The sequence below is a fragment of the Vigna umbellata genome, chromosome 1, assembly GCF_029865625.1.
Source record: "Vigna umbellata cultivar VRB3 chromosome 1, Vumbellata_1.0, whole genome shotgun sequence".
Taxonomy (NCBI): Eukaryota; Viridiplantae; Streptophyta; class Magnoliopsida; order Fabales; family Fabaceae; genus Vigna; species Vigna umbellata.
Window position 1 is genome coordinate 22,955,763 of NC_142165.1, and position 71,581 is coordinate 23,027,343.

At 32.2% G+C, this 71,581-nt stretch overlaps 6 protein-coding genes, 2 long non-coding RNA genes and 2 other non-coding genes across 11 annotated transcripts; 3 read left to right on the plus strand and 7 right to left on the minus strand.

Annotated features, from left to right (window-relative positions):
* Positions 1-692: 692 nt before the first annotated feature.
* On the minus strand, positions 693-4,041 carry LOC124831341 (O-Glycosyl hydrolases family 17 protein). The gene is made up of 2 exons (XM_088100845.1): positions 3,142-4,041; positions 693-1,956 (listed from the first exon to the last, which is right to left on the minus strand). The coding sequence occupies exons 1-2, from the start codon at positions 3,480-3,482 to the stop codon at positions 855-857; spliced, it is 1,443 nt and encodes a 480-aa protein (XP_087956971.1). The 5' UTR covers positions 3,483-4,041; the 3' UTR covers positions 693-854.
* A 12,682-nt stretch (positions 4,042-16,723) lies between these two features.
* On the minus strand, positions 16,724-19,954 carry LOC124831334 (rRNA 2'-O-methyltransferase fibrillarin 2-like). The gene is made up of 7 exons (XM_047305291.2): positions 19,840-19,954; positions 19,046-19,356; positions 18,869-18,964; positions 18,694-18,771; positions 18,441-18,617; positions 17,324-17,392; positions 16,724-17,065 (listed from the first exon to the last, which is right to left on the minus strand). Exons 1-7 carry the CDS (start codon positions 19,853-19,855, stop codon positions 16,886-16,888), a joined length of 927 nt encoding a protein of 308 aa, XP_047161247.1. The 5' UTR covers positions 19,856-19,954; the 3' UTR covers positions 16,724-16,885.
* LOC124831371 (small nucleolar RNA snoR60) lies at positions 17,696-17,766 on the minus strand. The gene has a single exon (XR_007028259.1). It is a non-coding gene; the product is annotated as a small nucleolar RNA snoR60 (small nucleolar RNA).
* Positions 18,109-18,179, minus strand: LOC124831378 (small nucleolar RNA snoR60). Its single transcript, XR_007028261.1, has one exon. It is a non-coding gene; the product is annotated as a small nucleolar RNA snoR60 (small nucleolar RNA).
* Positions 19,955-28,105: 8,151 nt separating the features above from the next.
* LOC124831326 (keratin-associated protein (DUF1218)) lies at positions 28,106-31,208 on the plus strand. Its single transcript, XM_047305283.2, has 4 exons — positions 28,106-28,308; positions 28,400-28,496; positions 29,814-30,034; positions 30,683-31,208. Exons 2-4 carry the CDS (start codon positions 28,407-28,409, stop codon positions 30,987-30,989), a joined length of 618 nt encoding a protein of 205 aa, XP_047161239.1. The 5' UTR covers positions 28,106-28,308; positions 28,400-28,406; the 3' UTR covers positions 30,990-31,208.
* Positions 31,209-35,064: 3,856 nt separating this feature from the next.
* On the plus strand, positions 35,065-38,155 carry LOC124831319 (transcription factor). Its single transcript, XM_047305272.2, has 4 exons — positions 35,065-35,230; positions 37,231-37,303; positions 37,386-37,441; positions 37,826-38,155. Exons 1-4 carry the CDS (start codon positions 35,184-35,186, stop codon positions 37,938-37,940), a joined length of 291 nt encoding a protein of 96 aa, XP_047161228.1. The 5' UTR covers positions 35,065-35,183; the 3' UTR covers positions 37,941-38,155.
* A 3,483-nt stretch (positions 38,156-41,638) lies between these two features.
* LOC124831310 (mraW methylase family protein) lies at positions 41,639-45,638 on the minus strand. Its single transcript, XM_047305260.2, has 5 exons — positions 45,155-45,638; positions 44,297-44,521; positions 43,324-43,392; positions 42,423-42,615; positions 41,639-42,189 (listed from the first exon to the last, which is right to left on the minus strand). The coding sequence occupies exons 1-5, from the start codon at positions 45,503-45,505 to the stop codon at positions 41,777-41,779; spliced, it is 1,251 nt and encodes a 416-aa protein (XP_047161216.1). The 5' UTR covers positions 45,506-45,638; the 3' UTR covers positions 41,639-41,776.
* A 12,097-nt stretch (positions 45,639-57,735) lies between these two features.
* Positions 57,736-58,730, minus strand: LOC124831244 (uncharacterized). Its single transcript, XR_007028249.2, has 3 exons — positions 58,498-58,730; positions 58,221-58,273; positions 57,736-58,139 (listed from the first exon to the last, which is right to left on the minus strand). It is a non-coding gene; the product is annotated as an uncharacterized LOC124831244 (long non-coding RNA).
* Positions 58,731-61,756: 3,026 nt separating this feature from the next.
* Positions 61,757-63,978, minus strand: LOC148204948 (uncharacterized). Of its 2 annotated transcripts, XR_015784973.1 has the most exons (6): positions 63,285-63,978; positions 62,920-62,996; positions 62,779-62,848; positions 62,617-62,680; positions 62,162-62,437; positions 61,757-62,056 (listed from the first exon to the last, which is right to left on the minus strand). It is a non-coding gene; the product is annotated as an uncharacterized LOC148204948 (long non-coding RNA). The 2 variants fall into 2 exon arrangements; XR_015784972.1 differs by having other exon boundaries at positions 61,758-62,056; positions 62,920-63,978.
* Positions 63,979-66,461: 2,483 nt separating this feature from the next.
* Positions 66,462-68,017, plus strand: LOC124831237 (guanine nucleotide-binding protein subunit gamma 2-like). The gene is made up of 4 exons (XM_047305163.2): positions 66,462-66,869; positions 67,035-67,087; positions 67,186-67,230; positions 67,713-68,017. Exons 1-4 carry the CDS (start codon positions 66,678-66,680, stop codon positions 67,792-67,794), a joined length of 372 nt encoding a protein of 123 aa, XP_047161119.1. The 5' UTR covers positions 66,462-66,677; the 3' UTR covers positions 67,795-68,017.
* The last annotated feature ends 3,564 nt before the right edge of the window (positions 68,018-71,581 follow it).

Below are 71,581 nucleotides of genomic sequence, written 5' to 3' on the forward strand. Positions count from 1 at the left end.
TTGATTTTTCAATAAATAAAATATATTACAAATTTTTTTACCCCATCTATTATAAAAGAAAAAATTAGTTTGCCCCCTACCCATGTCTACTTATCAAGTCAAAAGTTCACTTTAGCAATTAAACTGACCTTATGACAACTTTTTCACCACACAAGCACTTCTTAGCCACCCTATTTCTATTCCCTACTTATTCAAAAAGCTATGATCCTTATTACTCTTATTATAATTCATCAACACCTCATAATTAAAAATGTTTCTTTTTGAAGTCAAAAAATAAGTTGCATATGACCCAAATTTCAAGTTAACTTTACATTTTGCATGAAAATAATGAAAATGTTCCTTGTTGATACGACCCAAATTTCTTGTTAACTTTAAATTTGCACAAGAATAATAAAACTGTTCCTCTGTCAAGTCACAGAATAAGTTGCATATGACCTAAATTTCAAGTTGTCAACTTTACATTTGCATCAGAATAATAAAAATGTTCCTTTTTCAAGTGACAGATTAAGGTGCTGCTGCAAGAGATTATAAGCACTTTTCTAAGAAATTCTGATATAATTGAGTGAAAGATTACTGAACTCTCTAATTTTATAAATTATTATTTTAGAAAAAGTTCAATAACAACCAAACCAAATATTCTATTCCAGAGAATCTCATCCCAAAACAATAGGCTTAGAAATGAAAGACTCATGTAGCAAAAGTCACTTTGAAACAAATGTTGCCAACTATTAAAGAAGGTTAGGTGATCTTCAACAATTTTTCATATATCAGCTCCAACACACATGTTGAATATGAAAAATGAAGTACTGTCTACATCTCCAAAAATAAAAACAAAAACCAAGAATCTTTTAGGGTCACAGAAGAGTGAAATACAAAAATGCCAAGAGTACCATTCTGAGATGCCAAATTCTCCCATTCCCAAGCATTCCAGCAGAATCTGTCTGGATCATGATCTTGAATTTGCAATCTCCAGTTGAAGGATCTCTGTCAGTGACAACAGAAAGGCCAGGGAATTTGCATGCACTGTCAATCTGATCATTCCTTTGGTAATAGCTATTGAATGCATAAGAAATGTTACCACGAGTATCTAAACTACCACATGAAGTTTGATATCCAAGACTTGTACAATCTGCATTCTGACAAGCAAAAGACACACTCGGTGCCACTTGGTCATCATTGAGGTTTGCTGAGGGTTTCAAAATGCACCACTTTTTGGCCAGATATGCTACCCCAGTTGCACCAACTAAGCCATTGGTTCTTGATCCTATGTTAAGCTGGTACTTGGGTTGTCCATCATAGTAAAACAAACCCCAATGTCTTTCAAAATTACCTGGCTGAATGCTTTTGGCATCTTCATCTATGAGACTGAACAAGTAAGCATCCATAGGACCAGGCCTCATCGGTGTCCCCTTTCCGGCCATGTAGCGCGACATGAAGCCCTGGTTAAACCGTTGAGCATATTGAAGGTTTCCGTTTCTGTCTCCATCTGTAGGCCACCCTACTTCTCCTACAATTATAGGCATGTTTCCAAAACCATTTTTTTGCAGGGCCCATACTAGAGTATCATGGTTGGCATCAAAGACATTGTCATAGATCCTTCCATTGTCATTGATGGGGGATTGAAAGCCATTGAAGAAGGCATAATCAACAGGAAAATTGGGGTCTTCATAGAGGCTGATGAAAGGATAGATGTTCACTGTAAATGGGGCATTGTTCTGGCTCAAGAACTTCACAATCTGAACCATGAGATCATGGATGTCTTGCCTGAAGTCACCATCAGAGGGTACTTGTGCACTCTGATAGACATCAGCATTTAGAGGCACTGTGACTTTAACCTGGTTGCCTAAACTAGCTTTCACTAGAGCTGCTTGGATGTTTTGAAGAGCTGGAAGTGTTGTGGTTTCAAATGAACCATTGTATGTTGACAAGAAAGGTTCATTTCCCACTGCAACATACCTTGAAAAAATTACAAAGAAATATTGTTTGAGAAAAAGTAGGAATTGCAGCACTGCCATATGAATAGGGAATAATTTGACAATGGAGGATATAATCATTTCTGAAGTGGAAGTCACAGTGATTCTTATTCTTCAGATTTCAATCTTAACTTCATATGAGTTAGTACTAGATCTCTGACAACCTTTTGTTGACCTTGCAACCATTTAATTTTACAATTGCAACAAATAATCATATATTTCATAAACCATGTTTTACTTTTATGTCCTAATTTCATCCAACGTTGCCTATGGCCTGATACTAGTAGACAAGACATGCAAACAACTATCATCACTTCAGTACATGCAAACAACCGCACAATAAGTCAAAACAAGAGTGGTCTCAAGAAAAGGAGGATCATTAGTACTACACACATTCGAAGGAAGTACATCTAAGATAACGTTCCCAACTTTATTCATCTAGGACTGGAGAATTCATCAGAGATAAAAAAAAAAAGGCAGTGGACTGACCATAAAATCCTGTTCAATAAGAATGAGAATTTGTGTGCAAGTTTTCATGTTGGATGATATGGACCAAAGAAGAACAACCACTCATATTACAATGACTCATAATATAGATGAACCATTGCTGTGAAAATCATGCTACAAAAATGATAGTTGAAAACCAACTTCGTAGTTTCAAATAGCATGATCTATTCATTTGTAAACGAAGAAACAGGGGTATGCCACTTAGCTGAGAATAGATAAGAGCTCAAAGAACTCATTATTCCTTTTACCTTTTGTCCATATAGAAAATCAGTCAACTTGGTCAGATTTGATTTCTAAATCAAATCAAAATCACATCAGTTCTCCTTTTTGATGATGCCAAACACATTGGAAAGAATTCCACCTGGTACTTCACTAAATGTGAATCAAGGAAAGATAAGTATTTTCCATCATTTGAAAGTTTCTTTGCAATGTTTTCTTCTATAATTGCTCTACATCATTACTTCTCTAAACCATTAAATCAAATAACACAGTTTTTAACAAAACCTCCAAACTCAGCTTAACAAAGTCCATGCACAACATGAAATGCAGAGTTACATAGCTGAATAAATCAATTACAAGAATTCATGCTTAAAGTTGTGAGCTGCATAATGCAGTGGTTGAACTCAACATAAATCAGTAAATAGAGAAAAAGATAAACTACCTGATGTCCACACCCGCAGATGAGACGAATGCTGAAACATTCTTGGAAACCCATTTTTCAGCCGCTTGCATGCTGTTGGCCAATGTGTAGAGCATGTCATTTGGTATACCAACCATCACCTGAATTCCAGACTTCTTTAGAGCATTTAAAATATCAGGATCAGCATCAAAAAGCTTAACTTTCTGAATACCATTGTCCTTCAGCATTTTCACCACAGTGGAAGATGGCAAAGGGTGGGTTAATTGTGTGCCCCAATTAACACCAATCCCACTCACTAGACCCACCAACAATACAACACATACCACAAGAACAAGGCACCCCCTAAACCGTCCACCCCCCATCAACTCAGTAAAAACTGAACAAAGATAACCAGAACCAGCACCACTTTCTAAGAGTATATCAAATCAGAACCCAAAGTTGGTTTTTTTATTCGTGGGTTTCAGCAAGTTTGTTGATTGATTCTGCAACCAGCCTTGGAAATACATGCATGCTGAAAATAGCAGAATCTGAAAAACAGATCAACAATAGAGTGAAAAAGTTTTGATTGCAGAAGACTGGTCCATCAACAGTTAAGAAGTTTAGTTAAAACATTAAGGGTGAAAGGATGACACAAAAGCAAGAAATCAACTATGGAAAGTGGCAAGTGAAGGCCCCAGATGGAAATTCTCAGAAAGCAACAAAGTTGAAGCCTTCAAAAGCCAAGCACAAAAGCTAAGAACAGATCTCTATGGATTGCAGAAACTTTTTACTAATTGGCTTTGCTGCTTCCACAGAAGAGTAAAGAGAGAAAGTGAAGAAGGGATGAGTAGAGAGAGAAAGTGGCCTTATGGAATTATGAGAGTGAAGTTTCACAGTAAATAAAGAATCTTTTTTCTTTGGGTGAAGAACCAAACATGTCTGGCAAACTGCTACTCACTTTGCTAAGAAAAACTACAGAAAATTTCACTTGGCTTCTCACTCTACATTTAATTAAAAGGTTTGAGTTTATTATAATAATAATAATAATAATAATAATAATAATATTAATAGCCTATAATTTTCTACTAAAACAAACTGATGAGTTTGTGTTTCCCAACTACTCTATTTATTTGAAAGTAAAAAATAAAATATAAAAACTACTTAAAATAATTTTAACTTAGACTTGTTTACTGCACAATGTTCTCTTTTGATTTTGGTGAGAAATAACACTTTGTTTAACCAACCTAACCTTGTACATGTTTTTTTTCTCTTATCTAGAAAAAAATTATTCAATTTGATGTTTAGAATAGTACTCTCTTTTAAATATTTCCTAAATAATCAAATTAATTTCTAAATATCAATAAAATACATCAACGTAATGAAGAATTAAAATATTAATATTTTAAAATTATTTTATATAGCTTTACTAATTTAAAGATGATTTAGGAGAAAAGATAACACTTAAAATAAGAAAATTAATAGTTGATTAAAAGATGAAAGAAAAGAAAATTGATGAATTAAGATAAAAGTAAAGTGGTTTATTGAGTACAGATAGCAGAGTAAGGTATTTGGGTATAAGCAGATAAAGGTTTAATAAAATAATAGTAGTTTAGAATCTGTTTTTATGAAAATAATAATTAGAGAAGGCGTGCGTATGTATTGATAATCTTAATGTTTAAGGCTTTAAGGAATTTGTCCCCTCCCTCGGTAGTTGTCAAATGCTTCGCTGTCCGAGTGTCGTGTTTGGCTTATCCAAACAAAAAGTTCCTTGCTCTTCAGCTCATCCAAATTCCAGAACAACTTCATTGGATGACATCTTTTCAGTTTTATACTTTTTTTGTTTCAATATAATTTTAATTTTTTACTAAAGTTAGTTAATGTGATCACTGTTAAATTGATGTTGCATCGTTTAGGGATAATGAATGACATGACATCATAAATAATAAAGGGGCGTTGAGAAAAAGAGTTCCATTGTTTTCCTTTCCTTTTACCAAAAATGGAAAACTACATTAAAACTAAACAAGAAATTGAGAAATAATATTAAATAATTTGAAAGGAAATGAGAACAAAAAGGTTTACTAAATCTATCATCTCCAACACAATCATATCACAAGTTTTTCATTTATTTGAAGGTAGAACTGTATCATAGAAGTCATAACGTAAATATTAAAATCTTAACTTATTATAATTTTCTTTTCTTATGAGTCACTTTTTTGTGGTTTTGCATACATGTACTATGACGTTTTGCATGTGACTCTATATACTCAAATGAATATTTGTTTAACTAAAATTGTTAAGATGTATTCATATCTATCTAAGTTTTTTATTTATAGGTAGAACATATAGTGAGATTAAGAACTTTTATGGTGTGTTTATTTTGGAGGAATGATTTAGGAGAAAGTGAGTAAATGGATTTGAAGAATATTGAGGGTGAATTAATTGTTGTTTATTTGAATGGATTTGGAGGTGAGTAAGAATGCATTTGGAAGTAAAATTTATAAAAAAGAGTTTAGGATTTAACCGATGTAATAGATAAAAATGGTTTAATTGATAAAAATTGAATATTACCAAAATGTCCCTAGTTATTAAAGTAATATAAAATTATAATTGTTGTTATTTATATTATTCTTATTATTATTATTATAAAAGTATGAAAATTATCTATCAAAGGCTAAAAATGAGATTCACTCACCATTCCTTCTAAATTTTCGCACTGCTGTGGTGATTGAATAAAATTATAATCCCGCAAATCCTTCCATTTTATTCCTCACTTATCTCCCAAAGTGAACACAATTTTTTTTAATCAATCCTCGCCATTCTGAGTGAACAGGATAATCAGACCCTTAGAGCTTAGCGGGTTGGAAGCTCAATTTCAGATAAGGTAAACCAACTCTTTGATTACTTTATTTATTATTATGAGCAGTTGATTTACTGTTAATTAATTATTTATGATGTATCAAAAATCTAGTTGTTTGTTGACTATTTGTTAATGTGGATAATTGAATGATTCTCTGTTATTGATGATCAAATTCGGGATATATATATATATATATATATATCAATCTTTTTTAGTTGTGCATACTCGTTAGGCGAGTCATTCAGCCATTAAACGAAAATAAAAAAATTAAATTTCAAAAAGTCTAGGTCGTTCCATTCGTTGGACAAGTCAAAGAACTCATGGTGGTTGGGCCATTGGACAACGCCTAATCTTGTTGGAAAAAATTGGTGAATTTTCACTCTAATACTTAGTCATAAGCCAAGTATTTGCTATAGAGCTCACCTCTAGGAGTGACTTGTTAGGCAAGTGACGAGGACCATTGGACAAGTGTTTAAAATTTAAAAACTCCTAGGATTGTCTAGCTAGGTGAGCTTATATGCTCATTAAGCAAAAAAAAAATCTCGTAAACTATAATATACTTTAATAGTGAGATAAAGTTTTATTTTGATACGTGGGGTTTAGTAGAGTATGGCCCTATGCCATAATATACTATTGATCTTATAATTGTTTTGTATGATTATTGTTTTGTATGATGAGAGTTATAGTTATTTCCAATTAAGAAATACTATGTTGCATGATTGTAAGATATGTATTGAATGAAGAATTTGAAAAAGATTAGTATCACTCTAATGATTATCATACTCTAATAAATAAAGATTAGTTTGTGAGAGTGTAAGGAGGTGATTGCATTTGGAGTGTGGTGTGAAAAAGAATTATATCCTACTAAATGGGAGAACTTATCATGTCATATGATACAATTTAGCTTTTGAGAGGTCAGACCAAATAAAGTCAAGACTTATATCATAATATAGTGAAAGACTATATGACAAGTGCAAAATTTTTAATTTAATTTAACACATAAATCTTTTGAAGGAAGAATATATATTATCAGTAATAATTATTGTTTTACTAAATTATTCATGTAGTATTATCAATTATGATCTGAGAGGATATCAAATCCTAAAATGTTTTGTATCCGAAATGTTTGATTTATAAAACCATACTAGTTTACCCTAATTTGCAAGGTTTTCATATTGTATGCAGATTACAATTTTCATATTGTGTGCTACACATAAATAAATGTAAGTGGAAGAGTTCAACAATTATAGATTAGGGAATATGGACACGTGTAGATTTGCATTTGTGTAGTGTGTATACAATATTTATGGCAAAAGTTATAATGTAACTTTTATTTTAATTTAGGGGATAACATTGTGCTATACTCTTTTTAAGATATTATTCTAACTTTTTTAATATATTTCACTTTTTAATAATTTTTATTTATACTTTAATGTCTTGAAAATTTAAGAATATTTTTCATATTTATAGCTCACAGTCTATGTATGAACTTGTTTCAATAAATATGCATTGAATATGTTTTATATAAATTTGATTCAAGAGAAAATAGAAGAATGGCCGTTTTCAATTTAAATGCAATAATTAAAGTTAAACTTTTAATAATATAAGTTTGTAAGGGTTAAAATTAACCCAATTTAATAAAGAAAGATAAGTTAGATTAAATTATAAAATTAATCATCTCAAAAAGAATTATACTTCATTTATCTTATCTAATAAGAGAATTTAGTCATGCAGTGTATGAATTTTGAATTTTTTAACTATTTTCATATCTCACCTTGATTAGATTTTAGCTTACTAAACACCATGAACTAAACTAAATGAATGAGATTTACATTTAATAAACAACATTAAAACACTAAAGTATTTGTCAAGGGCATTTAAATAAAAAAGTAGTAACTTCAATACAAATTTGAAAGAATTTATTAAAATTTGACATTCTCATAAAATTATGAATAAAGTATTTAATATATTATTTTAATAAATATACACATACACTATTTTTTGTATTTTTATTTTCCCTTTTTGTATATTACTCTATTATATTATCATTCTAATATCCTACAATAAAAATTTAACTAATAAAATGTTTAATTTATTTATTAAATAATATTTATTTATTTTGATTTTGATGAAAAAATCATTTAGGTAATTAAATAAAAAATAAATATAAAATATAATTTTTATTTAAAGAAAATTTTTAATTATTTTCGATTTGAATGAAATGAAAATATTATATAAAATAACTTAAACTTATAGAAGCAAGCAGTTTAAATAAACAAACATATTATTAGAAAAATAATCTGACGTTTATGTTATCAGAAATTTGATTCGGTGAATAAACATAAAAGCAAATGTCATTTTCATTAGGACATGCAATCCTAAAACAGCTACCTATAAATAGGTATATCTTTTCTTTCATGTTATTTGACGTTTCATATTTACTAAACATAAGATAAATTTATAAAATAAAAATAAAAGTAATATTATTTTATAAATTAGTTTTCTAATTTTAGGTTTAAACTTAATTTCTCATATAATATTAAAGTAATTTAAAAACATGCGGTAGAGAAATTAAACTTATTTGACTAACCATACAATACAATAAACATGATTTTTAAACAATATTTATTTTCTTCACTTTTATTCATACTCAAAACAAAGGTTAAACATCTTTAAACTATATGGTATTAAGTACTTAATTATTGGTAAGCATGTTTTACCAGGAAACTTAATTATTGTGATATTTAAAGTGTTTTAAATATTTATAATTGTATGATCATCTTTGAAATAGTTAACTACTTCTAACTTTCACCAGTAAAAAAATAGGGTTTTTAAATCGCGTATTATGTCTTGGTTTTTGAAGACCCGAGACATATAAAAATGTGGTGGCAGAAATGTAATTTTGGAGACACTATATGTCTCGGTTCTTTTAAACCCGTTTTTAAAAAGGGTATACTGCACCGATTTTTTTAAATCCGCTTTTGAAAAATAGTATGCTGCACCGGTTCTTTTAAATCCGCTTTTGAAAAAGGTATACGGCACCGGTTGGAAATTAACCGAGGCCTATATTTGCCTCATTTTAGGGTTAAAGTTCAAAACTTTTTCAGTTTCATTATTCTTCTTCCCGCAAAACCTCCCTTCCCCCCTTCCCGCAAAACCTCTCTGCTCCCTGTTCACCACTGCTTTTTGCTTCGGCCGCCACGCCACCGCACCACCGCCCCCGTCGTCCTTCCCGCAAAACCTCTCTTCCCGCAAAACCTCTCTTCCCGCAAAACCTCTCTGCTCGATGTTCACCACTGCTTTTTGCTTCGGTCGCCACGCCACACCACCGCTCGCCTGTTCTTCATCGTCGTCACTGGTCCTTGCCTCCCCGCCGTCGCCACTACCAAGTCCACCACTGCCGCCGTCACCACTGGTCCTTGCCTTCATTGTCCACCATTGCCGCCTGTTCTTCTCATCAACCACCGCCGCCTGTTCTTCTCATCGACCACCGACAACCACCGTCGCGTATTGGGGTTTGGCTGGACACTGAATCGATAAAAGTTTGAAGCTTTGGAGAGGGGAAGTATTTTTGGTGTTAGGTTTTTTTGTTTGATCTTGAACTTTTATTTTTTGCTGAAACTCTTGGTTGGTCTTGGGTGATTTTCGGTGATGAAGGGATTGAAGGGATGAAGGGATTTTCGGTAAAGCTTGGGCTGTTTTCTGGTGTTTTCAGGTGATGAAGGGATGAAGGGATTGAACACACTTCTGCATCCCATCGCTGCTTCCCACTTCTGCTTTCCTGTGCTCCACAATGTCCAGAAAAAAATGCTTCCCTGTACTCCATGATGTGGCAAAAATAAAAAAAATAAAAAAAAATATTTTACTGCCTCGGTTCAGGTTTAAACCGAGACAATATAAGTCAAGATACTAACTCGGTTGTAAACCGAGGCATATAAAGAAGACTTTTTACCTCGTTCGTATATGCCTCGGTTTCTAAACCGGGGTCTATGACCAAAAACAACCGAGGCCATTTGTTTCTCCTGTACTAGTGTTTGATGTGTTTTTATAGTTAACCAAACAATCATACAACATGATTTTCAAATAACATTTATTTTCTTCACTTTTATTCGTCACTCAAAACAAAAAATTAAGCATCTTTAAATTATGTATGACATTAAGTACTTAAACAAAAATCAACATATCCATAGGATTTAATGTCACAAACAAAACAACTAGTTTAGTAGCTTAGGTACTAAAGGAGAAGTGAGGGTCACGTTCTGATCATACATTTTCCACTTTTATAGTATTTTAAACTATAAACGTCTTTATCACATCAAACCTGTCTACACACTATTAGATCATAATCAACATCTCCATTTAAAATCAATACATGAAATAATACTTAAATAAAAAAAAACTATAATATTTTAAAACTGAAGACGTCTATCTTTTTTTGGAAAAAAAAAACTAGGTAACACTATAGACAGTAGAAGAGAATAATAAAGTGTCATGAACAATGACATTTGAATATGAAACCACCACAAAATTCAAAATAACCTCCAAACCCACCTGTTTTAGTTATTATTATTAATTCAGAAAGAAAAAAAAGACAAAACATGCTGTCCCAACTGGTCAGTGCATTCTGAGTGAGTGATTATAAATAATGTAATTGATTTTGAATATTAATTAAATAGATATGTGATAGAAGCTAATAATAAAATATTTAAAAGAATGATAAGTTGATATCATTGTTATTTCCTAAGACCCCAATAATCTTCTTTTGTGTCCAAAATCTTTAAAAAAAATAATATTCACGTGCCTTGACTATATATATTTGAAGCTCCGCACGCAACCCTAATTAATTAAACGGCAACTTGGTATTGTTTTAATAATTTGAACATTTTTGGTCCCATGGTTTCATTATTAAATCCTAAATAAATGAATTGTGCGGCTAGAAAGAGTTCTCTGTTTGGAGTAACTACGAAAATAGACACGACAGTAGTACATGCCTTATTCACCCAAACTAATAATGAATTGCATTATGTGCCCTACTTTTCCATTTTATTGAATTCATGAACTGAAATATGCATCAATTGTCTATTATTTTTCTTCAAAACATATCAACCATTCACTCATCTTCATCTACAAGCTATACACTTTACTTAAATTTATTTGAATTTTTAATATTTATTGTACTATATGTCTGGATATAATATACACATTCTGAACAGGAATATACCAATTTAAATAACATTATCAATGATTTAAATAGAAAAGAAAAATACAGATCAAAAATATAGTTATTAGAATTTTTTACGATATATTTATATGGTTGATTGATTTCTTTGCTTTCAATTATGAGTGCAGCTTGAAGAGCAAGTAGTTTCTTCATTTACTGATTTTTCAACAACTAATGTTGCCCATTTATGATAACCCAATTCAATAAACCACTTTACTTTTATTTTCATTACGTCATCTTTATTCAAATCACAATTCCAACTTATTTCACCAATCTTCTACTTTAATTTCAAAGGTTAGCCTTAAAAAATAAAGTTAAAAAATATATTTTGATAGTACATAAATTTTTTATATTTATTTAATATTATTTTTTTAGTGTACTCTTTTTTAAAAAATATAAAAAAATTATATTTTTATACGTGTCAAATAAATATAAAATTGTCGTCTTTCCATGATAAAGTTTTCATGTTATAGATCGATTTCAGGGCAATTACAGTTGGTACTTGCAATATTTACCAACTCATTCTTGAAATAAGAGAATTGCATTACCTATAAATTTATATGCTTTTACTTTATGCACACCCTCACACTTTTCAAAATGACCTTTTTAACTTCTATAAAGTCACTCAAATTACATATTTCACAAACTATCTAGAAAAAGTCGTTTAGAATTTATAAATGAGTTTTTCACAATGAAATTTCCAAAATAATTGAAATACATTTTGAAACGATCTTTCTGAAATAACATTTTCTAAACAAACTTTTTCGACTTCAAAAATAAAAAACTTTCCAAAATGCTAAACATCAAATTTAAATAAAGGGTAAAATAGTAAATACCAATGTTAAAGAAAGGACAGCATAATATATTAAAGAAAAAGGATTATAAAAAGGTATATATTGTTGTTGTTTAGTCATATAAATTAAAAAGCGGTACAAATATGAAATAATTATAATTTTCTGATTTCTTTTTTATTCTTTGCACATCAAATAACACCTTCAAACTTTTTTGAATCTATTAGAATTTTAAATCTATTGTCGTAAAGGAAACATCAAAGAAATCAATTATCATTTGTAGTCTTTTTTGGTAATGATCTCATGGATTAAATTGCACAAATGTCAATATGTTGATTTTAAATATCTGTATCTCTATTATTCTCCTAAACTATTGGATTTAAAAGACATTTCTCAATATCTCTCAATTAAAAGAGATTTACCATTCTCCAAATTTAAATTAATTGAATCATTTAATTAAGAAACCGCAGCTTAGTTTTCCAATGTATAAACATTGAAATTTGAGATAAACATTAACATTTCACATGACTCCTTTAGATTAATAAACATGAATCTATTTCTAAGGACAAATGAAAAAAAATGATTTTCAAAGTAACGTAATGCAAATTCAGTTCAATTCAAAATTCGATGTAATATAATAAAAAAAAATTAATTACATATTACATGAGAATAATAATAATAATAATAAACAAGAATAAGAATTAATATTACATAAAATATGTCAGAACCACTAAAATACACGCACGTGCCATTTTAGTGGATTACATGTGTCAAGCGAAGGGCTCGACACTCAGTTAGTGGAGGGCAGGTGTTGGCAGATGAGCGGACGTCCGTTTTGACGTGGGAAGCAAAACTTGGATTTTCGGAAAATCTACTCCACTCTCTGCATGCACCCTCTTTCCAGATTTCTAAAGAATCTCATTCTCTCCTCCTTCTCTCTACATTCCCTTCATCTTCTCTCTACGAAATATCACCCTTTCTCTTCTCTGATCTCCGTTCAAACACCGTAGAAGTACTTCCTACGTCAAGAGCTTCCAGATAAACTGTTCGGTTTGTGAAGCTGAGCTGGTAAGTCTTTCTCTTCAATTAGTCGTTCGTTTTCCTAGACATGCAAACCCAGTCCTAGTTGCATGTGTTGTTCACCATTCTCCAAATGAGTGGTTCTAAGAGTGTTTTGGTTGTCACTTGGTGTAGTTGGAATTGTCAAGCATTGACGGTAGAAGAACCTATAGTGGTGAAATTGTATTCTGTCTCTGGAAACGTTCGGTCACGCTGAGAGGTAAGGGAAGCTTATTAATTTAATTTGTATGTTACTTGTATTGCATGAACGATCGTTGAATTGACTGAATTAATATGATATATGATGGTTGCTATGTTTGGATTGTATGAAATATGAAAATTTCTATGATATGGTTGTATGAAATTACGAAGATATATGGTGAGAATTGAATTGAGACAAATGATTTCCAAGTATAAATTTCCCCTATGAAAGAGTACGTTTGTCACTGAATGGTCCTTGACCATTCGGGTTTTTCTAGTAAACTTGGTTAGAATTGGATTCTTTCATTTGGGAAGAATCCTAGTTGAGGACGAGCGTCTTCGTTTCGAAATACTGTGCATGAGCGTTTGACCAAGCATAGTTGGTTCTTGGTTTTCGGTTATAAACTTAAGTATAGATATATGTATTTGTATATTTTCGTTTATTCTTAAACACTACTCCAATAGTATCTTATTATATTTATCAAGCTTTCTAATATAAGTTTAGTAGTGCTCGGTCTTACACCAAGCGCTCTTACTGAGTAGTGCTCGGTCTTACACCAAGCGCTCATTCTCTTTCCTATAATATATCTTGATGAAAATAGCATTCGTCCAACCTCAATAGAGTTTTTCTCTACCGTGTTCGGTCATTTACTGGCATTCGGTTTTCTTGATGATTAAACTCAAATAAGTTAGGTATTTATAAGCGCTTGGTTTCTTCATGTGAATTCTTCTAAGTATTATTTCTAGGATGTCTTGAAGTGTTTGCATCCATTGGTTCCGGCATAGAGTCTTAGTACTTGGCATGGTCTTTTCAGTGTTCGGTTGGAGCTCTCAAAAGTCAGTTCATCTAATTGGCTCACTTTGTAAGTAATGTTCGTTGTAGTCATTCCTGTGATATATGATTGTACTCGGTTTCTTTCTCAACCCGAAAGTAACCCTCTCTGTCTTAATCTATTCTGGAACTGGAGACCTTTCAGTCTCACTCCAAGTGTTCGGTCTCGTTAAAAGTTAAAGTTTAACGTTCGGTTTTTTGTACCCTTAGTGATCTTTGAACGAATGGTTTAATTTAGATGGTTATTAATGAAAGATGAAGATAATATGATATGGATGAAATGTTTGGATTATGGACGAGCGTTCCTGGGAGGAATGACTCATGAATGTATATTGGATTTGGTAAAGTATGAATGTGGGCATGCTAAGCTGGCGGTTCATCCTGATGTTCTGTGATTACTCGTCCTCGCGTAGAGGAGGGTAAGTCATGTGTGGGAACGACAGGAGGTCCTAGTCCTTATGGTTAATTTGGACAGATAGGACTAACCTCGGGTGGCAGCTGTTGAGCGTATCCCAGTTACTATATCACCCGGGTGCACGAACGTCGTAGCTACACAAATCTCATACAGTTCGGACAGTCAGTCTAGTATTAGGCTTTGTATGAACGAATGATAAAAATTTATCTTGTTTGGTTGATTGTGTGAAATATATGTTTATACATGAATTAAATTATATAAGTTTACCCTGTGTTTCCTGTCTTGTCTGTTTTGTACGTTCGGTTGTCCTTCTGTTGCAATGATCATCCGTGTGGATGTAAGCAGAAGGAGACGAGCTGCTGGAAGAGGCGCTGGAGGAAGATAACTTAGTAGAAGTAGAAGTTAAGACCGAACAGTAGGACGTTCGGTCAGTAGTGTAGTCTAATAGTAAGGTGATCGCTCGATCACCTTATCCCTTTGTTTTGAAAGACCGTTCGGTATGGGCTTTTGTAACTGTTCGGTCAAAATGATTTTTCCCTTGTACAGTTTTAGCTGTAGTTCTTTCTCTAAGGTCGTTCGGCCATAAGCATACTCGTCTTTTATTATAAGACTGATCTGTATTATTATTCAATGTTTTTATTTTATCATATAGTTTTAGAATGTATTTTTAGGATGTTACAAAATACATATTACATAAATATAATATAAATATGAATTAAGATTTATTACCTACGTTAAGAATATATTACATAAATTTAAATTCATATAACGTTAAGAATATAAAAATAAGAAGCAAATATTGAATTTAAGAAGTAAAGTCATAAAAATTGCATGAACGAATATATTACCTATAAAAAAAGAAGTGATCAATGTAATATCATGCCATTAAAAATTGATCATATTATATAAGAATAATAATTTAATATTAATATGAATTTTATTTAAAGTTAAATTAATATAACGTTAAGAATATAAAAATTAATATCATATTACATAAATAAATATAAGTTTAAATTAAAATTTATATAACATTAATTTAAAAAACTGTGTCATAAATATAAAAATTAAACCCTATTAACAATAAAAATAGGAATAGGTTTGAAGAAAAAAAGGCATATAATAATTAAAACACATTAAAAAATAAATCGTAATTGAAATTTCGCATGATGGGTATTGAATCAATCAGATGAAGAAACACTCTTTCCGGTTCAAACGATATTAATATTAATATGAATTTAAATTTAAAGTTAAAATGATATACCGTTAATCATATAAAAGTAAGAAATAATATTAAATGAGTTTAAATATGAATTCAAATTTAAATTTGGTTTGCAATACAAGTTTATTAATTTAAAATTATAATAAAAAAGTAACAAAAATCCATTAAGCGTGATTTAAGATGACCATGTTGTAAAAATAGGAATAACTGTGAAGAATAAAAAACACAGCAATTCGTTTTAATAAAGGGAAAAAAATAACTTTAAAATGTAGATTATTCCATTTGGTGTTAACAATCTTATAACTATGTCAACCCATATAAAATCAGCCAACAATTGTTTAAAAAAGCAACAATTTTTCAGAAAAATCACATTAAATAATAACACAAATGTTAAAGTGGACAAAAAAAATAGATTTTTATGCCATTTTATGCCACAATAGTGAGTGTTCTTCTGTGATGTTTTTATTGACACAAAAATATACACAAAATCACCGACCAATGCATGTTAAAAACAAAAGAAATTTGAAAAATGAAACAAGATAGCAAGGTAATCCAAAATAAAAAATGTGTAAAAAACCATACACATCAAACACATGTATCAATACAAACTCCAAAAATACATTGATTAATCAATCAATGCTGCATAATAAAAGAACGAAGAATAATAGAAAGGTTGACAACACAACATGAAAAAAATAACAGAAAGGTTAAAATAAATAATTTACATAAAAAGGAACACGGTGAGTTCAAAATAAAGTAAAACAGCTGAGAAAGAACATACAACAAATGTATAAAACAGATAAAAAAAATTGCCTGTGAAAACCCTAATGTCCAAAAAAATTAAAGATCTATTAAACGAAAGAAAATGAAAAATAGAGGAAAATAAACAAATGGAAATCAAATCCATACAACAAAAATGAACAATAAAAAAAATATGAACCATAAACAGAAAAGGAGAGCGACAGAGAGAGAGTGAACAATAAAAACAAAAGGTGGGATAAGAGGAGGAAAGTGAAGTTAGAAAAGAGATACTAATGTGTCGGCAGACAACTTGAATATTAATTAACTATTAAAGGTACAAAGTTTTGGTCAAAATAGAGCTGTTTGAAGACAGACTTTTAAGACAATTAACAAAAGTCTCATGAAATGAGATTTGGTACACGCCTGGTGGCTAATCTGACTAAGCAAAATCTACGCTGCAGTGTCTTTTTTCTTCTTAGGCAATCTGTATCCACCAACAACACAAGCATGGTCCCTCTCAAATGGTTCGAGGGTGACTTGCTCGAATGGCTTGAATTGATCAGCCTTCAACTTGTTCACTTCGCTTTCAAACACTGCCTCCGCAGGAACTGTTGAGTCTATGCAGTTAGCCTAACAAACCAATGAGGATGATTTAGCAAGTGACCACCATTCACACACAAAATAACCATTAACAGTCATTCACCAAACAACAACGATAAACAACGTCCAAGAGGATGATCCCCTTTACTCATACACAAGTTTCTTATGTTACGTGATATAAAAGACCCATGTTAAAAAAACAGCATCAGTAAGTGGGAACCTTCGATCACCCTTTTTCACAGGTTCTCCACATTGACCAGACTACAGGATATAGTGAAAGAATCATACCTTGATTGAAATAACAAAATGACCTCCCGCTTTGAGATAATATGATGCATTGAGCCCCAAAATCCTTGCCTGCAATGGTAAAAAAAAAAATACATAACAAGGCTGAAATATAAACTAACTAAAAGTTTCGTACTATTAAGTGAGCTTTAATCTCCCATTTCTACTAGCAAAAGGTTAAAAAATAAAGAATCCAAAAATTAAAATCAGAAGAAAAGTAAACTGTAAAATGTATAAGCTGGAACTCATTCATCGAAATATTTAAATGTAAAAAGCATTCCTTAATACAGAATGGGGAAAATGCAAAAAAAATGTCAGTGGAACGCTGTTCATTAAAAAAGAAAAAAAAAAACATATTTAAAAGACAAATTGAAGTGCATCAGAAACTCGGGTTTGCATCATTCATGATGTCTTGAAGGGGAATCCGAGTTACTCGTCATGTGCACATGTTAACTCTTATGAACAAATGACATGACAAATGAGTAATACACAATATCAAACTCAATAATAAAACTAAAATTAAAGAAAAATCCCGGACCTAATTATTCAAAACCGGTACACAAACAAGCATAATAAAATTAAAACCAATGAGACAGCCAATATTAAAAAAAAAACAAAGTTCTTTACAACAATATTAAAACACTGAAATCAATGTGCATCAGAAACCCGGACCTAATTATTCAAAACCGGTACACAAACAAGCATAATAAAATAAAAACCAATGAGACAGCCAATATTAAAAAAAACAAAGTTCTTTATACAACAATATTAAAACACTGAAATCAATGTGCATCAGAAACCCGGTTCTGCATCAACAAAGATGTCTTGAAGGGGAATCCGAGTAACTTGTCAGAAGCACTGATTGTTCCAATTGGAAAGACTATTCAAATAAAATTTTAATACAGGAAGAAAATAGTAAGATAACAAAATGTAAAGGTGTAGAAACAAGAAAAATATACACACGCAAAGCTAGTGTTTGCCAACCAAACAGAAGAGTGAATGAATTGAAAGCAATAAACAAATCACATGGCACAAGGATTGAAGTAAATCACAGTTTTGCAAAACTAGTAAGGTGAGGCAGAAGACACTCTCAAGAATGATTAAGGTATTTAAACCACACCTGATCAGGCTGGGCAACATCAGAAAATATGACATCAACCATACCAACTAACATCCTGTACTTAGCGGGATGTCTGGCATCTTCAATAATGGGTATAACATTAGTACGCTTCTTTGCCATATTGACCAAATCACGTCCACTTCTATGAGAAAATTCAACTGCATAGACAACTCCTGTCTGTATACAAAGAATATAATCAGCCCTTCTATTTTTTTCCACAAAACTAATATTGTGTAATTCAGAATACACTTACTGGGCCAACAATGTCAGAAACGTGAGAAACAGTTGTGCCAGAAGCAGCTCCTAAGTAAAGGACTCTGGCACCAGGTTTCTTTTCAAGGTACAACGCAAAAGATAAGAAAAATGTTAGAATAGTGAATAAAAGGAAATAATAAAATCAGTGTAAAGGTAACGAATAAAAATCTTACGATCCATATGTTATCAACTCCACCAAGGATGGCAGCAGCCAACTTCGACCGGAAAGGGTTCCAAATTCTGTACTCGTCTTTGGAACCATCTTCGTTCTGATAATGTAAATTACGTTGGAACCTTCATCTACTAAATCAAAAACAGACAGGGAGCGGGAGATTGAGAAAGAAAATAACCTGAACAGTGACTCTTTTCTCATTGTAAACAGCTTCACCAGGAACAAGATTCTTAGTGACAAGAGCGTCTTCCTTACCCTTGGCAATAAAAATACCCTCATGTCTATGTGGTTGAACCACGACCTTGCTCCCTCCCTTCATTCCACCACGGCCACCACCTCTACCTCCTCCACGTCCACCACCCCTGCCTCCTCCTCTCCCACCACCTCTAGCTTTAAATGGCGTACCCCTGTCTCCTCCTCTTCCACCACCGCCCCTTCCTCTACCTCTGTCACCCCTACCACCCCTGAAACCTCCACCACCACCACGACCTGCACAAATTTAAACAAAAAGAAAGCTGTTACCACTACTACATTCTTCTATCATAAAAACGAAATCACTGAAAATTACAAACAAAATCAAAAGCATGCAGAGGAGTGGGTGCAAAAAAATCTGTCACCGAAGACCATTTCATAAAATTCTAATGTCATAATCATAATTTTCTTACCAACAACAGAAAAATTATCACAAGCCGAAAAACTTCATTGAAGAGTAAGGAAGCAGAGGAGTAAATATTATCATTCGGGATGTCCGTTAAATAAAGTTCAAATATAAAATATATGAACAACAACCATATTTCCTCCATCAACAAAATGAAAAATTATCGAACACCGAAAAAATCATCAAATTACAAGGAATCTGCAAGCAATGACCATATAAAGTTTCAATGTGAAGTGCATAAACTACACAGTTTGAATGCCCAGAAGAAAAAAAAATATTTTTTGGTAAGAAATGCATAAAAGGTGTATTATCACCTCTGGGAGGAGCCATCTTGGAGAGCAGAGGTTGCGAAGGGCTACAGGTGAAGTGGAAATCGAATAGCTGAAAGTTGATAGTTAGGGTTTAAGAAATAGGGTTTTGAATTTATATAGGACAAATAGCGGAGCACCACCTTAACCCTAGCGGGTCACAATCACACCCAGATTATCCGGCCCATTTTCTATACACTCCCCACTTTTTAATGGGATTAGCCCAATCTTCCTTTAGTGATCTTTCATTTCATTTTTAGGAAATAAAAAATATATGCTTTAATTTTATAAATTTTTCATTAATTATTTTAGTTCATAATCTCAAATGTCACCGTGACACAAATCACTATGTGATAAATGATCACGATAAAATGTGATTTTAATATTTGAAAAATGTACTTTTATTTTTTTATTGACGAGTTTTGAATTCTCATTTCATAGTTTTTCTAGAAAAAGTTATTCTATTTGATATATAAAGTTTGGTGGATTTAAATGATTATTATAAGAGATTTATAAAAGGATTCTTGTGACACATTCAATTTAAAAAGATTATGAGAGGAGTGTTGCTTCTTCCTACACCTTACCTGATTTACCTTACACTTCCCAATTGATAGTTTTGTCTTTTATTTAATAAAATTTGAAAAAATATAATGATGGTTTAATAATTTTTCAACCACCAACAACCCTTAACTTTGTACTATTGTACTATAACTCTAACTTCTTGCATGCACACCATCTCATTTCTCCATTGTTAACCATTAATTATAAGCTTGTCATGTACCCCCATCTCATTTTGTCACGGTTTCATTTCTTCCTTCCTTGTTTCATTGCGTTTTATTTGTGAGAGGTTATATTGTAAGGATACATTGGGGGTGATCGTGGTAGTCGTGTTGTGATGGTTCATGGAAGAAAAAGGTGCTGGAAGAGATTCGGGCGTTTCGAGAGTCTTTCACGAGGTTAATACAAAGAGAAATGCACATTAGCACCCTTAACCGGCGTTGGAAGATCGGTTTAAGATGCATCAGAGTTTGAACACCGGTTTTTGTAGTGTTGTAGTTGGAAGTTCGACTTGTTTTATGTTTTATATATATTATGCTTTTTTTTTATTTGTTTACTATTTTTATATTTATTTATTTAAATTGCATTATTTATCATCATATTTATTTTTATTATTTTGTTGGTTTAAATCATCGGATAATCCTCGTATTTGTTGGAGAATCTCAAGTGGATCATCTAGTTTTCAACTGTCTCAATTGGGTTGATGGTGACATGTTTATGCTAATGTGCATTATTTTATTATGTGAAATTTTTATTTAAACTAAAGAATTATGACATGGCAAAATTTAATTGGTTTATGTTAAAATAATAGATTATGGATTGAAAAAGGGTAAGGGAAAGAGTGAATTGAAAAGGGAATTAAGGATTTTGAATTCGAAGACCATTAACCACCGCGCGTTCTTCATCCAATCAGGTCATGGGCCTCGCCGTCGGTCGCAGTCGGAGCTTCGTTGATCGCCAATCTTTTATTTCATACTTTCTATAACTTTTGCATCTATCCTCTGTCCCAAGTATTCTGCTCAAATAACTAGCAGCTAGAATCGTTCTTCAAACATCATGATTCTTGAATTTAAACCTAAAAAAATATAAAAAAAGTCTCCCAATGGACAATAGGCCAATCTTGTACTTTAGAGCAAATTGCTTTTAATTTGAGAAGCAAATCAGCAAAGATTGATGCCATTAGATTGAAGATTTCATGTAAATTCAGTTTGCACTTAGTGAAACCTTCTTTGTAGGCATGTTTATTGCAAGATGGAAGTTGAGATATTGAAGGACTCGTACAAGCACCTTTAGAGAAGACTTGAATCATATTAATCATGGAAACAGAAGAATGAGCACAAATAAATCCCTTTGTTGTAAATGAATTGCATTGAAGATAATGTTATCTGCATAAATCTAGGACATTCAGAAGGCATTGTTGTTGGGGGATATGTATGCATTAAGTATTATTTGAAGTAAACTTGTGAAGTAACTCTTTTAACTTCTTATTAATAAGATGATTATAGCCTTTGGGGAATAAATTCTTTATTTAAAAAATAATGTTATTGTATCATTAAAAAAAAATATATTATTAACTACTTTAAAAGTCACCACTAAACATAGTTTACTATTTTTAGTCACTTGTAAAAGATCTGTCTCGACTATTGAGCACAATCATGGTGTTTATTCATGGATGAATTTAAATTCTTATTTTCTTTTAAAAACAGGGAGAAGGGGGGAGCATAGAGCTATACAAGTGTGACTAATTTATCTCTTTGCTAGATATTACTGTAGATGTTTTACTCCTGAAAGAACCCACTTGATTGAATACAATTTGAAAGTCAATTTGCTCTTGATCACGGTGTTTATTAGTTGATCACTTTGGGATCAATTTCATTCTTCATAGAACATGTAGAACAAGATGAGAGGCCTGCCAACTTTCAGGATTCGACCCTCTATCCACCGGAGCTTTATAGTGTCTGATGAACATTGCCAATTAATGATATACCAAAAACTGTTTTCTGAAGAGCATATATAAAAGTTGAAGCTAGAAATCTTGCATATGCCAAACGTACATATGTGTGGTGTTGGAACTGATTGCCCACTTCAGACATAGCTTTTCACAAAATTGCATATCTCTCTCTCATCCTCGATGGTCCCATCAGTAACGAGAAAAATAACAGGGACCAAATCAGTTGATTTCTCAAGTAAAAGACAAATATATCAAAACATATCAACCTCATATCCTTACGGTTAACATCACAAGCACTGATTTGCAAATCCTTGGTTTATCATCAATAAATGCATAATCACAATAAACTCAGGCACGACGATGAAGAACAGAACGAGTCGAGGAGTGATTGGCGCCGGCTAAGCTCTGACCGCGACCTAGGGTCGGCGACGAGACCCATGGCCTGATTGGATGAAGAACGAGTGGTGGTTAATGGTTTTCGAATTCCAAATTCCTAATTCCTAAACCCTAAACCCTTTTCAATTCCTAATATATTATTTTAACATAAACCAATTAAATTTTGTCACGGCATAATCTTTTAATTTAAATAAAAATTCCACATAATCAAATAATGCATATAAACATAAACACATTAGCATTTGTTAACACCGTTTATGAAAACTTATCGGACATGGCTTAATTGACTTAATTTTTTATTTATTTTATAAGATTTTTCTATTCATATAATATGTTAAATGTTGTTTTTTAAATTTAGTTTTATGTTGTTTTAGTTTTATGCTTTTATTCAGGTGTTTTAGTTTTATGCTGTTTTTTATTTCGTTATATATTTTTATAATAAATATGTTTAAAATGTTTTGTCTTTAAATTATAATATGTTAATGTTTTATGTCATTATTTAAATTGTAATAATTTTTGTTTTATTTTATTTATTAGGTGATTTTTATGTGTTATTCTTTTTCAGTTATGATTTTTTAAATATTCTGTTGTCATTATTAACTGTATCATGATTTTTTATATATATTATATTGTTTTAATTGTGTTATGATTTTTTATATATATTATACTATTTCCTTTGTTTTTATATATATTATACATATTAATGAAGTTTTATTTATTTTTGAGTAATTTTTTATTAAGTATTTAGTTTAATATATTTTATGTTATTTTGTATTTATTATATACATTTTGTTATGTGTTAACTTTTTAACTTTTGATTTAATTTAAAATATTTTATGTTATTTATGATGTATTAGTTAATTAATTAGGTGTTATTTTTTAACTAGTAGTTAATATTTTGTTAATAACTTCACAACACGCATAAACACACGCAGGGGGCTCATGAGCTTCAACGACACTAGTAATGACATGCTCTACATACCCCAACCAATTTAGATCAATTGCAGGAATGTCTAGTATCGAAAGACTTTCAGGCGACCGTGGTATGATCTGCTGAAAATCGAACTGATGCAACACGCGTTCAGGCAAATGTCGATGAATCATGTCGCCTATTCGGATCCATCCCGAAATCATATATTTGGTCATGAATAGGCAAGTACGTCCATGCGAAATGTATGGATGCCAAATGACCGCATCATAAGTGAGGGCATCTAGATATGTCCGCCCCTCCGTCAAACTCCAAACATACCTCAAAGGTAGGTATCGTGAAGCCCATGGATCGAGGTCTATGTACCTCCCTAACACTTGCCTCCTTCCCATGCTAGGAAGGGGCTTATATATCCAACTCTACAAAAAATATTACTTAAATTGTTTTATTCATTCCTAAAACATATTAAAATAAATTTATAAAACTAAAAGGTACCTGTAGAAGAGTGGAATATTCAACTATCAGCCTGACCTTAGTGAAACTAGCATCTCTTAGCTGCTCATAAGTATGTGTCAATGTTGCTGCTCCCCAAGCATATCTCGCATAAGCATTCAAGTCTCGCAAGAGAAGAAGGTACGAAACTCGAATTAGAGTGTCACTTTTATTCGTAAAAATTGTGCATCCAAGCAGATGCAGCAGTAGGCCCGAGCAGCGCACTCCCAAAGCTCCTGCTCAATGCGCTCCTGGTAGACCTCTCAGAGCCAGCTCAGCCTAACTTTTGGACCGCATGACTATTTCATCTCAATTATAGCTTTCGCGCGATCCACGCCAAGCAGTTCCATAATAAGAGATTGAGCCTCCTCATACTTTAACTCCTTGACCTCACAAAATTGACCCATGATGGGTAGGAGGAGCAGATTAAGGACGTTATCTAATGTGACGCTCATCTTACCTACCAGGAGGTTGAAAGTATTCGTCTCCAGGTGTCACCTCTCTACAAGGGCAACGATCGATCCATGATCGACATACTCATATGATAGGTTCACTAAGAAACTCAACCCCGACATGGAGATACAAGGCTCAATAGTCTCATGGTACATTCTAAAATGTTTTAGTTTTTTTCCATGGGAGATCACCTTCATCTCCCTTCGATCCTACGTAAAAACACAAAATTATATAACAAAAATAAATTAACAATTAACATTTAGGTTGATGACTAACCTAGCCTTGCCATATGGCAAATGCAACATGCTGGGGATAATAGGTCAACAAGGAGGTGTCATGTGGACCTCCTGGGCATCCACCATCTTCATCTTCATCTTCTTCCTAACCAACATCCTGTTGCCGAACATCCTCCTCCTCCTCATAATCATCCTTAACATACCCCTGTTGTATATACTCATCCTGCTCCTAATGCTCATGCTCATGAATGACGTCCACACGATATTCTTCTACGCGTCTTCTACGAGCAGATGTCGTAGGTCATCTCCTTTCATTATGTGATGAAGATGAAGGCTCACCACGAGAAGATGATGCACCTCTAGTTCAAACCTTTTATATTAACCAATTATATGCAAATTAAATTATATTATATCTATGGTTTATAATAACAAACAAATAAAAAAAACATATAATTACATAATAAATATTGAAACAAATAATAATTTAAAAAAATATTAATAATAATTAGTTAATAAATAATACTTAAATAACTACAAATTATAACAACAACATTAACAATTAAAAAATAAATTAAGAAACAAAAATAATAAGTCAAAAATTAAAATTTAAGAATAATAAATATTATTTAAATAAATAAATAATTTCAAAAACATTACATATTAACAAACAAATATAAATTTCAAATTAATTACATTATAAATAATATTTAAATAAATATCAAATATAATAAAAATTAAAAAAAGTTTAAAAAAACCACAAAAACACAAAAAAGTAAATTTAAATTAATAAACAAATCAAAAACTAAAAAAAAATACAACAAATAATTAAATTATAATTCATATTGAAAATAAAATATCAATAAATAATAATGGTTTCAAAAAATTAACAAACAAATTTAAATTTCGAAATTAAGAAAAATTAATTACATTAAAAATAAAATTTAAATTAATATCAAATATAAAAATAAAATACAAATTACAAAATATTAACCACAAAATATTTAATAATTAAATAAACTAATACAAAAAATATATAAAAAACAAATCAAATTTAAAAATAATTAAATATAATAAAGCAAATAAAACGGAAAAGCTTTACCACAATTCTAATTGCGGCGCTGTATGAACCACACTTCCAAGTACGACTAGCTCTCAACCGCACTTCCAAGTGCGGAGAGCTGTGCAACCATTCTTCCAATGTCGGCGTGCTCTCAACCAGTGCAGTCAAGGCATCGACCTTCGTCCCATCCAACCTAGAAATGCATCCCATCCGACCCAGAAATCTCAACACATACAAATAATACACACAAACAACACATACAAACAAATATCAACACATATAATCTTTTCGATCATACAAAGCTTAAGGAAAGAACAACCAACATGGACGCCCAAGCTAAGAAGAACCACCACTACAAAACGCTCACCACGATACCAGAACGACGTCCATCGAGGAGAGGTCTGTGCGCGGCAACAAGTAAAGTGACGGAGGAGGGGAGACAACAAGTAAAGTTAGGGAGGAGGGGAGGAGGGGAGAATGAGAGGAGCATTGCACGCGAGAATATGGAGGAAAGGGGGTGTAGGGTTTTAGAACGTGAAATGCGACAGAGGAGTAAGGGGTGAGTACTTGCTTTTAACGGTTGAATGACTCAATTAAAAGTAAAAGCACTAAAAAGATTCTTTGTGGTTATGTGCTTCTGACAGGGACACAATTGGAATAATAGAAAAATAGGAAGATGCATGGTGAGACTAGTGAGGTGTAGAGATAAACAGTCTCGTGAGAGTTTTCAAAAATTCAAAATGAGATTGACCGTGTTGGTTATCTAATTAAGTTTTCTTTTAGATTTATTATGATGTTTCATATATATATATATATATAATTAGTGAAAGTATGTATAGTGTTATGTAAATTTGTGTTTATTTTTTTATAATAATAAAAAATAATAAAATAATAATCATAAAATAATTGTTATTTTATTATAGATAATTGTTTTAATTTAAAAAATGGTTAAACTAAAAAAACGATAAAATAAAAAAAATAGAATTCTTATTTTTATTATAATTATAAAATGAGTATAAATAAATCTTATATTTTCATTGCAAATGGATCTTAACTATTTTGTAATTTTTTTATTATAGATAGTTATTTTAATTTTAAAAAATAGTTAAATTAAAAATAATGATAAGAAAAACAACAATTAAAAGTGTCAGTTAAAGGACAAAATAGTAAAAAGATTAATTTAATTTAAAAAACTATTATATAAAAGATAAAATAGAAAACAAATTAATATTATGATATTATTGTATTTTATTATTTTTATAATGTTTTTGGCTTGATTTTTGTATCGTATCTCTGGTATTTTATCTGTCAACTCACTTGATCATTGTTTTTGAAGAAGTATGACTACTTAAGATTGGAGACCTGGACGTGAATAAGATTTTATGGTACAGACTTAGGAATTGAGTCAAATAATATTTAAATATCTTTTTCTTTTTTTCGTTTTTTCAAAGTGTCTTTGAAATACAAAATTATAATAAAATTTTACATTTTAAAATGGATAATATATCATATGTATGCCCGATGGATTCTAATGATGATATTGGAGAGACTTGGAAACATTACTCAACGAATAATAATATAAGTATTTGTTAAAATTATATTTTGTTAATATTTTAGTATAATTTTTTCGACAAATATTTTAGTTGACTTTGAAGATTATAGGCTATGTTAAATATGTTTTTTTTTTTTTATTTTCAAAAAGATTGAAATTAATCTCTTTTTAAAATTTTGGATTAAACGTTATAAATATGTTAAATGTTACAGTGAGACTTGTTTAAAGACTAATTCCAATTTTAATTTAAAGAGACAAAAAGAAATAAATTTAATCCTTGATATAGATAGTATAGATATAAAAGATATGAAGTAAATATATATATGAAAAGAATATTTTTATATAATATTATAGACAGTATAGATATAAAAGATAATTATTTTTTAATTATATTTTTATTTGTTATTATCATAGCATAAAATCAAGAATTATAGATTAGAGTACATTTCCCATGTGTAGTATAAATATATAATTAATAATTTCCTAAAATAAACTAGGATAAAATTAAAGCAAAAAGATTCACAACATTAAATAATTTCTACATTAAGTTATATTTGTTTTAGTGAAAAACAAAAAGAGAGTAAAACAATACATGATTCCTAATCAAGAACAGCTGTAATAAGTTGCTATCCTTCTTGTTGTTGATAGAATTGAAAGAGAAATGAAGAAAGAGAAGATGAATTTGCCCAAAATTGTGATCCAAATTCCAAATATTCCAAGGCTAGTTGACTTCTGTTTGTAACTGAAAGTTGACTCTGTGTAGATCTTCCCCATTTATACGTGTTTTCTCACAAACAAACCCCGAAAACCAGAGGGAATCGGTTCGACTCTTTGAAGATTTGCAAAAAGGTACGTCCTTTTGAATACTCTTTCTTCAATTGTTTATCATAGATTCATCTGTCTGTGTTTCCCTGAATTATTTTGAATTGGGTTCTCGCAGGGTCACGATGGCTGCCAGCATGAAACAGATGTCTCTGATCGTGTCTTTTTTGGGCGTGGTATCCTTCGTTTTGGGAGTTCTTGCTGAAAACAAGAAGGTAGCAATTCAAGCATTTTGAATCTTAAATGGGAATGATACATTGAGAATATATTTAAGCATACAAAGATGACTTCATGGTTCCTATTATTATAATATAATTGGTCAAATGATTGTTTTGGTCGTTGAAGTATTATTTTTTTAGTGTGATTCTGGAGACCTTCAATACCTTAATATTGCAGAAAATTGCTCTGGTCCTAATTGCGGGTTGGGGCACTCATAAAACCTTCAATTTTCGTCCATAATTACAATTCCAAAAAGCTTCTCCAATTTGATGTAGGGGAATTGTTAAGATAAAGTTCAGATTTAATTGTTTAGTTGCTTAGTTGCATTTGGTGTTGATCTGCAGGCAGAATTGCAGTTTCACCCTTAGTATTTATGTTTCATTCCAACAATCTGAGAAACATAGATTTGCTTTGAAGGTCATCATGTATTACTAGGATAAAACTTCAAGTTTGATGGGAGAATAACACTCGAAGTGCATGTAGAATTGTGTCAGTGTACTGAGTATTTTTTTATTTTATTTTTCAAAGAAAGTGGAAAACGAATCCGAAAATATCTTTGATTAAGAATTTTGAAAGATTTTATTTGAAAACCTTTTCGTAGAAAAGGTCAAAATTTGTAAATGAATGATGTTTTTAATTTTTTATTTCAATTCATTGTGTGTTATTAGAATGAACAATGGGGTCTGACCAGTTTATATTGGTTTCCATCGCTGACCTCAGAACCGTTGGCAATGGCTTCGGATAAAAGTTGAAGATGAAAAAAGTAGTCAAAGTCAAGCAAGTTCTCCAAACCTTAGCAAATTGAAAATGAAAACTATTTTCAGATAACAAAAACGAGAATTAGAGATAGAAAATATGTTTACAAACCAAACAACTCCTAAATTTCTTTGCAAATGGTTACCACCTAGTGCTAAAACTATTGATGTTCAGGGTTAATAATATAATACACTCATTACAAACATTAATTAAATAAAGAAAAAATTGACAAGATTTGAAATCTGTGAAACATGTTTTAGAAAGGGTCTAAACATACTTTTGGAACTGAGCACACCATTGTGGAGATTCTTTTTCATTATTAAGAATCATTATATATTTTTGGCTTCTCAAGTGCATTTCATATAAGAGGTAATCAAATGGATTTATAACACATGATTTACATCTATGAGCGTATTGTATCCCTTGTGTGAGCCGTGATTGTTCTTTGCAGGATAAATGTGATTTCTTTCTGAAGCTTTCTGTTGATTCAGTTGCTATTTTCTTCTGTATTGACCAGTGATACTGATTCCAGTGATACTTTTGTTAATTCATTACAGCCTGCTGCTGGAATACCTGTGACTGGTTTGAATGGTGCCTCTGTCACCTGCAAGTACCCGGCGGATCGAACTGTTGTATTGGGGTATCTTTCTGTAGCATTTCTTGTTGCATCCACTGTGGTGGGGTATCTGTCCTTGTTTTACCCTTACAAAGGAAAGTCAATTCCACAAGGGGTTCTGTTTAAACACACCACTTTCACCGTGTTCTTCAACATTTCTTTGTAAGTACTGTTTCCTGATCTTTGTTTATCAATTCTCAAGATTAAATCTTCAGGTGTTAAATTATAATGCATGATATAAATAATTCCTTTATTAATGATTGTACTAGGAGCTCATTCTTGGGGTGTTGTTTGAGATTACATTTCTGAATCTTATTCTTCACTGTGAAAGGGAGTAGCTATTTTATCATGCTTATTTTGTGTGCCATAGATTTTTCAGCCTATTTTCATTACTTTGTGATTCATTCAATGTAACATCTGAAATACTTATTTTACATTTTAAAAACGATCTTCCATTTGGTCCATTGACAAAACACTCGTGTGTTGGTCCAACAAGAATACACCTATGTTATCGACATGCTAAATGTAGAATGGTAATGGATGAACTAAGAATATTGAACCACCCTTGTAAAATCTTTGCAAAAGATTGTTTTGTTGGTCATAGTGACATTAGCTGCATTGCACTTGATATTGGGAATACCATGCATTCTATGAACAAATCATAACAGAAAACATTGGAGCCTACAAATATGTGATTTTGAATTTTGTTTAATGTTACTGTAAAAGGAGATAACTATGACTTTCTAATGTATATTCTGTCCTCATCTTTTCATAAATGACTTTCTTATAAGGAATGGTGTGTCTACCTAGGTTCACTGCTGGATTAGCTGCAGCTTTGCTCTTATGGCCAACAATCACAGAACAACTTCACCTTACACACAATGTACACCATGATGTGAACTATGAATGCCCTACAGCCAAAACTGGTCTGCTTGGAGGTGGTGCCTTTCTGTCCCTTGATTCATCTCTCCTGTGGTTGATTGCCCTTATGTTAGCAGGCAATGCTCGTGAAGATTTCTTTGAAGAAGAAAGCAACGGTGTTGAGAAGGGTGAATATGGCACAGCCTCCTCTGATAATTATTATGATGCTGATTCAGGATTGAAGGAGAGTTCCTGAACTGCACTGCTAAGAGTAGAAATAAATGTTGCACTGCTACTTCTGTAGTTTCCTTTAAATATATCATTCTGAACCATTCACATGAAATATTGAATGTAAATACTTTAAATGTTTGTTCTACGTCAAAAGTTTGTAGTGATTAAGCACTACTGCAGAAACACATAGTTGTTTGTAATTTGGATTCCTTTTTTATAAATCTATCTTCTTTTAGTCCTTGAATTTCCCAGTTTTATATCAGAGCTACCTTGTTATAGATGGATCTTTTTTCTTCCTTTTGAAATGTTTATTGTCTTTAAAGCAAATGGTCTTATCTCTGATATAACAAAATAATAATTTATTTGTTGCGAAATGTATTGAAGTTGTACTATAATAATACCGCAGAGAACTTTGTAAATACATATAAAACTGGTTCATTGAGATTATTTGATCTCGTAAAGTATAAGATGTGATGGAGCAGATCCCTTTCATACAACAAATCCCCATTTGTGGCTAATCTAATAACTTTTACTTTTTTTTTACTAAAATTGATCAGACTAGATTAGGCCAAAATTGTATAGTTTGTGTCATCAAACACTTTGAATAACATAATTAAAGTCAATCACCATAGATCTAGATATTATCATAAATGTTAGTTTTAGGTTGTTAAAATCTTATGTGTAAAGAGCCACTATAACTTTTCTCATTGTAAATTTTATGTACTCCAGTCTAATGTACAGTAGGATTACATCTCGCAATATCATCTGATGTGATGATGTGATGGTTGTTATATGTTATCTTCAACAACTTATTTGAAAACAAAAAAATTCTTAGCCTAATACATATTTAATAACATGCAATCCTAACAATACATTATTTCTTATCGGCAATCCTAACAATACATTATTATTTTTTATCGGCAATCCTAACAATATATGAGTAATCAGCATCAGAATTGAGAAAAATTCAATAGTAAATAATACAATCATTAAATTTATTTTTTTAACTATACATATAATCGGTTTAACAACAATATAAAGAATCATTATATCATTTAATATTTGAAACTGTTTTAAATTTATGAATAACATTAAAAGATATATATTAAATATAATTAAAAAAAATAATATTTTATAAATATTAAAAAATTATTTTAAAAGAAAATAAAAGTTCAACTAATAATTATAAATTGTTTACTATTATTAAAAATGTTTAAAAGTACAGTTAACAATAATAATAAATAATAATTAAGTTGTGTGGATCTTATTTAATTTCACGAAAACATTTTATACAATAGAGTATTAGATGTGATGAGATGTTCTAAATAATGAGTCTCGCTTATTTTAATATTAAAAGTTCAAATATATAAATATAATTTCAATTAACGAATTTTATTATCTAGAAGAATACTATTTTTCTCTTTCTAAGCCTTTTGACTCATAATTCATCTATTTGAAGAGCAGAAAGTGCATAAGTAATTACTAAGGCAAAGTCTTCAAGTTTATCCGGTAAGTTCTTTCAAAAGAGCTAGTTCATGCTATTTTTTCTAGTTTATGCGTCCTCCCATGCACGTGTATATTGTTTTGCCGCATGTGTCACATGAGTCTTCTATAAGACTTTTTGTTGATTAATGATTCTAATGTCATACCTTGATTATGTTTATGTGGTTTGTAGAGCTGATAGAATTCATTAAGTGGTTGGAGTATTTATAGGTTCGATATACCAATTTGAACTTCTAGCATGTAAGGGAAGTTAAAAACCAATATTCTTAAGTTCTAGTATGATTTGATTTGTGTGTGCAGGTTTGATGATTTGTGATTGATTTAAAATAGTGTTTTATTTGTGAAATTTTGTTTTGAGATTTAAGGAAGTATGTTGTTTGACACATTTGAGTTAGTATAGAATTAATAGTATATTATAGGAGTTTTTCTGCTAAGACTATTGGTTGAAAGTACCTTGTGTTTGTGTATTTGAAATGGATGAAATATAATCTTGGTTAGTTGAAATAGTACTGAAATTTGTTGGTTCAAAATGATTAAGTGTTGATTTAATGGATTGGTTTGATGTTGGGTTGATAAACCAATGTCTGTAGTCATTTGTCTCTTGAACACTAAAACACATATTTGGATCAATCCTTGAGTTAGGAGTACTAAATTCGTCATTGAGTTGGTACATGGTTCATGAGATCACAACTTGGTGAAGTGCAGATTTTTGGTAAGGTGTTGAGCACCGATTTCACCGTTGAGCGAACCAAAATGTGAATGGTATAGTGTTGAAGGGTGATAGAGCACCATTGAGCGAGTGACCACTATAGGTCTGGAGCTAATTTTTGTCTTCTAACACTAAGCGCTAGAGTTGAACGCTCTCTTTTGCGAGAGCTTTTGCGTTGAGTGTCAATCTGAGCGCCAATGTCCAATTTTGTGATTTTTTATCTTTGTTTATTTGAATTGGTTTTCCATGGTTGCTATTCATTTTCATTATAAATTGTGATGTTTTTATGAATTATGTTATAACTCTATTTGTGAAAGGAAATTTCAAGGAGAAATTTCTGGTAAGGGATTTAAGTAGTGGATGTATTGATATAGGGATTCCATACTGGGAGTTATCCTAACACTCTAATAACCATCCAATATCAAGTAAAAAAGAGTGTGATATGTGGTGAAAGGAGCAAGAGATCCTAGTTTAAGGGTTTTACCTTGGTTTAAGATGGTTGACGAACTAACCTTGTGTGTATAGCTTAGGTGAGTGAGATATTCCATCACTGCATGTGCATAACTCACTAGAGTCTGATGTTAATACATCTATCCAGATGGTCAAGTCTAGAGTTAATGTTTGTATGCTTATGATTTGTTTGATTTACTTGTGTTTAATTGTCATTTTATAACTCATATGTATGTTTCTTTGGTAAAATTAGTTTATTCTTTTATCTTTGTTTGTGTGTTTACTTGTTTCTTTATTTGTTATGATCACCTTAATGGTATGAGCAGATAATAAAATGTATGTTGAGTAGATACTAGGTGGTAACAGTAAAGTAAAATTCTAGTTTCTTTATTTATATATATATATATGTATATGCTCTTTTGAAAAACTCTAATTTTGTACAAGTATATATCATTGTAATATCAGGATATTATATATATATATATATATATATATATATATATATATATATATATATATATATATATTGGTGTTATGATTATCTTTAAATAAAATAATAACATCTTATATACCTTCTTTTAAATTAACTATTATATTTTATTGAATATTTGATGCTTCCTATGATCAACAATTATGTATTTAAATGTAAACTTCGTTTTATTTTATCGAAAAATTAATAATTGTCTCCCTAAATTAATTATACATGATATAATCCTTAAGATATATTTTTAATCTAATTATTATATTTATATTATTATTTTTCTATCACCTAAATATTAAAAACTTCATAATTATTATTAATTTAAATTGTACTTACACTTTTAAGGTTAATAATTAATTTTAGTGATTTAAATATATTAGAATATCACTTAAAATTTAATTTAACTATGAATACGAATTTTAGAATTACATTTATTACTAACAAATTTAATAGTCTATATAAATTATTAAAGTAATCATTTTTTAATAGGTAATATAAATTACTTAATAATATTAGATAATGTTTAAGTAAATATTAATTATTATTATTAATTATATTTAACACATTTTTAATAAACTAAAATATTTAAATCAATATTTATAATAATTAATTATAGTTTTAATTTTGTTTTTATAATTTTAAAATATTTATAAAATATTATAGTTAATTATATCTAATATTTACATATTTTTAATATCATCCATAAATTTAAAACATTTTGAAGTATTAAAAATAGTTTTATAATTTTTTACATGTTCTTTTATATTATGAAAAATATATTATATATAATTCTTATCAATATTTTCATATTATTGTATTATAAATAATTTATTAATTGAATATATTTTCAAAGGGTTAGTTAGGTAATTATATTTTTATTTGGGATTATTTTAGGAAAAAATATATAATGTTTTTAGCAACTATTTTTTATTTGGGTTTATTTTAGGAAACGTTTCCCTCCTTTGTAAAGAAACCCTATTTCATTGTTCCCTCCATCACTCACATACCTTGACTTGCACCACTCTGTTTCAGGTTCCTCTGCCGTCAGAGCCACTCCTCGCTTTGAAGGTTCGCACATGGCTTCCACCACACCACATGACCAACCGCAATGGGAATTCTCCTGGTTTCTCTCTATCTAAACTTTTTCTACCAATTTTTTAATTATCCACCATTATTTCTTCATGTTCCTTCTCTTCTTCAACTTTTCTTCATGTGTGTTGAGAATTCGGAGCTGAATTTTGTTTCTTATTGATCATATTTGTTAAAGTTTTGAATTTGGTTTCTTATCGATGATATTTAGAATAATCCCTCTTCAATTTAGGAAATACAAGAGCTATATAGGAGAAGGACTTATAAGAGAAGACAAAAATTGAGAAGAAATTAAGTTAAAAGTAGTTTTTGAAGAAGTTAAAAACTGACTTTTAAATAGTTGATACGAGAGATCTTCAACAATATAGCTTATGTAAAAGTTAGTTTTAGATTATAAAAGTATTTTTTTTTCTTTCTTATTTTCATCTCTTAAGGACCGTACTTACTTCTTAGAAAACCTTTTTTTTAATGCTTTGACGCTATGCCATTGCAAACATATGGCTAAAAAGCTTGATCTGAGCAAGTGAAAGGATAACTTAGTTTATATGTATACCTCTATTTCTGCCGGCAGGATATTTAGACGCTATAGTAATAAAATAGAGTTTTGGATTGAAATTATAGAATTGTGTTTGCAATGTTTATCTTCTTAGGTGACAAGTTCATTGAGAGGATGTGAAATTACAAACTTTGATGTATCACATGTTGGCAATGGTTCCCAGACAGACGTTATATTGCTGCCCAAATATAATATATTTCCTGCATAAAAGAAATTTAGTATAGATGATGTGTATGGATTAACTGTTATATTGAGTTTTATTGCATGTTTTTGCTTGAGGACATATATTGATTAATAGGAATTATATTATTGATTTAGTAAGAAAATAAAAGTTGGAGAGGACCTAGGAGAAGATTGTAGTAACAGGGAACTATGTAGGAAAAACACTTGAAATTCCTCTTGCATTCTAACTGTAAAAGTATGAGTGCATGATGAAACCAAGTTATGTGGATAGGTTTTTAGAGGAGAAATTTATGGCTGATTCATAACATTAGGAAAATAGAATATTTGAAAATTGGAAAGCCTTCCTGCCCCGCAAAACTTTAAATGCTCAACTAACATATTGACAAAGATGTAATTCATTGTTGACAAAAGGTTTGTTAATATTAGACTTCAATTTTTTGAGTTTTTGTGCAGTCATGCCTGGACATTTTAGATTATAATATAATAATTGAATTCTTTTTGAATTGTTCAGGTGATTGGCATTTCGTAGTTTCTATTTTCGTAGCTGTTGCATTTAACTTCATTGTGTATCCTCCTAGTTCTTGGGCTACTAATGAAATTATATTTAGGACTGTGGAAATGACCAGGAACAAGTACTAGTGAGTTTTATTCAATTTCAGAAGGGCACTGACCCGAAATTCTAACATAAGGCAACCAGAGCACTGGGCTTATGAGAGAAAACTACTGTCACCAAATTGATTTTAGTCAATCAGGCCTGTGAGGCACTCATCCGTATATATTACCTTCCGAACCAATCTGTCTAGTCAGTATAAGAAGTTTCCCTTACTTATATTTCCTTTGCTTGCCTTTTGGAGTGAATTACCCAAACCATAAAGCTTCCTTATGCTTTGCACTGCCTGAATCAAATAGTTGGTCCAAGTCCTGTTTAGGCCAGAACTTAGTAAGCCAGATAGAATCAAAATCTCAAGTTTATGATCTAATAAGTTAAGTATTTATGGTAAAATGTTCTGTTTTTAAGAATCATCTGGTCTAGTGAATATATGTACATTAATTGTGTGTAAATTTCTCGAACTTAGTAAGCCAAATGCAATCAAAATCTCAAGTTTATGAACTAACCAGTTAAATATTTATGGTAAAATATGTTGTTTTTAAGAATCACTTGATCTAGTGAATCTATGCACATTAATTGTGTGTAAATTTCTTGAACATAAAAGATTCACTGCCACGAGAAAAACTTGCTTTGAAAATTCTGAGGTTTCCCTTGTGTACTGAAATACTGACAAACGTGTCATTAGTGACATGGAACTGGATTTTGGATCTGAAGAGCACGCTTCCATTGTGTATGCTGCCTTGGCAGTTGACAAAGAGGTAATTGTGTGGAGACATGATCTATCCAATGTTTTACCAATTATTTTCAACTAATTTTTATATAATTATGCGCCTTTTGCAGTTGCAACCTGATAAAGTAAAACGAGGCATGACAGTGTCAGATGGAAAGTTGTCCGTGTGAGTATCCTCTTCAGTATCAATAGTTGAATGTTTTTTTAAATGAGTTTATGATCAGTTTAGTAGAGCTTCATTTGCTGGTTAAAGGCAATTATTATGTTATTAAGAGTAAATTAGATATAAAATACGTAGTTTTGGTAACTCAGGTGATGTTTATATTGCAATTAGTTTTTGTGCATGAAATGTTAGCTGTAGATACCTATCTATCTGCATCATGTTTGGGTTAATTGCTATTTTCTCACGAAGACATTTTGACATAAATACAATTTTAAAATATCATCAGCAATATGTTAATCGTTAATGTTGGTCTCTTTTTTCCTAAAAGGATTCATTTACTACTTTCATTAGTTAATTTAGCTTAAAGGGCATGCTGAAATTGTTCAGGCACTTTGAGGCAACAGAAGCCAGATTTCTGCGGGCATCATTTAGTGCTTTTGTAGATGTTCTGACGCTAGCTACAAAAACTATTGAACAATTTGGCCAAGAAATGAAGTTGTGACATCTCATTATCTATTGAATGTTTGGTTGTTGAAGTGTACTATATAACTTCTACCGTCTAAATGTAACTTTATTTGTTTCTTTCACGTTGGCAAAGTGTTCACATTCAGTTTTGAATTTTTGTAGATGATATTTAATGGGTTTAGTAGATAATATGCTCAGTAACTCCAGTAACGTACTTCTATTTACTTTCAATGGATGATAGTTGGTGGCGCAGATGAAAATTGTTCCCTGAAATTTAGAAATCTGCTGCTATAGTGCATACAGAATCATGGATTGCCAGAGGTCTCATAATGTGTAGATTGACTTATTTATAGGATGTAATGTTCATATACCAGTCTAAAACACTTTTGCGTAGTACTTTAATAACAATTAACTCTTGGTATGATTTCTAATATAAATAAATCACTCTTGGTGCTACTTTCATTTCCTAGATATTATTGTAAAAGTCAACAAACTTATTACAGTAGTTTGTCATTTTGTACTATTATTAATGCACATAATTTATTTCAATCTTAATGCTAAATTTAATGATGTTAAGAAATATTTTCATTTCAGTTTCAATTATTTTACATACTGTTGTAATGAATCGGTTTGTTTTCTTATTTTTTTAATAAATAGACAGGTTTGTGTTTATTTTAAAGATAATTAGTTTTCTATTTCTCTAAATGAAACTTTGGTTGGTTTTTAAATGTGAATTTTCCAGGAGTTAATTATGTTAAAAATACTTATAATGATGGTTAACAAATCGGTGGGTGGACTCACAAACTTTCTTGTATTAGTTTTCTCATTGTTGGCAATTGATTGGTTGCCGCTTCTTCTTTACATGACACAACCGCCATCACGTTTTTGATCCTCAACAATTTCTCTTCTCTCATTGCATCGTTGTATGTTGTGTACATACCCACCCTTCATTTTGTTCTTTTCTTCCTCACATTATATATATATATATATATATATATATATATATATATATATATATATATATATATATATATATATATATATTTTTTTTTTCTTGTTTTAATATTTTATTATAATTTCGTCTTCTCATTTTTTTTATTTTTTAAATTGAATATATTTTAGTCTTTAAATTTTTATGTAAAATTATTAAAATTCGTTTTTGTTTAAAACTGTTCATATTTTTGTTTTTAAATTTTAAAAATAAATAAATATAATTTTTTTAACTTACTTACGATAAATTTATTTAACATTTTTCATGATATTTTATATTCTCTTAGTTCTTCTTTGCATTATTAATCTAATTTTAGAAACTGATAATAGAAAGACAAAAGAAAGGTAGTATATATATGGATGGAAAGATTGGTCAAAGATGTTCCAGAATTTTTTATTTTTTGAAATTTATGGACTTCATCATACTTGAGGACCTTTTCATGTGGAAAAAAAAAATTATACGAAAACTGTGGTTACTAGTGGTACAAATTTGGAGATGGAACTTCACATTTAAAAGATTTGTCATTTGAGTTTTCAGATTGTAGTTCCTTTGGATAAATGTGGTTGAGGTTAATTTGATGATAATTCAAGTTTCTCAAAGTTATTTGTGGTTTTTTATTTTTTTTATTCGGTTTGAATGATTTTTTTTCCGAAGTAGTACGAATCTCAATAAAATTTTCTCAAATAACATTATTCACAATATTTACCTAATTAGCATTGTTTTATGGAATTATATTATTCACAATATTTATCTAAATAACATTGCTTTATTATTCATAAATCACTAAAAAAGTTAAAATTATGAAAAAAGTATTTTTAAAATTACTATTTTTGATAAATTTAAATTTGATATAAACTATTAAATAATTAATATTAATTGTATAATTAATATGTCCTTTATTATTAATAAATTTATTTATCTCTTTTGTAGGTATTATTGATTTATTTTCTCTAATTTGAATTTATAATATTTCCTTTCAAGTTAATTACTAATATTTATAATATTCATCTTAAATTTAAATTTAAATTATTTGGAAACAAAATTTCTGGTACATTTAAAAAATACATATATACACACATTTCAATTTTTATTATTAAATAATTTTATCATTGTATAAAATTTAAAATATTAATTTTAAAACATGAATTTGTCTCAAATACACATGGTGATGGCTGACATGTATAATAGCCCGATCACATATTTTGAGAGTCCGACAATCGACATTTTAGAATCTCGACAGGCTAGGTTGAGCTCAATCAAGAAAAGATAGACATTAAAGGGATGATTTGTGGTGTTCCTACAGGGAAGGTAGGTTGCATATAAGGTGAAAGAGAGAGAAAAGCATAAAGCATAAAGCAATTATACGATCATGGTACCTATTGCAATTCTACAAACTATCTCTTTTTACTGAGATTGGTATATAAGAAAATTTAATATTTGATTTTTAATGTAATGATAATAATGAACTAGTTTGAAAAACATTGGAGACTTGAAATACTCACTAATTAAATTTCATTAAAGATGACATTACAAATCATTTATATCCAAAAGTAGTTACTTCCATATTGATGTGATGATGAATCTAGAAGAACCCACACAAAAGCAAACACAATATTCTATAAAGGAAACCCTTATGCTTTGTTTGAATTGAAAAATGGATTTAAGAGTGTGGAAAAGAAGAGAAAGAGAATAGAGAGTGTGATTGTTTGAGAATTAAAATAAATAATAGATTTGAATGAAAAGTTTGTAATAGATGTGATTGAAAAATATATATTTTTTTAATTAGACTCAAGCTTCGAAGATTTATTCTAATTTTAACTTAAAATTAAAATATTAAAAATATATTTAATTATTAACGAACGAGTTGTTCTTGATATTTTATTTCAAGTGGAAAATGAGAAAGAAAAATTAATTGTATTTTTCTTTTTTCTAAATATTTAGTAGAGTTAATTCTTTAATTCCTCGTATTTTGTAGAAAATAGTTTTCCGATTTTTGTTATCAATGGATTTGAAGTTATAATCACCCCACTTCAACTTTGAAAGTTTTTCGTAAATTACTTTAAAATTAGAACATTTAACAATTTATCTTTTATTTTTTTTCATTCTTTCTATCCATTATTAACCTCAAACATGTTATAACTCTTCCTATCAAACCAAACACTTCATGGACTTTAAAGTAAACTCATAAAATTTTGTGGACAGATTCTTCTAACACTTACATAAATTTCTTCTTACACTTTGAATTTTTTTATTCATTCCAGATTATATAATCGTTGGAATATAAATTTTGTAGTATGAAATATACAATCCAAAAAATATATTTTATTTTATATTTTAAAATTTATAATTTAACATTTTGTATTTCCAAATACAAATTAAGAATACAAAAATTAAATTCCAAAATTATATAATCTAAAATATACTTGTATTTCAAATTATATAATTTAAAAAATATTTTTATTTTATATTCTAAAATTACAATATGAAATATAAAAAATTATATGCCAGATTATATATTTCCTAATATAAAAATTTATTAAGGTGGCCCACTTTGTGCTACAATTACAATTAAGACTTCATTTGTATATATATAGATATATAAGGATCATAATTTTTTAATAGGTGGATGAATTGCTAAAATCCAAATCTTCAGATTGCAATTTGCTAGATTTCACAAGTAAAACAGGTATCAGGTAATTTGCAACCGTATGAGCAAGTCGCTTTTGACAACTTTTCTCTTAATGTAAAGTGTAAAAATAGAACCATTTTCTTTTCTTTCTAAAGATGAATATGCAGGACACCCAGGTTAAAGATAAGCTATCCTATGAATACAAATAGTTTTAAGGGCTCTACACCAGACAACAGTTTGTCATATTTTATATTCAGTGCTTCTGAATAACTCTGAGCTTTGCACTTCTGCTTCTGCGGTTCAATTTTTCTTCTTCTCCTGATGGTGTGATTGGTCTTTTTGTGAGAATTGTTCCATTTGACCCATGTATTACTTGCTTTATCCATGCTTCTTTTTCTTTGATTTCATCACTAGTCTTCCTCAAATCACTGTTCAGGTTCTCCCTTTCTTCCACATCTAAGCTCCCTTTGACTATATTAAGAAATGTCTGTTTCACAATTCTGTCTTCAAGACTGTGAAAAGATATGACAGCAAGTCTACCCTTGGGTGCAAGGCAATCAAAACAAGAATAGAGGGAATCCTCAAGTGTCTTCAGTTCATCATTAACAGCAATTCTCAGAGCTTGAAAAACCCGGGTTGCTGTCTTTATCCAACCTTGTCTTCCACCTATTACAGTATAATTGAAGTTTGAATATGGATAATTAATTACAGTTCACAGCTTCTAATGAAATAAAAGTTAAGAGTGAAAAATAATTTCATAATTCTCTTTGAAAGTTAGCATACATGAAGATCAGGAATGGTATTATAGAGAAGATCAGGAATGACATGCACGACAAGTAATGCTTATAAGTCAAAGAGGACACAGAACTGCAAAAACAGAAGCCCGGAGAAGGAACTACCTTTCATTGGAGGAGTCACACGCTTGATAAGATCTAGCAAATCAGAGGTAGAGTGAAATCCACCATGTAATCGGGCATTGACAATTTTCTTTTGCAGGGTTCGCCAATTGCTTTCTTCTCCATATTCTCTTAGGATACGGCCCACTTCAGAATCTGGCCAGGAATTTAATATGTCCTCTGCTTTAAGACTTGCCTGTCATAGGCCTGTGCATCAGTTCAATAGCAAAGAAAAAGTATGTATTACTCATCAGCAAACGGTCAACTGGGCATAATTACACGAGAAACTTGTTTGCCTTGATTACCAAAAACAACAAAAAGTATTATAGTGTGGCAAAAGAGGAAATAGGCACATTTGTCAACAAGAAGGATTAAAGAAAGCCATCAAACGGGTTTCCAGCATTGCTTACACAGATAACTTGGTACTGCGGATCATATATCTAAACTTCTAGAGAAGGTACTTTAGATATAAATTTTACTCCTTTAAAGAAAGAGGCACACTTTAGAGAGAGAAGTGTAGATTTACAATAGTTGATTAAAACAAAACATAATGAATTTTAACAACTCCATGATTTCGTGCATATGTATGCAGCGGAACTTTGTTACAATCGCTGGCATTGATTGAAATATCACTTGGCTTATAACTCCATACTTGTAACAGCATCCCTTTCTTTAGAGAAGCCAAACCGTTTAGACATAGCAACTTGGATTAAACCATCTTAACTAAGCGAAGAGACTACAAAGAAAATGGCCCGACAACATTAAACAACATATATTTGATGCCATCCCGGCAATTTTGAACCTTGCAATTATTATGTCAGCAACAACATTACATGTAATGCAATAAAAAAATAAACAGCTGCCACCATATCTACTTATCCCATTCTTCAAAGATAAACTATACCTGAGGATCCATCCGCATATCAAGGGGTCCATCACTGAGCACACTGAATCCTCTCGCAGGATTGTCTACCTAAACCAAAATACATAAGAAAAATCAACGCTAGTGCATTTGGAATAGCTTATTTAAATCTTCTTTGGAATGATGACATAAGCATTCCTGCAAGTGCTTTAGGAGAGTTTATAAAAACAGTTTATATTTTCGTAAGTTAACTTTAGCCTATTTCATCAAAATCTCCTGGATAACTTCAAAACAATTAAACCTTATTTCCTCTTTGCTCAAAAATATAAAAATAAAAAATCATAAAATGATAAGCATTTATTCTATAAAAGCTTAATTAAGTTGTTTATCCAAATGCACCCCGAAGTCTGAGATCCAAAATACTCAAGCACTTATCCAAGTACTGTCTTAGCAATTGCAATAGCGGCAAATTGTAATTTCAACAAGTGAGCTTCAATTTGAAACCACAATAGATGAAACACAAGAGTGCAGATAAATTAATGAAGGGTATGATGATCCTCTTTGGATAAACTTCTCAACAGACACTGTAGAAAATATATTAATTAAGCTTCTTCTATAACTAAAAATTAGCGTATACGTAAGTTACAATAACTTTTTTGGAGAAACTAAGGGTATGTTTTGGATAAACTTATCCACAAACACTTACAATGAAATAAATTTCTCATGTGTTAATAAAAGTAGTTTATGCATAACCTAAAACAAAGTTTTTAAAGATAATTTTAGCTTATAGAAAAACTTATTTCATCTTTCATTCCCATTTTCTTCTTCTGTAAGTGTTTTTTGGAAAAGTTTATCCAAACACATCCTAAATAAGAGAACTTATATGAATTAACTTATACATAAATGATTTTAATTTATAGGAGAAATTGTATTTCATTTTAACTTCTCGTTGTTTGACGTGCATATCAACAAGTACATCAAATATGTCCTATGCATATTTGGTTGTAGAACAAACCTGCATAGATGACATTCCCAAGTCCATTAAGATGCCATCAACACCCATGTGTAAGTCTGAGAATTCTCTAAGCACAGACTTCACATCTCTAAAATTCCTCAAAACGGTAAAAGCTTTGACATCACCACTTAAAACGGCATCAAGGCGTGGCTGGGCAATGTCGTGTGCAACAGAATCCACATCCATCCCCACGAAAAACTTCATCTCAGGATGACCCTTGATCACCTGTTTCATTTCATTTTATTCCATTTCTCAGCCCTTCAACAACACCCGTAAACAAAATTCCACAAATTTAAAAAAGGTGAAACATTTAAGTTATTCCCTACGAATTATTAGTTCACTCACTAAAACAATCCTCAATTTACTAAAAACTTACTACAGATATCCCTACACATTTATATTTGTAAAACTATTACTGATTTGGTTCTTCCCACCATTACCCAAATACATTAATTTGAAGGAACCCTTAATAGATCATTAATTTGAGTGTGCATACTTAACATGGTTTCTGTCCAAGTGACACATTTCTAATTTGATCCTTGTAATATAGGAGCAAAATTAAGAATTCCCTACAGTTGTACGGGTCAAATTAAGAATTCTACTACATGTATAGTTATTAGTGACCAAACTAAAAATTGCTTTACATGCACAAGAACATAAACAAATTGAGAAGTCTCACCGATCTTTGGATAACTTCTTCTAGAAACACTTTAACAGAAGAAAATCAGAAAAACAAAAGAAACAGGTTTCTTCATGAACTAAAATCAGTTTATTTACAAGTTAAAAATCTGATTTTGGCGAAATTGATAAGAGGGGATCTCTATAAATTAACAAATAAAGAAGAATAAAAATACTAACAGCGGTGGAGTGACCGGCAGCGCCAAGGGTGCAATCGACGAAGGAGGTTAAGGAAGCGGCGGAGAAGACGTCCATGACTTCACCCAGCATGACCGGAATGTGCGAAAACTTGGTGTCGGTGTCGGAGTGGTTAACGTTGCAATGTTGAATTATAGCGTCTGGGTTGAAGTGTTTGTCGGAGCGCGTTCTGCGCTTTTCTTTGGCCAACCCTGCTTTTGCGTTCTGCGTCTTGTGCTTTGAGGTGGTGGCGGTTGAACGAGAAAGCAGAAAGGCATTGGTGCGGTAGATGAGTTTAGGTTTGAGGGAGAGTGAAAGGAAGAGTGAGGATGATACCTTACAAAGCATCGCCATTTTTGTGATTTTGGGAACACCACAAGGATCCCACCATTCACTCTTTCTCTTCACTCATTCCAGAACTTCCTTGCTTGCTTCAGACCTAAACTCCGCTTTGTGCCAAACGCTGTCTTATCGTCTTAAAAGGTTGTAACTAAAATAATAATATATATTCCAAACTTATATTAATTTTTAAAGACTTATATAGGATAATGATAATTTAATCTCGTATTTTACACAAATTTTTTACATCATCCACGTGTCGTTATGGGATTGGTTCATGTGTAAAATAATTTAAAAAATAAAAATGATATGAAAATGCAAGGACAGCAGGGGATTCATTTTGCTAGCTTTCACCGAACCGTCACCGTTCACCAAAGCTGTGTCCGTCGTTTCGAGACACCAACCCCTTTTCGCCATTCCATCGTTTCACCGTTCCGCTGTACATAAGTGTTTCTAGCTAAAAATATTGAGTTTTATGTCCACACACCGTTAATTTGAAGAACCTTGATCTATTATGAAATAAACATACACCCAAACTCACAAAATCAACTTTAAAAACAAAAAATAATCCTACACCAGCTCTTAGGACCATAGTTCAAATAACTAGGGACTTCTGATGTAAGTTTTGCATACAGAAGTAGACTTACTTGTACATAAGTGTTTCCAACTTAAAATATTTAGTTTCATGTCCACACACCATTAAGTTGAAGAACCTTGGTCTATCATGAAATAAACATACACCCAAACTCACAAAATAATCTTTAAAAACTAAAAATAATTCTGCCTCAGCTCTTGAGACCATAGTTCAAATAACTGGAGACTTGTGTTATAAGTTTTGCACACGAAGGTAGATTGACTTGTACATAAGTGTTTCCAACTTAAAATATTTACTTTCATGTCCACACACCATTAATTTGAAGAACCTTGGTCTATCATGAAATAAACATACACCCAAACTCACAAAATCAACTTTAAAAACATAAAATAATACTGCAGCAGCTCTTGGGACCATAGTTCAAATAAGTGGGGACTTGTGTTGTAAGTTTTGCATACAGAGGTAGACTGACTTCTACATAAGTGTTTCCAGCTTAAAATATTGAGTTTCATGTCCGCACAACATTAATTTGAAGAACTATCATGAAATAGACATAAACCCAAACACACAAAATCAACTTTAAAAACAAAAAATAATCCTACACCAACTCTTGGAACCATAGTTCAAATAAGTAGGGACTTGTGTTGTAAGTTTTGCACACAGAGGTAGACTTACTTGTACATAAGTGTTTCCAACTTAAAATATTGAGTTTCATGTCCACACACCATTAATTTGAAAAACCTTGGTTTATCATGAAATAAACATACACCCAAACTCACAAAATCAACTTGAAAAACAAAAAATAATCTTGCACCAACTCTTGGGACCATAGTTTAAATAATTGGAGACTTGTGTTGTAACTTTTGCACACAGAGGTACACTGACTTGTACAGAAGTGTTTCCAACTTCAAAAATTCATTGTGATGTCCATAAAAACTTAATTTCAACAAGGTTATTCTATCATGAACAAAAACATAGGCTCTATGTGAGAACCTGATAAAATTAACACACTTAAATCCATTCTCTGATCACTGTTTTAAATTACCTGCCACGTCAAAATTCCACTAAATCCTCTCTACATGCACTGAATGCCATATGTCAATTTGGAAGCTTCTAAAATCAGTATTGGAAACCAGGTGGCAGTGAATAACTGCTCAACCGTTTGACGAGGGAGAGAAAGTGATTTCTCTGAAAAACACTTCTCTTCATTCCATGCAATCACCTTCTTCCTCTCCAATTTCTGATCTTCCATATTCTCTGCATTTCTCTGCACTCTTTCATCTCCTCTCTGAAGTAACTCACCATAATCTACTCCAATCCCATTTCAGAACCAGTAGAAAAGTTCCCTGCACCGTGAGTATCAAGTTGATCCGAACAGAATTGAGAACTGAACTGGTAAGTTCTCATTCTGCATAATTGTTCATTTAGTTTATGCGAACCAAAATTCTGGTTGCATGCAGAATTAGAAATCTGATCTGTGATGATTTTGGTGTATTAGATTTAGTGGAAGTGGTTGAGTGATTTACTGGATAGAAAGCCGTGAGTGCTAGAGTGAAATTTTAAGCAATTTGGAGAATACTGCAGTAACAGGTAAGGGAAGCTTTAGTAATTTCATTTAATATATGTTTGATCTGTATGACAGTAATGAATAATGTTGAATGTCTGAAATGTATGAAATACGTGATGTGTAATTATGTGTGAAAAGAACTTGTTGTACTGGTTGCATATGAAAGATGAATACTGTGGAAGTGTGCTGGTTGTCTGAAATGTATGCCATAGATGAATTTTGAGTGTGTGCATGAATCAGCAGAGTTGAACTGGATGTATATCAGAAATGTTGTTTGAAATTATGCAGAAAATGAAATGTATGGACTGTATTATGATTTGAATTCTGGATGATTTGGAATGATACGTTTGAATTGGGAAATTCTGTAAGGTATGAAATAATGTTGGAAATAAAATTCTAAGTTTATGAATCACATGAAAATCTGTGAAGTTATCGAGTTGAAAAATCTGGAAATTTCATCTTCTCTGATTGATCATGTGCGCTCGTTATCGAACGGTCTTATACCGTTCGGTTTCCCTGGAACATCACTTAAAATGAGGATCCTTTCATTTGGAAAGGACTCTGATTTAGAACGAGCGTTATTGGTGTTAAGAGTTAGGCGTGAGCGTTCGGCTTAGCCTAGCGTGTCCAACCATTGAAAAATAGTTAAGTATAGTTGGGACGCTCGGTTTTGTTTACCAGCGTTCGTCATAAGGGGCGCTTAGTATTTTACTGAGCGTTCGTCCAAAGTAACTCTCGATCTTAGATTGAGCGTTCGTCCTAGTTAGCGTTCGGTCTGATAACGGACGTTCGTTCAAGTGCACGTGCGTTCAAATGCGCGTTCGTTCAAAGTACACGTTCGTTCTACTTGGTGCTCGATCATTGATCTGGCGTTCGTTCTGAGCAGCGTTCGGTTTTGTAATTGAACGCTCGTCTTTCATGGCTTCGTGAGCGAACGTATCTGGCGTTCGTCCAAATTATTAATTAACGTTCGGTCTTAGACTGGCAGTGTTGTTTTCTGAATTCAATTATATTTGGTTGTTTATCTAAATAATTCTTACTGGTTTAATTCTTTGGATTCTGCCTGGAGTCTTTATACTTAAAATTTTTCTAAGTATTATCCATAAATTCTAAGATCAAGCTTTTTAAAGTATTAAGTGTCATCAAGTATCAAGGGATAAATGGCTCGTTTCTATCGTTCAGAAACGTGGATGTATGAGTACTGCAATATGTTCCTTCCTATCTATTGAGTGATGGTTGTTCCTTAAAAGTAAGAGAGTGAATACAGAATGAAAATTTGATTAAGAGAAATTGTGAATATGTGCGAATTATGGATTGAATGGATTTATTGGAATGGATTGTGAAAGAGCGTTCCAAGGAGGAACGTCTCCATGATGTGAATATGAGAAGTAGTGTAGTATGACCATGGATAAGCTACTGATGGCTGTTCATCCTGATATTCCGTGATTGCTCATCCTCATGTAGAGGAGAGTAGTTCATGCGTGGGAATGGCAGGAGGCCCTAGTCCTTATAGTACTTGGGCTGATAAGGGTTAACCTCGGGTGGCAGCTGTTGAGGGTATCCCAGTTACTACATCACCCGGGTGCAAAGAACGCCTGTAGATACATGGATCATACAGTCCGGACAGTCTATAATTATGAGAATTTGAATGAGTTCCTTTATGCGTGGATTTATGTTTAATGTTGTATGAACTGTATGATTGATTTTATTATGTTAAATCATGTTGATTGTATTGAATTAAATTACCTAAGCTTACCCTTGCAATTTTCCTTGTGTTGTCTACTGTTTCTGTATGTCCGTCTTGTCAATGCAATGATCATCCGTTGTGGATGTGAGCAGACGGTGAGGCTCCCCTTGAATCTATGCTGGAAGAAGAAAATTTGGAGGATGCCAACCTTGTGGAAGTTGAAGTTAAAGCTGAGCAGTAGAGGCTCGTTCTATAGCAGCTTTTAGAATTTTGGGTGCTGTATTTTGATATTCTGTATGTAGTTTTACAGCACTGTTTATACAGTATTAGCAATAGTTAGTCTTCCTGTATAGCATTTTGGGACGTTGACTGTATAGTGTTGCAGAACGTTGGTCCAGTAACTGGTTCTGTTTTTTTTTATTTCTGAGTACTGTTATGTGCTGTATGTTCAGTTTTAGATTTCTGAACAGCTTCTGTAAATTACTGTACGTGCTGTTTTATTTTGGAACAGCTGTTATTTATATTAAGACTGTATTGTGTTTACTGTAAATGTGATTAGTTCTGATTAATGGTAATTATCATTTATTGGGATGTTACATTTATTGGTATCAGAGCAGTTTTGTTCTTTTAAGGACATATAGGGTATGAGTGCACTGTGCTTTTCGTTGTGTGCTTGATATGTGTTTGATGAGTTAGTAATTTTTAACTCTTGAACATAGCTAACGTACGTTTTCTCTGATCCAGAAAACGAATGGCTCCTAGACTTCCTCCCCCACCTCAGCCGAACGAATCTGATGCAACAGTTAGTGCCCGTGTGTTGGAGGCAGTCATAGACAGGCTTCAACAACAGAACGCAACTTTGGTGGAGCAGAACGCTGCCTTGATGAGGCAAAACCAGGAAGCAATGCAAAGTATGGAGGCTTCTCGTGTTCATTCAGAAGCAACGCAGAGACAACTAATGGATATTTTGGCAGCTGGCCGAGGCACACCAGGAGCCTCTTCTTCTAACGCTGCACCTCATGCAGAATGGAGTTTAGAGAGTTTATTGCAGCACCATCCAGCCAAATTCAATGGCAAAGGGCTTCCGGATGAAGCTGATCAATGGTTGAGGGATATGGAGCGTATCTATGATGCCAAAAGATGTCCAAATGAAAATCGTTTGGCATTTACAGAGTACTTATTGACTGGTGAAGCTAGTCATTGGTGGGCGAGCATGAAGGCCATCCTAACAGATGCGCAGAATCCAATTTCCTGGGAGGTTTTTAGAACCAAATTTTATGAAGAGTATTTTCCTGATAGTGTGCGGTTTGCTAAGGAAGTGGAGTTCCTTCAACTGGTGCAAGGTGGTATGTCCGTCTCGGAATACACCAACAAATTTAAGCATCTGGTCCGTTTTAACACCATGGCTACAAACGAAGAATGGCAGTGCAGGAAGTTTGAGAATGGACTTAGAAGTGATTTGAAAGTGTTGATATCCTGCCTGTGCATTCGGTCTTTCCCTGCCATGGTTGAAAGAGCAAAGGTACTGGAGAAGAACGTTGCTGAGGCTGAACAACTGAAGAAGCAGCAGATGAATAGGGGGCAGGTGGTATCCAGAAACACAACGAACGTAAGAAGGTCCCCATACGTTCGTCCAACTCAATCATCAGGTGGATCACAAGCCTTGGTCACTGTTGGCCAAACTGGGCAGCAGAGGAGTCTGACGTGTTATCAGTGTGGAGGACCGCATTTGAGATGGGCGTGTCCTCAACTTGCTGGAGGGAAACATTGCAACAAATGTGGGAGGAACGGACACTCGGATCAGGAGTGTAATATGGGAGGCCGTGCAGTGATGAGACCTCCAAATGCTGGAAGAACTCAACAGGGAAGAGGTGGACGTGCACAAGCAACAGGAAGGGTGTATGCCATTACTGGTGCTGAAGCTGCTCGTTCAGGTACACTAATCACCAGTACTTGCTTACTGTTTGGGAAGCCGTGTGATGTGTTGTATGATTCGGGGGCAACTCATTCCTTCATCTCGAAGGCGTGTGTTGAGAAGCTGGGATTAGTGGAGAGCGAATTACAGTTTGATCTGGTGGTGTCAACCCCAGCAGCTGGTGGGATTAAGACATCTACAGTTTGTGTGAGATGTCCTATAGAAGTTGAGGGACGTAAATATAAAGTTAATCTCATTTGCCTACCCCTTCAAGACTTAGAAATAATTTTGGGGATGGATTGGTTGAATGTCAATCGGATCCTCATTGATTGTGGGAAGAAGGAGTTGATCTTCCCAAATGAAGAAGAAGAAGAACTGTCTATTACTCTTGGACAGTTTAAGGAGGACATTATGGAGGGAGCAAGCTGCTTTCTGATTATGACGTATGGAGATGATGAGATAGAGCGTTCATCCACTATTGATAACAGTGGAGGACGAACTGTAATAGATGAATTTTCGGATGTTTTTCCGGATGAAGTCCCTGGTCTACCTCCCATCCGTGAGGTAGAATTCACCATTGAGTTGGTAACTACTGCTGCACCCATCTCGGTTCAACCTTACAGAATGGCACCAGCTGAGTTGGTAGAGCTTAAGAAGCAAATTGAAGATTTAATGGATAAGAAGTTCATCAGGCCGAGTGCTTCTCCTTGGGGAGCGCCTGTATTGTTGGTAAAGAAGAAGGATGGCAGCTCACGGCTATGCATTGACTATAGACAACTCAATAAGCTGACCATCAAGAACAAGTATCCTCTTCCAAGGATTGATGACCTGCTGGACCAGTTGCATGGTGCGTGTGTATTTTCTAAGATTGATCTACGTTCGGGCTATCATCAAATCAGAGTTAAAGAGGAGGACATTCAGAAGACTGCATTTCGGTCACGCTATGGCCATTATGAGTATGTGGTGATGCCCTTTGGAGTGACAAACGCACCTGCAATCTTCATGGATTACATGAACAGAATTTTTAGACCGTACCTGGATAAATTTGTTGTGGTGTTTATTGATGATATCCTCATTTATTCCAAGAGCTTTGAAGAGCATGAAGACCATTTGAGGACTGTCTTGAGTGTATTGAGGGAGAAAGAACTGTATGCCAAGCGTTCAAAGTGTGAATTCTGGATGAAGGAGATCCAATTTTTGGGACACGTTGTGTCTGCTGGTGGTATTGCAGTGGATCCAGCCAAGGTGAAGGCAGTGCTGGATTGGGAGAGTCCACGTTCTGTAACAGAAGTTAGGAGCTTTGTGGGGCTTGCGGGCTACTATAGGCGATTTATTGAGGGATTTTCTAAGATAGTAGCCCCTCTAACTTACCTCACCAGGAAGGACCAGCCGTTTGCTTGGACTGATAGATGTGAGGAGAGCTTTCAGGAATTGAAGAAGAAATTAACAAGCGCTCCTGTGTTGGTCATTCCAGACACGGCCAAACCTTTTGAGGTATATTGTGATGCATCGTATCAAGGTTTGGGCTGTGTACTGATGCAGGAACGAAGGGCAGTGGCATACGCTTCTAGGCAGTTAAAAATTCATGAGAAGAATTACCCCACACACGACTTGGAGCTGGCAGCAGTCGTGTTTGCTTTAAAAATCTGGAGGCATTATCTGTATGGTGCAACGTTTCAAGTATTTAGTGATCACAAGAGTCTCAAGTACCTCTTTGATCAAAAGGAGTTGAATATGAGGCAAAGGAGGTGGCTTGAATTCTTGAAGGATTACGAATTTGAATTACTGTATCATCCTGGAAAAGCAAACGTGGTGGCTGATGCATTGAGTAGGAAAGCAGTAAGGGTTTCGGCAATGATGATAAAGGAGTGGAATTTGGTGGAGAGTTTTAGAGATCTAAGATTGCAGTTTGATGTAGGAACGGACGTTATCAGATGCTGTAATCTTAGAATTTCCAGTGATGTGTTTGACAGAATTTGGATGAAGCAACGTGAAGATGAAGAATTGGTGAAAATCTTTAACGTGCTCGGTAAAGATCAGGCTAAGGGATTCAATGCTGGAACGGATGGCATGTTACGTTACATGGGTAGAACGTGCATTCCAAACGATGGAGAGTTGAAAAGAATTATATTGGAGGAGGGACATCGCAGCCGTCTTAGCATGCATCCTGGCATGACTAAGATGTATCAAGACCTTCGTTTATCCTTCTGGTGGCCGGGTATGAAGAGTGACATTGCACGTTTTGTGTCAACTTGCTTAACCTGTCAAAGAGCTAAGGCTGAACACCAAAGACCTGGAGGATTGCTGCAGCCATTGGAAATTCCAGAATGGAAGTGGGATGGCATCTCTATGGATTTCGTGACTCATCTGCCACGCACAGTCCGAAACCACGATTCAATTTGGGTGATTGTAGACAGATTGACTAAGAGCGCTCACTTCCTTGCTGTTAATTTGAAGATGTCTATGACCAACTTGGCAAAGCTGTACGTTAAGGAGATTGTTAGACTGCATGGAGTTCCTTCAAGCATTATATCAGATAGAGACACGAGATTCACATCTCGTTTTTGGCAGTCACTGCAAGGAGAATTGGGAAGCAAACTGCAAATGAGTTCTGCTTATCACCCTCAAACGGATGGCCAATCTGAACGAACCATCCAGACTCTTGAAGACTTGTTGAGAACATGTGTGATAGATCATATGGGGGTTTGGGATGAAGTTCTGCCACTGGTTGAATTTACCTATAACAACAGTTATCAAGCAAGCATAGGAATGGCACCGTTTGAAGCTCTTTATGGAAGAAAATGTAGAACTCCTTTGTGTTGGTTCCAAGAAGGTGAAACTGCAGTAACTGGACCAGAATTAATCCAGCAAACAACAGAGAAAGTGAAATTGATTCAAGAACGTTTGAAGACTTCTCAAAGTAGGCAGAAATCGTATGCAGATAAGAGAAGAAGACCCTTAGAGTTTGCTGCTGGAGATCACGTGTTCCTGAGGTTGAATCCAGTCACTGGTGTGGGAAGAGTCCTGCGTCCAAAGAAGCTTTCTCCCAAGTACGTTGGACCTTATCAAATTCTGAAGAAGATTGGAGCAGTGGCGTATGAACTGGCTTTGCCACCTCAACTGTCCAACCTGCATCCAGTCTTTCATGTTTCACAACTCCGGAAGTATATAGCAGATCCATCACACGTATTGGAGTTAGAAGATATCCAACTTAGGCCAGATCGAACACTGGAGATGCAACCTGTTTGTGTGGAAGACAGCCGCACCAGACTCTACAAAGGGAAGGATGTTCGTCTTGTGAAAGTGGTGTGGAATGCAAAGACTGGTGACTCAACATGGGAGGTTGAAGAGGCAGTGAAGGAGTTGTATCCACATCTATTCCCTGGTAAGCCTTAGAATTTTCGAGGACGAAAATTTTTGTAGTTAGGGGGAATGTGAGAACCTGATAAAATTAACACACTTAAATCCATTCTCTGATCACTGTTTTAAATTACCTGCCACGTCAAAATTCCACTAAATCCTCTCTACATGCACTGAATGCCATATGTCAATTTGGAAGCTTCTAAAATCAGTATTGGAAACCAGGTGGCAGTGAATAACTGCTCAACCGTTTGACGAGGGAGAGAAAGTGATTTCTCTGAAAAACACTTCTCTTCATTCCATGCAATCACCTTCTTCCTCTCCAATTTCTGATCTTCCATATTCTCTGCATTTCTCTGCACTCTTTCATCTCCTCTCTGAAGTAACTCACCATAATCTACTCCAATCCCATTTCAGAACCAGTAGAAAAGTTCCCTGCACCGTGAGTATCAAGTTGATCCGAACAGAATTGAGAACTGAACTGGTAAGTTCTCATTCTGCATAATTGTTCATTTAGTTTATGCGAACCAAAATTCTGGTTGCATGCAGAATTAGAAATCTGATCTGTGATGATTTTGGTGTATTAGATTTAGTGGAAGTGGTTGAGTGATTTACTGGATAGAAAGCCGTGAGTGCTAGAGTGAAATTTTAAGCAATTTGGAGAATACTGCAGTAACAGGTAAGGGAAGCTTTAGTAATTTCATTTAATATATGTTTGATCTGTATGACAGTAATGAATAATGTTGAATGTCTGAAATGTATGAAATACGTGATGTGTAATTATGTGTGAAAAGAACTTGTTGTACTGGTTGCATATGAAAGATGAATACTGTGGAAGTGTGCTGGTTGTCTGAAATGTATGCCATAGATGAATTTTGAGTGTGTGCATGAATCAGCAGAGTTGAACTGGATGTATATCAGAAATGTTGTTTGAAATTATGCAGAAAATGAAATGTATGGACTGTATTATGATTTGAATTCTGGATGATTTGGAATGATACGTTTGAATTGGGAAATTCTGTAAGGTATGAAATAATGTTGGAAATAAAATTCTAAGTTTATGAATCACATGAAAATCTGTGAAGTTATCGAGTTGAAAAATCTGGAAATTTCATCTTCTCTGATTGATCATGTGCGCTCGTTATCGAACGGTCTTATACCGTTCGGTTTCCCTGGAACATCACTTAAAATGAGGATCCTTTCATTTGGAAAGGACTCTGATTTAGAACGAGCGTTATTGGTGTTAAGAGTTAGGCGTGAGCGTTCGGCTTAGCCTAGCGTGTCCAACCATTGAAAAATAGTTAAGTATAGTTGGGACGCTCGGTTTTGTTTACCAGCGTTCGTCATAAGGGGCGCTTAGTATTTTACTGAGCGTTCGTCCAAAGTAACTCTCGATCTTAGATTGAGCGTTCGTCCTAGTTAGCGTTCGGTCTGATAACGGACGTTCGTTCAAGTGCACGTGCGTTCAAATGCGCGTTCGTTCAAAGTACACGTTCGTTCTACTTGGTGCTCGATCATTGATCTGGCGTTCGTTCTGAGCAGCGTTCGGTTTTGTAATTGAACGCTCGTCTTTCATGGCTTCGTGAGCGAACGTATCTGGCGTTCGTCCAAATTATTAATTAACGTTCGGTCTTAGACTGGCAGTGTTGTTTTCTGAATTCAATTATATTTGGTTGTTTATCTAAATAATTCTTACTGGTTTAATTCTTTGGATTCTGCCTGGAGTCTTTATACTTAAAATTTTTCTAAGTATTATCCATAAATTCTAAGATCAAGCTTTTTAAAGTATTAAGTGTCATCAAGTATCAAGGGATAAATGGCTCGTTTCTATCGTTCAGAAACGTGGATGTATGAGTACTGCAATATGTTCCTTCCTATCTATTGAGTGATGGTTGTTCCTTAAAAGTAAGAGAGTGAATACAGAATGAAAATTTGATTAAGAGAAATTGTGAATATGTGCGAATTATGGATTGAATGGATTTATTGGAATGGATTGTGAAAGAGCGTTCCAAGGAGGAACGTCTCCATGATGTGAATATGAGAAGTAGTGTAGTATGACCATGGATAAGCTACTGATGGCTGTTCATCCTGATATTCCGTGATTGCTCATCCTCATGTAGAGGAGAGTAGTTCATGCGTGGGAATGGCAGGAGGCCCTAGTCCTTATAGTACTTGGGCTGATAAGGGTTAACCTCGGGTGGCAGCTGTTGAGGGTATCCCAGTTACTACATCACCCGGGTGCAAAGAACGCCTGTAGATACATGGATCATACAGTCCGGACAGTCTATAATTATGAGAATTTGAATGAGTTCCTTTATGCGTGGATTTATGTTTAATGTTGTATGAACTGTATGATTGATTTTATTATGTTAAATCATGTTGATTGTATTGAATTAAATTACCTAAGCTTACCCTTGCAATTTTCCTTGTGTTGTCTACTGTTTCTGTATGTCCGTCTTGTCAATGCAATGATCATCCGTTGTGGATGTGAGCAGACGGTGAGGCTCCCCTTGAATCTATGCTGGAAGAAGAAAATTTGGAGGATGCCAACCTTGTGGAAGTTGAAGTTAAAGCTGAGCAGTAGAGGCTCGTTCTATAGCAGCTTTTAGAATTTTGGGTGCTGTATTTTGATATTCTGTATGTAGTTTTACAGCACTGTTTATACAGTATTAGCAATAGTTAGTCTTCCTGTATAGCATTTTGGGACGTTGACTGTATAGTGTTGCAGAACGTTGGTCCAGTAACTGGTTCTGTTTTTTTTTATTTCTGAGTACTGTTATGTGCTGTATGTTCAGTTTTAGATTTCTGAACAGCTTCTGTAAATTACTGTACGTGCTGTTTTATTTTGGAACAGCTGTTATTTATATTAAGACTGTATTGTGTTTACTGTAAATGTGATTAGTTCTGATTAATGGTAATTATCATTTATTGGGATGTTACACTCTAGGTCATAAAATGAACTTTAAAAATAATTTCCAAACTTCACAAAATCATTAAATCTGTCAATATAATACAAAAATTTGATATAACAGACCTCCTTATTTGGTTACCCAACAAACTTCAATTAACTAGGTACCACATTCAATCAATGTGGCAAACACAGAACATAAAACTAATCTCATTCAACCAATTTTAGACAATCAAATTAAATTCAAAATAATGTCAAACAACAATTCTTTGTACATGAAAATATTAAGTAATAATTACATTTCCTATGGTACTTGAACAAAGTCATCTCAAATTCTAAAACATTTCCTATTCTTTGTGCATCAAAGCATTTCCCATTCTACTACTCATTGTTTTCTTCCTACATCTACGGTGAATGGAGTTCTAGTCGTCCGGCTCTTGAACCGTCTTCGCGGTCCACCCTTCATTCGATCATACATAGTGTTTTGCTTCATTTGAACGTCACCTTCAAACCCTAGGCTTTGGTGGTCATCTTGTTGAACCGACGTACTTTGACATGGATCTTCACTTCCACAAAGCACCTATCAACTTCGTCTTGCACCATTGTCTAAAGACTAACTACATACAAAAATATGGTTTCTATTTAAATCCATCAAAAACTTCAATTTTTTGAAATATAATATAACCAACCCCACATACCTTCTTCCTACAAACTTCACTCTATTGACCAACTCCCTCAATTGCAATAGTACCTACAAAAAAACCCAACAATAACCCAAAAAATTAAACTTTGCACCCAAAAAGCACAACAACCCCAAAATGAACAACAAAAGTTCAAACCACCGAACAAGAACACCCAAAAACAACACTAAACACCCACAAAAAACAAGAACCACTAAATGGTAATTTATTTTTTTGAAAATAACGCAAACCCACCGAACAAGTTGAAAGGATTAGCCAAAGGAACAACGCTAACCTTCAAAAACCACGTCAATGGTGGTTTCCACGTTCGTTGGTGGTTCGAAACGGCGAAGCGACAACGGACAAGGCTCCGGTGAACGACGGCGGCTCCGATGAACGATGCAAAGTCTGTCAACGGCAAGTTCTGCTCCGACGACGCTTGCGGGTGGGAGGGAGTTCTCTATGTGGGTGGGCGAAAATGAGGTTCTATTTTTTCAAACCCCAAAATGAAGCCACGAAATCAAATCCCCTACATCCCTTGCATTTCCATGTCATTTTCGTTTTTTAATTGCTTTTCCACATGATCCAATAAGACCGTGACACGTAGCAGAGTAAAAAATTTGTCAAAAAAACGATGTCAAAATATCATTATCCCTTATTTAATATATAATTTTTTAAGTGATCTGATGTTTGTTTCAACTAACATAGATTAGAGAGTAGTAATATAGGAAGATCTTGTTTAGTTAGACAAAATTAGTCAAGAAAGATAGGTTTAATTATGATAAATGTTTAAATAAAATGAATTTTAAGATAATTTTTGCAAATATTTTTTTTTTATTTTGTTTATATTTTGTTTAATTTATCTCTATTTAGCGTGTAGTTTTAATCATAAAAAAAAAAGGTTTTTCAAAATTTTTATCCAATTGACCAAAGTCAATCTAACTCATTTAATGGGCTAAGTTGGATTGAATTTAACATAAAAATGTAGAAACCCAACATGACCAACTCGTCATATTTTTAGTAGGTTAGGTAACGTCTTACCCAACTAAATCTACAAACACCCTTACTATGTAAATCTATTTTAACTATAAATACGTTAAGAAAACCATCGAAAATTTAATTTAGAGATAAAGAATAGAGGTGATAATTTGAAATAGATGAATAATTAAGAAAATTCAATATATAAATAAATTAATAAGAATTATAATTTAAGATATATAATTGACAGATTTTTTATGTGTGTTGTGTACATTGTACATTCCAAGCGAGGGAGGTTGAGAAATTGAGTTTAAAAATCTCCTTTTTCAAATTATGTATCATAGTTTATAATTATATATAACCCAGTGAAAATACAAGTGTTTTTGTGTGTTGGTTCATGATTTTTTTAAGTACTAAACATATGATTAAAAAAGAAAAATAATAATAACTTTTATTAATCTTTTTTTAATCAAAATGTTATCAATTACATAAGTCCATATTCCTTTCTTAGTATAGATTATTTATAATATAAAAATAAATAATCTTTCAATTGTGTCTGACTTATTTGAATCCTTGTTCAAGTTATAAAATTACAATAAACGTATTTTTAAAATTGAATTGAGTGATTTAACGAGAAAGACCTTCTTCTTGTGATGGTTCCTGCTGTGGTTCAATTAATAATTGTTAAATTGGAAAATATTTAAGTCAGAAACATAATCTCTTTACTATTTGATTAGTGTTTTTGGTTTATAAAATAAAATTATTGGAACGAACAATCATTTATTGTCGAGTGTGGCTTTTATGATTCAATGATTGAGTTTGTATTGATTTTTTTTTCATTGAAAGATTAAATAGATGGAAATAACTTGAAGGTACTTTTTGTTCCTAAGAGAATAAATTCAAGAACTGAGGGAGAATGGACAAAGAATGGTGTTTGTTCCCAATCAAACTCTATTATTAGAATTTTATTGTTAATATAATAATTTATTTAAGGTGAACAAAGGTTAATCAAATTAGTATAAAATAGGTTTATATTTTGTAATGATGTAGCCTTTCAAGTTCGTTGTCATGACGAAAAATGTTAGAGAAGGCGTTTTAAAATTTTAAGATTTCTCATTATATTGTAAATTTTCCGAACCCAATTCAACTTTTTTTAAAATTGAAAAATAGTAATTTATAGGGATGCAAGTGATATTTTTAGCAAAGTCTAATTATATAAAAACAGTCTAAAATATCAAAAAATATTAGAATGAAAGGTTTTCAGGTAGGTGGAATGAAAATAGAACAAAAATGTAGGAGAAAATTTTAGTTTTTATCAATGTTAGAAACTGTCAAAAGGGTCACAACCCGCAGGCTAATCTGATCCACCATGGATTTAAACCGGGTTGAGTTTGAAAAAATTGTATCTTTTTTATGTGGGTCAGATTTTAACCCGGCTCATTTAAACCCGGCTCATGCGGGTTGAATCCGTGGTGGGCCGGGTTGGCTCACCAATCTATCTACCTAATTTTATTTTATTAAAATTTAATTTTAATTTTATAAGAAAATATTTATTATTTTGTTTTTGCTTGAAAAAATTATTTAAGTTTCTTATTTTAAAAATTAATTTTTTTTATTTAAAAAATATTGTAATTAAATGAGCCAATGAACCAACCCGTTTACCCACCAACCCGTGGTGGGCCGGATCAGGTCGGGCCGGGTGGCCCGTTTTGACCGCTCTAATCAATGTCATGATAACTCATATTTAGGAAGGAATGATGCTTATTTGAATAAAAAAGATTTTATAGTTTTTATAATATTAAATTTGACATTAAAATGAAAGGAGTATGCTTAGCACTTCAAGATAAATTATACAGAGTATTTATTATGATTTGTTTGGTAATTATATTTATAGTTTAAAAATGGTGATTGATCCATCAATTATATATTAAATATCAATTTTTACATGGAGAAAGATTGTAAACGTTTTTGTAACCTGTGCTTATGTTCAAAAAGGGAAGAAATGTTAATTTTGCAAGTTAAAGAAGAAAATTTACCTCTCAAACAAGCTCCACGTGTCTCCTATAATCTTATAGAATCAAGTTATGGGTGGAAATCACCAGTGGAAAAATGACATTTTATGACGTATAAAAGTGATGATATATTATGACCTAGTTATTAGGGACATAGTTTTGGGTGTTATAGTAAGTCTGCACATTTTACATCGTAGCAAAAATTTACGTCATAATAGCTTGAACATATTATAACTTAGTTTTTAGTTTATGAAATCAGTCATAAGATGCGCAGTTTATTATGACAAATTTTAATTTATCCATTATAATATATGACAGAAAGATATTATGACATATATGTGTTGATACGTTATAATATGTGATGTATTATGATGTAGATATTTTTACCAATCATAATATGCTGAATTCAGAATCAACGTATTATTATGACGTATATTGTTTAGTACGTCATAATATATGTTTTTTAAAAAAAAATTGATTATTACAATTGACATCCAATGAAATTATAATCATATTCCTGTATTATCATCTCATCCAATGAAATTATAATCAATATAGCTTCAAATGAACAAATTCAATAAAATTAACTAAATAGAATTCATTTCAAACATTAAATTGTCTAATAATATTTAATACATCATATACAACTTCCAATGCCATACACTTCCATACATTCAGTGATTCCAGGCTTTGTAATTTGTCTAGCACATGACATCGGAAAACATTCAAGAGATTGTTGCAGGATGCGATTTCCATCTTTTTCAGTTTACAAAACGAATTTTGAGGGAGTAGGGCTGGCCATATTGCCTTCAAATTATCCATATGAGAAATCACAAATGTCTCCAGGTTGGGGAAAATTGGAACCTATATCATAAAGTTAATAACATGCTTCAGGCTTCACAATTGAATGCTAAGAATAAGTCTAAGAACTAACCTAAAGATAAACTTGAACCAATTTGAAATGCTCACCAGTTCTGTTTGAGTGGATTTTCTAAAATGATGAATGTGACCCAAGTTTTCATCCGGCTCAAATATCTTTTCTACGAATTTGCACGAACTAAGTAAAAGATGTTGAAGTTTGACAAGTTTTACAGCCACAGGGTATGAGAAAATATATGTCAACCGTTCACATCCATCTACTGTCAAAGAGGTCAAGTTTTCAAAGTAAGAATGATGGTGATTAATCCATATCATCTGGATATTGATTAAATACAGCTTCAGGATCTCCAGGTTCGGAAATTCAACCTGCAAAGGTTATATATACCAGTTAGATTATCATTATAAAAGTGATCGACATTCTTTGTTCCATTAAAAAATTATTATATGTTCTTTTATTAGCACTGCTCCTCTCTTCAAAGTTAATGGTATCTTTATTCATTGCGTTCTGAGGACTTTATTCTGTCAAAAAATGTCCAGCATCTAACCTCCTAAAATTGAAACTCCCTCATGTACATTCTGGAAACTGATGCACCACATTTCAGCACCATCCTGTTTAAGAAGAAGGCACCTCAGCATATAAGCAACATATAATTTCAAATAACAACTTCCTTATTCAAATGTATGAGTTATTTAACAGACATACTTACACGATAACCATTATGCATAAGGTACTGCTCCGGTTTTAAAATCATTGAAGCTCCACCCTCAAAATTTAAACTGAGTAAAGGGAAAATGTCACCTATACTGTAAAACAGAAACTTTAATGAGTTATGGAAAATCCTAATGACCTGGTTGTGACCAGATAACACTGGCTTCCTTTGGAATTAGTTTGCTGAGCAGATTGTGACACGGCGGTAGTAGTTATCTACACAATCGTTTAGAATTTCAAGATCAATATATGTTATTGATAAGGTAAAAAAGTATTCCTTATAATGTAGGGTAAGTAAATAAAAGGAAAAATTTATTTACCTCCTTGAAAACCCCATCTTAATAATACTAATATAATATAGAAAAGAGTGTGAACCTTAATAAGATGTTTAATTGGTGGGGGTTATCCAAAATGTTTCAAAACAAGTATTACAATTTAACCTTTTAAATGCTACGAGATAGTGTAATATCTAAACCTACTTAAATACTTTTAAACAAGTATTACAATGTTTTGAAGATCTCTTTATGCTGAGTTATGGAATTGTAAATCCTGAAACCACCAAGCTCCTCTTTAGTCATTATTACCAGCACACCAACACATAGACTCTCTCTTACCACACCACACCAGAGAATGATGAACGAGACTACACAGAATACCACACCAAAGAATGATGAACGAGTGATGACTCCTAGTCGAGGCGGATCGGCATGAATCCATGATTCCGGTGTAAAATCGAGTCGACGAACAAGGACACAGCGAAAGACGGTGAAATCAAAGGCGAACCCTAGATTCAAAGGTTTGTTCGGAGGAGATTCTAGGGTTCGAGGTAGGAAGGGATTTAATCGGTGGAAAAGGTTGGAACGAAGATTTAATCGGTGTAAATAGATAGAAACCGATCTCAATCGGTGAAAAATGAAGGAAAAAACAAAACAATTGGTCAAAAGGTGAGAGATAAGGAAAACCTAGCGGAAGATGAGGTTTGGTGTTTGAGGCGACGCTCGAGGGAGCCAAGAAAATGTAGTTCGGTGAGGAGCGAACGCGAAATCGAGAGTGCTTCGAATGAGATTAGGTTTTGGTGTCCTGATTCTCTCCGAGGGTAGAGAGCATGAAGATGTGGTTCGGTGATGGTGAGGGAGGAGTGTTCTTGGAGTACCGCGCGATTTAGAGAGGAAGAAAGGAACGAGAGTGAGAGGGAACGTGAAATTAGAGATAGCGAGAAGGAAATGTGAAAAATTAGAGAGACAGAAAAATATTATGACTGATTTCTAAAACTCAGTCATCATACATCAAGAAATTTCCACACGTTATGACAGTTGTCTATATCTACGTAATAATAGGCTTTGAACTTATTTACAAGTTTGTCACCGCGTTTCATATTATAACTGATATACAAAATTACATTATAATATGTCTTAAACTTATTTATAAGTTTGCCATCGCTTTTTATATTATGACTGATGTACAAAACTACGTTATAATATCTCTTACTTTTATTACAATTTTACCACCGGTCAACCTATTATGATGGATAATTTTTATCCGCCATAATAGGTCGTCATAGAAAAATATTTTTCTACTAGTGAATGGAAGAAGACTCCATGACCTTAAGAGGTGGTGTAGTGCACTATGATGTTTGGTGGTTAAAAAAGAAGTTAGACCAACTCTAAGATGAAAATGACTAGAAAGATCTCGTGAGATGCTCTAGTCTTGATCTAAGATGAGTAGTATGGCCACAAATGGACAACATAACATTATTCAACAACAAAGATGATTACATGAGAGGAGACATTTCTGTTTATAGACTAAGTGTGTCTCCTAAAAACTCTAAAAACCAAAACTTTGCATGTCTTGTCTTCCAAACAACCTTTGGCCGAAAAAGTGACCCTCTATGGAGTGGACAAGTGTCCATAAATCCTCTTCAATAAGGGAAGAACATGTGACCACTAACTTTTAGAAATTCTTTTCATTCCTAGAGTATCATGTAACCACTATTAAAGCTAAATCCTCTTCAATGAAAGCATGACCAATCATACATACTTTACACATGGTTTGAACGACTAGCTTAAAGAAAAACCCTACACTAATTAGGCACCTATACTAGTTGACCGAAATACATGACCTAAATTACTCTTCAATCTCCATGATGACCTAAGTGAAGAAGAGTTTGACTTCACTTTTAAATGATGACTCTTCTTACAAAAGCTTGATCATGCTTATTGTGATAAGACCCTTGACTAGGAGTTTGTCATAAGTTTTTATCATCTCATGATAACCCATATTTAGGAAGGAATAATGCTCATTTTGAATGAAAAAAGATTTTATAATTTTTTATGATTAAAAATTTGACATTAAAATTAAAGTGGTGTGCTTAGCACTTTAAGATAAATTATACAAAAAATATTTGCTATTGTTTATTTGGTAATTACATTTATAGCTCAAAAATGGTGGTCGATCCATTAATTACATGTCAAATATGAAATTTTACATGGAGAATGATTGAAGACACTTTTGTAGAATAACCTATAACTATATTCAATAGAAGAAGTGGTAATTTTCTAAGTTAAAGAAAAAAAATTACGTCTCAAACAAACACCACATGTTTCCTATAATCTTATAGAATCCTATTTTATAAAAAATGATTTCACGAATGTAATTAATAAACATCATTTTAAGATTTTTTTTCTTTTTTAAAAAAGTATTAAAAGGTAAATTTTAAAAAACTTACATAAAAATATTGAAGATGACATAATTTTAATATTGAAGATTTTTTAAGTTCAAATCATGAAAAATAACACAACTTTAGTTTAATACATTTTAAATTCAAATTGTGTTAGAAAACAACAAGACTTTAGTTCAATTTTAATAGAAATCATGTTAGAGTAACACAATTTCAGTTAACTACGTTTTAAACTGAAGTTGTGTTAAGATAATACAACTTTAATTCAGTTTAGATAAAAATAATATAAAACAATTTCAATTTAAAATGTTCTAAATTAAAATATTTCAAATTAATACTGTATTAATTTTAAAAATACTGTAAAATAAACTCATACTAAAAGAGAGCATCAAATCATCTAAATAACAGCAACTACTCAGATAAAATTTATTGTTACATATTGGTAGACTATTTATAACACACTGAAGATGAGACAATTACTATTCATTGTCATAATAGTCTTGCAATTAAAGTCTCAAAACTAAGTATATAAACATTTGTTTTTATTTTTTTACCATAACTCACTGAGACTGGTACAATAAAACCAATTCATTGCAACACTATGAAACAATCAGGGAACATGATGTCAAAACAATTAAAATTAAACTACTTTTCAGGGACTGTCCCAAAACCCATTTTCATTTCAGTTTCAGTAATGTTAACATTTTCATAGGATCATTGTGATATGTAATGTAAGAGAACAAAGTTTAGTGAATTGAGAAATTCCAACAAAGTCAATAACAGAGTTGACAAAATAAATGAAAATACAACAAACTGTGTCAAGTTTTTCTCTTTCCACACATGGCATTGCTTGCAGTGCTGTCCACTGTCCCAATCTCACAATTAAAAACAATACATACATATATATATATATATATATATATATATATATATATATATATATATATATATATATATATTGTACTCATTATTTTCCCCACTAACCCACCAATCTGGTATGAACAGTAGCACCACTTTTTCTCACTGCAAATAGAGAAACCTAATTCTGAAAATCCAAATATGACCTGTCATCAGACCCACCCCCTTTTGCATCTATCATTTGGATATTTAATCCCTTTGGTCCAAACCTCATTTTCAAGTCATCTTCCAACCTCCCTCCTTATTTGACCCAAAAAAATCCTTTCTTTTTCTTTCTGTCTTTTTGAACTGCTTTCAGATATATGGCCATGGATGAACAGCAATCATCAGAGGTATTGCCATCAGAAAATGGAAGAGAATTGTCAGAGAATTACAGAGAAGAGGGGTCTCATCACCCTCAATCAGGAACCACCTCTTCCCCTGGTGGCTTCATTGGGAAACATAGGTTGCAAGCAGCCCTAACCCATCTCAATAACCAAATTTCCATTTTGCAGGTCAAATCAACCCTTTTTATCTTTTCCTACTTTTTCTCTCAATTTCATCATCCCTTTTGTTCTGTTCAACAATCTGCATAAAGTTTTCTCATTTCATCTTAACTTGGAAGAAGAAGAACAACTTGATACTGAACTGTGATGATTATGATGATTATAATGATGCAGGAAGAATTGGAAAAGGTTGAAACATTTGGTGAATCCTCCACCGTTTGCAAGGAGTAAGCAAAACCATATTATATTATGCTATATTACATATCAGAGAAAACAGTGTTTTGTTTTAATCATTGACCCTCTTTCATCCATTGTGGTATAACAGTTTAATTTCAAGCGTTGAATCTACTCCAGATCCTCTCCTTCCATGGTAAGAACTTACTCATCTTGATGCTCATCACAGTACCTTAAACCTTCGGCTGATGAAAATTTAAGTCTTCTTTTTATGTGACAGCAGAAGCTTGTATTATAGAATGAAGAATGATAATAACACACCTTTTAATACACTTTTTCTAACAGAGTTATATGATTGATTAAAACTTATTGATAGTGATAGATTTAAGAAAAAATCATTATGAAATTCACCAAAATCTGAGAATTTTCATAAAGTTGAACCAGTAATGATAAGTGTATGTAAAACAGTGTTCTCATGTAGAATCATACATAATTGTAATGAAGAAAACAACAAGAACAGCAGTTATGGTATGGTATCTGGTGTAGGATGTTTCTTCTTTTTAAGGATCCAATGTTGCGTTGTTTGTGTATTTTAATGAAAAAAAGAAAGCATATGTTATAATATTATTAGCCAATAGATGAAAGGGTATGAACTGATGAGATGTAAAAATTTTGCAGCACTAAAGGATCAGTTGATGCTGCTTGGGATCGATGGTTCGGATCTACCCACCATTTTCGAAATCACAAACGTTGGATTTAGATATTTGTTTTGTTTTCTATTTATATATTTTATTTTTTTCTTATAAAATATGAACACAATTTAATATATTTTCCTGCCATTGATGAGGGAGATTGTAACGTTCCACACTCATGAATGAATCACATCTTCTTTGAGCGTTTAAGGCTTTGTTTGTTTGTTTTTTTTTTAGAAAAAGAAGAACATAATGATAAAGGTGAATGGAAATTTCTTCTTTGGTGTTTTATATGTTATTTCATGCTACTTCTGTTTTGCTTTGGAATAGTTTTGCTTCTTATTATGTCATATTTTTATTTGTTAAGCTTATATAATTTCTTGTCTGAAGTTTATGTAGTAATTTAATATAGTAATTTCTTTATTTAGTAAATTTAAATTTTTGAAGTGAAATACAATATTTGACAAGAAAATTAGAAAGATATTGATTGAAATTTAAGAATTTTATAAGATATTTCAAATACATTTGAAATTTATTTAAGAGAAAAGAAAAAAATTGCAATTTCATAATTAATCACTTCTTTATATATATAAACTAAATTGTGAAATATTATTTAAATTTGGTTAAAAGAAAAATTCAATTAATTTATCTAATATATATACATACATATATATATATATATATATATATATATATGTATGTATGTATGTATGTATGTATTAATTACTTTATTTACATAAAATATTTAAAAAAATAGAGAGAATTCAATTTCTAACAATTTGAGTATCTCCCATTTCAATTAGACGATTCTTGTCGAAATAGAATGTTAGAGTTTCACGAATTCTGCAATTATGTTTTTAATACAACTTTAATTGTATATTTAGTCGTTTAATTTCATAAAATTAAGTAATTTGATTAACTGCATGTCATCTAGTTGTTAATATGTTATTTAATTGTTAATAAAGAATGCCATATCAATGATAACCACATTTAAAAAAAAAATGGACCAGTCAAAATGCACCAATTTAATATTTAACGGTTGAACGGAATCAATGTAATATTAATAAAATTATCATAGAGAGTTAAAATACATATATAAAAATTTAAATAAAATTAATCTGTTTAATATCAATGTTGCATCACAATTGATATAGACAGGGATTAGTTCCCACTTGAACCGATCAAACCACTTAGTCCACTGATAATTACAACCATGATAATAAAAAATATATGTAATATTTTGTATTTTGGATGAAATTGTTTAAATTTTAAAATAAAAATATAAAAAGTATGTTAAATGTTTGAAAATGTGAAATTAATTAATCTTCAGAGATTTTTTTTTCCAGTGTTTTCTAATTCATAGCTGTATAGAAGTTCTTAAAAGTATTTTAATTGCAAAATGATTTGTGTATATTTTATATAAATTATAAACTATTTCCTAATTAATTTTTATTAATTGTAATTTAGTCTTTTAATATTTTTTATAATTTAGAGTTTATTCACTAACTAATTTTTAATATTTACAATTAAGTTTTGCATAAATTTTATTAATTTATTTAAATATACAAGTTAATTAAATTATTTTAAACAGTGATTTAAATGTCATATCATTTAATTATTATGTGAGAAAACATTTTAATAAATATTTATAATTTAGTTTTCTAATATTTTTCTATCATTAATAATTTTAGTATAATTAGTTCATTTTATTACAACTTAAGTATAATTTTACATCACTCTAAAAGTTTTTCATAATTGACTTCCGTTACTAAATTCATGCTGTTATAAACTTTTTTATTTAAATTTTAAAAAGCTAAGAATTAAGGTAGAACATCAATAATTCTATAGAAATACATGCTAGAATAAATTAAAAATCAATAAATTTGATTGAATTTTAAGTAATTTTTAATTTAAGTGTGAAATGTGTCTCATTGAAGAAGATAATCAAAGTCATCGTTAATGTAAATGATAGATTGAAAAATAATAGGTTAGTTCTAAAAGAAAATTAAATAGACCTTAAAAATGGTGTTCAAGATATTTGCAAGAAGATGGTGAGAAGAAGGTCTAGGGATATTGTTTTGTAGTTAAAAAGGATTTAAAAAAATACTTTTGATAACATATTGTAAAAGATAGATAAGGCTTATATTATTGAAATAGATGAAACAATGAGACATTTGATTTTTATACTACTTCATCCTAATATTGAATTATATATTCAATTCTTTTTTTACAAATTGTAAAAGGTTCCATTGATGAAATCATTATTACACCTTTGGCTTACAAATATATATACAAAGTTACTTTTGGTTTTGATTTTCTACATTGCAAAACTTCCATTTATAGGTGTCTTGAATGAACCGTCGTGGCTTACATATGTAGATCTTTTATTCTATGTTAGAGTGGTAGCTTTTTAGCTTGCAAACATATCTATTGAACTCAACTTGTTATGATTTGTAGTACTTTTTACACTCATACTAGAGGATTTTTAACGAAAGTTGAATGAAGCCACATGAAAAAGTCATTTATCACTTCCTTTCATGAATCAAATGCTTGAAACTTAGTTGGTACAACATACTACTTTAGATTAATATTATGCTTATAATCAAATAGCAATAGATTAAGAATATTAGAAAAAAAAAATAACACGTGTTTTATGGGTGTTTTTCTTATAGAAAGACGTGCATTAAGACTATGTAATGCTTTAGCTATCATATATGCATGCTAACAATATTTGTTGATCATATTGAAAAGTTTATTGAACTTTTCACTTATTATGAATTTTTACAAACGGCCCAACACTGTGCACTTAATCCAGTGTGTGTGGCCCAGTCCAATGCGGCTTGGTATTTGCCAAGCATTGTGACTTCCAGCGTGGCAGAAACAGACCACGAGAAACCTGAGGGAGAAGCGAGATTAGGGCGTCGAGAAGCTTCGCCTCGGGAGCTGCTTCAGGAGCGATCCGGCGACGAAGGAGACCACTGTTCGAGGTGATGATGAAGACGAAAATGGAGAGGATAAAGAGAGAGGTAAGAAAAACTCTTCCTTGTATTATTTTGGTGTGTCTGAAAATATTACATGCTCTGTCAATCGTATTGTGAAACTGCAACAGAGAAGCTCTATTTATAGAGCTTCTGTAAACCCAAAACAGTAAACAAACAAAACTGTAAAACAACCGTAACAGACTAACTAACTGTAAATTACAAGACTACTGTCTCTTGTTGACAGTAGTGAATATTTATTCCCAATAGCCTCCCCTCAAGCTGGACGATGTATTGTCATCAGTCCAAGCTTGGGAACAATAGTCTTGAATCTGACGCGGTGAGGAAACTTGGTGAAGATATCGGCCAGCTGCTCGTCAGATCGCACGGGAAGAAGATTTAGAAGGCGCTCCTGGATTTTCTCACGGACGACATGGCAGTCAAGTTCAATATGTTTAGTCCGTTCGTGAAAGCTCTGGTTATGAGCTATGTGCCTTGCAGACTTGTTGTCGCAGTACAAGGCTGGGATTCCTGTCTCTTCAATCTGAAGGTCCTTTAGGAGATAACTCAGCCACTGTATCTCACATACAGTGGCTGCAAGGGCTCTATATTCGGCTTCAGTGGAGGATCTAGAAACGGTCCTCTGCTTCTTAGATTTCCAGGAGATAAGGGAAGATCCAAGGAAGACACAGAAACCAGTTGTGGATCTTCTCGTGTCAGGGCACGTTGCCCAGTCTGAATCGCTAAAGGCTTTTAGCTGCATAGGAGAATCAGCTGCAAAGAACAATCCCTCAGATGGTTTGGACTTTATATACCTGAGAATGTGCTGTATAGCACGATAATGGTGATCAGTAGGTGAATGTACAAATTGACTAAG

Excerpts from the sequence above, each read along its gene's own strand:
- LOC124831237 (XM_047305163.2), top strand. The coding sequence starts at position 66,678 with ATGGCCATGGATGAACAGCAATCATCAGAGGTATTGCCATCAGAAAAT. Across the intron at positions 66,870-67,034 it reads ACCAAATTTCCATTTTGCAG|GAAGAATTGGAAAAGGTTGA; the intron begins GTCAAATCAACC and ends ATAATGATGCAG. Across the intron at positions 67,231-67,712 it reads CCAGATCCTCTCCTTCCATG|CACTAAAGGATCAGTTGATG; the intron begins GTAAGAACTTAC and ends AAAATTTTGCAG.
- LOC124831310 (XM_047305260.2), bottom strand. The coding sequence starts at position 45,505 with ATGGCGATGCTTTGTAAGGTATCATCCTCACTCTTCCTTTCACTCTCC. Across the intron at positions 44,522-45,154 it reads CTGCCGGTCACTCCACCGCT|GTGATCAAGGGTCATCCTGA; the intron begins GTTAGTATTTTT and ends GAAATGAAACAG. Across the intron at positions 42,616-43,323 it reads ATATGCGGATGGATCCTCAG|GCAAGTCTTAAAGCAGAGGA; the intron begins GTATAGTTTATC and ends GGCCTATGACAG.
- LOC124831334 (XM_047305291.2), bottom strand. Across the intron at positions 18,965-19,045 it reads AGAAAAGAGTCACTGTTCAG|AACGAAGATGGTTCCAAAGA; the intron begins GTTATTTTCTTT and ends TTACATTATCAG. Across the intron at positions 17,393-18,440 it reads ATGTTGCCCAGCCTGATCAG|GCAAGGATTTTGGGGCTCAA; the intron begins GTGTGGTTTAAA and ends TTACCATTGCAG.
- LOC124831341 (XM_088100845.1), bottom strand. The coding sequence starts at position 3,482 with ATGGGGGGTGGACGGTTTAGGGGGTGCCTTGTTCTTGTGGTATGTGTT. Across the intron at positions 1,957-3,141 it reads TCTGCGGGTGTGGACATCAG|GTATGTTGCAGTGGGAAATG; the intron begins GTAGTTTATCTT and ends AATTTTTTCAAG.
- LOC124831326 (XM_047305283.2), top strand. The coding sequence starts at position 28,407 with ATGGCTGCCAGCATGAAACAGATGTCTCTGATCGTGTCTTTTTTGGGC. Across the intron at positions 28,497-29,813 it reads TTCTTGCTGAAAACAAGAAG|CCTGCTGCTGGAATACCTGT; the intron begins GTAGCAATTCAA and ends AATTCATTACAG. Across the intron at positions 30,035-30,682 it reads GTGTTCTTCAACATTTCTTT|GTTCACTGCTGGATTAGCTG; the intron begins GTAAGTACTGTT and ends GTGTCTACCTAG.
- LOC124831319 (XM_047305272.2), top strand. The coding sequence starts at position 35,184 with ATGGCTTCCACCACACCACATGACCAACCGCAATGGGAATTCTCCTG. Across the intron at positions 37,304-37,385 it reads CCTTGGCAGTTGACAAAGAG|TTGCAACCTGATAAAGTAAA; the intron begins GTAATTGTGTGG and ends CGCCTTTTGCAG. Across the intron at positions 37,442-37,825 it reads TCAGATGGAAAGTTGTCCGT|GCACTTTGAGGCAACAGAAG; the intron begins GTGAGTATCCTC and ends GAAATTGTTCAG.